Genomic DNA, 67,487 nt, shown 5'->3' on the forward strand with positions numbered 1-67,487 from the left:
TCTAACCTGGTCTGAACTTCTTGTCCAATGCATTTTCCACTGGACCAAGTTGTTTTGCCTTTTCTGTATTTGAAGACCTTGCAGAAATATTGACTAAACTGAAAATTATTTCTGACTGTTTTCTGAGAACTATGAAGAAAGTGTGATGGTGATGGTGGTTTTAGTGAGTCCATATTCTTTAGCTTCCAACTCCCATATCATTAAATTTAACCTGCCTTTAAACATTTTTTTCCAGTGGCTCTTTGTTCTTCTAAGTGAGATGACCACCATGATTCTTTTCAATAATTCTTATCTCTTCCCACATAGTTTCTTCTTGGCTGGGATTCCAGGATGGACTGCTGCCCACATTTGGATCTCACTTCCCTTTTGCTTCATGTTCTTCCTGGCAGTAACTGGGAATGGTGTTCTGCTTTTCCTTATTCGAACAGAACGCTGCCTTCATCAGCCCATGTTTTTCTTTCTTGCCATGCTCTCCTTTGTCGACCTGGTTCTCTCTCTCTCCACTCTGCCCAAGATGCTGGCCATTTTCTGGTTTGGTGCTACAGCTATTAGCTTCCAGTCCTGTCTTTCCCAGATGTTCTTCATCCATGCATTCTCTGCCATGGAGTCAGGAGTGCTGGTGGCCATGGCCCTGGACCGCTTTGTGGCCATCTGTAACCCACTGCATTACGCAACCATTCTTACCCCAATTGCTGTGGCCAAGATTGGAGGCCTGGTGGTACTGCGAGGTGTGGGGTTGACAATCACCTTTCCAAGCCTTGCCCATCGGCTGTCCTACTGTAGCTCCCACACAATTGCCTACACCTACTGTGAGCACATGGCAGTGGTGAAGCTGGCCTGTGGGGCCACCACCGTGGATAACCTCTATGCCTTTGCTGTGGCAATCTTTCTTGGTGTGGGGGATGTGGCCTTTATTTTCTATACCTATTGGCAGATTATAAACACGGTACTTCATTTTCCTTCACCTGAGGCACGTGCTAAAGCAGGGAGCACATGTACAGCTCATGTTTGCGTCATCCTCTTTTTCTATGGACCAGGCTTTCTTTCTGTGGTCATGCAGCGCTTTGGCCCACCCACAGCCTCTGCTGCCAAGGTCATCCTTGCCAATCTCTACTTGCTCTTTCCCCCTGCACTTGACCCCATTGTGTATGGGGTCAAGACCAAGCAGATCCGGGAGCGACTGTTTAAAATTCTAACCCCCAAGAGAATTGATCCCACCTGAATATACTTATCATCTGGACTCAAGAGCCAGGGTGACCACCCCCTGTGGGGTGGGAGACCCACAGCTCAGGTTATTTACCTGGTGGGGACAGTGAAGGGAAAGCAAATAAAATTTTCCTGAGCGTTTGAAAGTTGGGAAATCTCTTCTGAGGCCTATGGAGTTTAGCTATTGTGACAGAAAATTTAGAAGGAATGAGGTATCTCAACTGATCAGTCAACAACTAAGTTTTTTGATATATTTTTTTTGAAAAGCTTATGATTTACCTGTGTTGACAAGATAAATGCATCATGAAATTAAGAAACAATTAGAACTTTGATCAGCATAAACCAAATGACCTAGGAGTTCAGGGAGAGATGAACTGGATACCCATTTTAAACATATGAAAACAAGGGCCACTTCCCACCACTGTGACACTGACATGCAGCGGGTTTGTGGGAGTGGAAAGGCCCTCTCATTAAAAAAAAAAAAAAAAAATTGCATCATAGAAACAGGGTTCGAAAACTATGGAGATACTACTTTAGAGTTTTCAGCTTATAGGAGAAACTCCTTATATATTCATGTTCCAGCTCACTGCAAAATTTCAACTAAAGTTTCACTTCTTTATCCCATGTACTTTCTCAGCCTGTTTTTGAGATGGATGACCATCTGTGACTACTGTAGTGCTATGTAGTTTTATACTCTGAGGGTAATAAAAATTCTCTTTTTCTTTACTTTTAGTCTCAGGCACAGAGACTTGAGATAAAGTTTATTACACACAACAACTATTGTTTTAAATCTTGCTTTTTTTTCTTCCTATCTTCATTCCTAATGCTCTTGCCCATTTTCTCTTACCATTGACACTCACTTTAATATCTTTATTTATTTATTTTTTAAAAGTATATTTTATTGATTATGCTGTTACAGTTGTCCTAGTTTTTTTCCTCTTTGTCCCCCTCCACTTGGTAGCCCCCTTCCCTCCAGCAATCCCTCACTCCTTAGTTCATGTCCATGGGCTGTGCATGTAAGTTTTTTGGCTTCATCCTTTCCTATACTATTGTTAACATTCCCCTGTCTATTTTGTTCCTACCAATTATGTTTCTTGATCCCTGCATCATTTCCCCATTCTCCTCCTCCACCCACCCAGCTGATAATCCTCTAAATGATCTCTATTCCTAAGATTCTGTTCCTGTTCTGGTTGTTTGTGTAGCTTGTTTTAGTTTTAGTTTTTGTTTTTTAGATTCAGTTGTTGATGGTTGTGAGTTTGTTGTCATTTAATGTTCATAGTTTTGATCTTATTTTTTCCTTAAGTTAGTCTCTTTAACATTCCATATAATAATAGCTTGGTGATGATGAACCCCTTTAGCTTTGCCTTGTCTGGGAAGCACTTCATCCACCCTTCCAGTCTAAATAATGGCTTTGATGGATAAAGTAATCTAGGTTGTAGGTCCTCGTTTTTCATCACTTTGAATACTTCTTGCCAGTCCTTTCTAGCCTGTAAAGTTTCTTTTGAGAAGTCAGCTGACAGTCTTATGGGAACTCCTTTGTAGGTAATTCTCTGATTTCCTCTTGCTGCTTTTAAGATTCTCTCTTTATCTTTAAACTTTGGCATTTTAATTATGATGTGTCTTGGTGTATTCCTCTTTGGGTCCAACTTGTTTGGGACTCTTTGTGCTTCCTAGACTTGTATGTCTATTTCGTTCACCAAATTAAGGAAGTTTTCTTTCACTATTTTTTCAAATATGTTTTTGATTTCTTGCTCTTCCTCTTTTCTTTTTGACACCCCATGAATGAGATGTTGGTATATTTAAAGTTGTCCCAGAGGTTCCTAAGCCTCTCCTCATTTTTTTCAATTCTTGTTTCTTCTTTCTGTTCATGCTGTATGTTTATTTCTTCCTTTTGTTACAAATCATTGATTTGAATCCTGGCTTTCTTCCCATCACTGTTGGTTCTCTGTATATTTTTCTTTATTTCACTTTGTATAGCTTTCACTTCTTCCTTTATTTTGTGGCTGTACTCAATAATTTCTTTGAGCACCCTGATCACCAGTCTTTTGAATTCTGATTCTGGTAGGTTAGCTATCTCTATTTTGTTTAGTTCTTTTTCTAGGGTTTTGTTCTGTTCTTTCATTTGAACCATTTTTTTTTTCTTCCTCAATTTGGCAGCCTCCCTGTGTTTGTTTTTATGTATTATGTAGAGCTGCTTTGACTCCATGTCTTGGTAGTATGGACTAACATAGTAGGTGTCCTGTAGAGTCCAGAGGCACAGCCTCCCCTATCACCCAAGCTAGGTATTTGAGGTGTGCCCTTCATGTAAGCTGAGTATACCCTCCTGTTATAGTTGAGCCTTGGTTGCTGTTGGCAGATCAATGGGAGGGATTTACCCAGGCCAGTCAGCTACAAGGACTGGCTGTGACCACTGACCACCAACCTCTGCCTTATGTGGAGGATCAACTATGCAGGGCAGGGTGGTGGTGCTCTGTGTGGTCTGTAGACATACTCTGGGTGCACTGGCTTTGGGGTTTCTTGGGTGATGCAGGCTAAGGTCAGCCCCCACCTGTGTTTTGCCCAGGGCACCCTGACTGAGCTATAAAACAATCTGAGATGGCTGCTACTTGTGCTAGGCTTAGAGATTCCCAGGCCAAGCCAAGCTGTGAATCTAAGCTGTCTGCTGGTAATGCTGATCCTAGAGCTCACTGAGGGCCAGCTGTTGCTTGCTTTATAGGATTTAGGAAGTTGTGAATCATGAGCCAAGACCAGCCATTCATATGGAAAAGCAGCTTCGATGGGCTGGTAAGTTCCGTGGGGTGGAGTCTCTGGAAATCTCCAAGGTGGATCAAAGGGTTGATGGAGTCTCAGATATGGCACCAGGTTGCTGGCTCTATGGCGGCAGGGTTTTGAAAAGAGACAATGGCCTCTGCTGGCCTTGATGCCAGACACTTCAGTTTCTCCCTGTATATGAGTTATGCCTTTCAAGCTGCTACTCCATTCCTGGAGCTCAGAGGAGTGGGTCTGAGTAGGTGGATTTGTGTGTGGGATCTTTAAGAGGAACTGCTTGTGGCTCCAGTAGTTTCTTCCACCGACTCAATCCCCACTGGTTTTTGCAGCCCGAAGTTTTGGGGAGTTATCTTCCTGGTAATAGAAACTTGAGCTGGGGGTCCTGTTGTGTGGCTGGGACTCCTCGCTTATGAGATATCTCTCCTGAATTTTTATCCACCACATGTGGGTGAGACACCAGCCTGTTCCATGTCTGTGCCCCTCCTACCCATCTTGATGGATGTGGTTTCTTTAATTTTGTAGTTGTCAGACTCCCACTCAACTCAATTTCTGATGGTTCTAAGTGATGGTTGTTCTATATTTTAGTTGTGATTTTGATGTGGTTGTGTGAAGAGGTGAGCCACATCTGCTTATGCCACCATCTTGACCAGATCCAATATGTATATTTTTAAGTATTTACATGTCCTGGCAATATATGTAGTATTGGTTGACTGTTATGTGTTTCTAATATACATAAATATCCTTCTTTAGTTCCTTAAGTGTCCGTGTGTCCTCTAGCCATGGTAGTCTCTGTTCTTTCTAAAGAGAATGCATATTTCTAGCCTTATCCTCATCATGCCTACTCATTTTGAATTTCAGTTCAAATTTCACCTCCTTGAAGATTTTCGTAATTAGATCAGTCACTTGTTTTCTGCACTGAGAGCTCTGTGTACATTTATTTTATTATTTATTACAATTTATAATTATATATGTAATGATATATTGAATGATTTCTATTTTCCATTTCTACTAAATGGTGAATTGTATTGTATTCTTAGCCTGCTACCTGACAACATGATAGACACTCAGTAAATGCTTGTTCAATAAATAAATCTCATTATTTAATGGACTGTCACTCTAGCACATTTCCTCATCACTTACATTGAAATATATGTGTTTTGAATAAATGAATACCTAAATTTCCAAAGTGTAACATAGTAGGCACTCAATAAATTTTTATTGGAAAAATGAACTAATTTGTCAAAAAATTACCATTGCAATTACAATCACTATTAATACTCTTGTCTTCACTGCTGTCACCATGACTAACACCCCCTTAGCTTAGTCTTTTCAAATGGTGTAATCTCAACTGGTGGTATTTTGGACACTGTGCTCTATGTCATGGCTACTCTTATAATGCAGACTCACTGCTTTGTGTAAGCATAAAAAAAGAAAAAGAAAAGAAAACTAACATTTGTCTTCCTTTTTTCCTCAATTGATCTCCTTTCTTTATATTTTCTTCCTCATCCTGATTATTTATCAGGCTCTCAGTGTGATGATGAACTTGAAAATATAGAAATTATTTTAAAATATGATAGCGGTTTGGTAGAGATTGATTCCAAGTCCTAGAGGACTAATTCTCTATAGATGGTAATGGGCAGGAATGGACCATGAGTGGGGTCAGGGTGAAGTGATATCAGGGCTTAGAAGACAAATAGGCCTGGGTTATTGGGTGGATAGGAGGAGGGTCAGGGCTAAACTTATGGTCCCTAGGGGGAGTCTGCCTCAATCTTTCCCTAAGCAACTCCTGCTCTATGTCATACTCTACGATCCTACTTTTCATCTGTTAAGTATTAATCTTCAATGTTAGTAGTAAGAGAATAGCTCTTCAAAGAAAGGACAAAAGTGGACTGCTGCCCACACCAACTTTTGTCTATGTTTCATGGGTTGAAGTGGAAGAAAGATCTGCAGGAGAGAGGGAGCAGTGACAGGACTGCAGAGTAAGATTCCTCAGCGAGTGGAGGATGAGTGGTGGTTACCACCAATGGGCTTACAGTTGTCTGGGTGCTTTTGGCCAAACTAATTTTGAACAATCTTAGTCTGAATATGCACATTCACATAAAATCTGATAACATGAGTCATTCCTGTTGTTCAGCTCTCACTCCATGGTACCATAAGCCCTTGAACATAAAATACTGCATAAACTCATTTAATATCCACAAATGCAAATAAAACTGATGTTCTCATTATTTTCATTTTTTTTTTCTAATGAAAATGTTATACTTTCTCCTAACTGGGGACCATTTATTTTATCACACTTCTTTTACTTCTGTTTTAGTAGCAACTTAACTGTTCTTGTTCCCAAACGCAGTTTTCACTTTTCTCTTGTAAAAACAGGCCAAACAACAAACAAACATGGACTGGTGCTTTTGATGTTAATGTCATTTATATATTTCACCCGCTAGCTCTCTCAGTTGTGGATATATCTCCTGGTTGCTCTTCTTCATTAAATGATTACTTGGTCAGTATCTTGTACTATATTTTTTGGCCACCCATGATTTTGGTAGTGACTTCCATATTCATGTAAATGACCCATTTATTTTTTATATTCTTGATTTCTTTTCCCCCAAGGATCCCTACCTCATACCCATTCTCATGGCTTGCCCTTGAATCCCTTGAGATATCACTGTATTTGTTTCCAACAGGTCTCCCAGCATCTGTGCTTCACTCTTTTCTGTCCATACTGCCAGCATGAGATTCTGATTGTCTCGCTCTTCTGCTTAAAATCTTCATGACTTTCCAGTGCCCTTTAACATGACCTACAATGTGCATGCTAGGTTTTCTTCTTGTACACCAGGCTCAGTTTCTGAGTGCTATATCCCCAAATTTAATGATTACTTCAGGTCTTTGACAATACCAAGCTCCCTTCTCTGCTTTATCAGGGATTTTGTATCCTCAGCATACTCCCACGTCTCTCTTTGCTTTTAACCCACTCTTATATCACTTAAGTTGAATTAGGAAGGACTTTCCCAAACTCCTCAGACCAAAAAGGTTCTCCTTTTATGCACTTTAACACACTGTAGTTATGTATGTATGTATGTATGTATGTATTTGTTTTTCATGAGTTTAAAAGACTTGTTTGGCCAGCTGCACAAGCAGGCTGGGGCCTGGAAGGCAGGAAGGTAGGAAAGTGTCAGCAGCAAACAAAGAAAGGCAAGGGTTTTTAAAGGGGGAAAGGAGAAGGGAGTTGAAGGGACTCTCTGTTGATGGCTTTGGGGGAGTTGGCCCTGGGAACAGAGAGGCTCACTAAAATAGAAAAGTTACTGCGTTCTTGCAGGCAGGCTAAGATATCTTTGAAGGACACAAACCTTCACTGGTATCAGCAATTACTGCGGGGGAAGCAGATTTATTGGGGGTTTGGCAGTCTCTGACACCAGCAGTTACTGTGGGGACTTTGCTAAAACCAGACCTAAATTCCCAAAACTCAGGCCTTATGCCTAAGAAGTATATTTACAGAGTTTTGCAACCATTGTCACAAAAAGAAATCCATATCCATTAGCAGTCACTCCCCATTTCTTCCTCCCCACAGTCTCTGCCAATCACTTATCTACTGTCTGTCTCTATGGATTTACCTAGTCTAGATATTTTATAGAAATTGAATCATATAATATGTGGTCATTTGTGACTGTCTTCTTTGACTTAGCATAATGTTTTCAAGGTTCACGCATGTTGCAGCATGTGCCAGTACTTCATTCCTTCTTTATGGCTGTATAGTGTTCCATTGCCTGGAGAGAACTCATTGTGTTTATCCATTTCTCAGTTGAAAGACATTTGGATGGTCTTCACCTTTTGGTGAAAGCCATTTATTAAGCCTCTTTGTATTACACATGCTAACTTTTCATCGGGCAACTCAAGTCATGTGGCCAAGCCCAGCGTCAACATGGGAGGGCACTAACCACACAAGCCTTGCCCATTTTTAATTGTTATTTGTCTTCTTGTTATTGAATTGTAATGCTTTTTGTATTCTTGATATGTCCCTTACCAGATATATGATTTGTAAATTTTTCCTCAGGTTTTGGATTTTCTTTTAGTTTCTTGATGGTATCATTTGATTCACAAAGCTTTTACTTTTGATGAAATCCAATTTCTTTAAAAATTTTTTGATTTATTTATTGTTTTTTGATTACAGTTGTCCCGCTTTCCCCCCACTACTCCCCCCACCTAGCCCACCCCTTCTCCCACAGTCAGTCCTCACCTCTTTGTATATGTCCATGGATTATTTATATTAGTTCCTTTACCAAACCCTTCCACTACTTACCGCCCCCTTCTCTCCCTCCCCTTACCCCTCAGTAACTGTTACTCTGTTCATTGTTTACATGCCTCTGGTTCAATTTTTCTCATTTGTTTGTGTTGTTCATTAGTTTCCTGTATTAAGTGATATCATATGGTATTTTTCTCTCATTGCCTGGCTTATTTTACTAAACGCGATTCTCTCTAGTTCCATCCATGTTATTGCAAATGGCAGGAGTTCCTTCTTTCTTTCTGCTACATAGTACTCCATTGTGTAAATTTACCACAATTTTTTGATCCACTCATCTACAGATGGGCACTTAGGCTGTTTCCAGCACTTGGCTATTGTAAACAGCGCTGCTATGAACATATGGGTGCATAAGTTCTTTTGAATTGGTGTTTCAGGATTCTTCGCTTATAATTCTAGCAGTGGAATCACTGGTTCAAAAGGCAGTTCCATTTTTCATTTTTTGAGGAAGTTCCAAACTGTTTTCCATAGTGGCTGCACCAGTCTGCATTCCTACCAACAGCGCACTAGTGTTCTCTTTTCTCCACATCCTCACCAGCATTTGTTGCTTGTTGATCTGTTGATGGTGGCCATTCTGATAGGTGTAAAGTGGTATCTCACTGTGGTTTTTATTTTCATCTCTCTGATGGCCAGTGATGTTGAGCATTCTTTCATATGCCTATGGACCCTCTGTATATCCTCCTTGGAGAAGTGTTTGTTCAGGTCCTTTGCCCATTTTTTAATTGGGTTGTCTGTATTCTTGATGTTGAGATGTGTAAATTCTTTATATATTTTGGAGATCAATCCCTTGTCTGAGGTATCATTGGCAAATATGTTTTCCTGTATGGTTGGTTCCCTTTTCGTCTTGCTGATGTTTTCTTTCGATGAGCAGAAACTCTTTAGTTTGATTCAGCACACTGTAGTTTTAACTTATAACATTTATAATTGTACTTAGGTATCTGTGATCACATACTTAACATATATCATACCATGAGTTATGATAGCAAGGACTATTTATCATATTAATTGTTTGCTTTTTCCAACATCTAGCAGAGTACATGAAGTTGGTAGAAATTTGCTATCCATTGAATGAAAAATGAGACTTACCACAAACTGTGAATGAAGTACTTATTGAGTAGATGAATGAATAAGAGACTGTGCATTTGAAACACTACTTCAAAAGAGAAATATGGCCATGTGGGTGGACTGATAGCTGCTTTATCAGGAATGGGACCAAGGGAAGTATTTGCTTGGTTATGGGAAAATATTATAGAGGAGGTCTTAGCCCATCTCTTCAGGAACTTGCTGAGATGGATAGTCTGAGATTCTATATTCCTACTTGCCACGGTACACTGGACTTGAGATCCAGAGACATGTTGCAATCCATCAGAAGAGAAGCAGAGAGCTCAACTGACCTGAGACAACTGACATTTGTCTTAGGTTAGATTTTCCAGAAACAGACTCTTGAGGCAGAGGTTTACATGCAAGAAACTTATTGTAAAGTTGACTTGGGAATGACACTTGTCAAAAGTGAAGGAAGCAGGATGGAGCAGAGAAAGAAGTTAAACTATGATATAATTTCCCCAGATTCTTGAGCTGATTGCAGGGTAGGCTCTTGAGGGGAATGGCCCTTCACTGTTGTTTCATAGTGAAGAGAGAGGGTCAAGTCTTTGTATTCCTATATAGACCAGTCATTGATTGAGAGCTACATTCAGAAAGGAAAATTGGATGAGGCAGCTCTGTTTGTCCAAGGGAGAATGACTCAATTATGAGCTTTTAATAGCCAACATTGTCAGCAGATGGAGCAATAAACACATTTAACCACAGAGTCCACTAAAGAAATTTTTGGAAGAAGTAAAACTGTTATTGTTCGCAGGTGATATGACATTGTATATAGAGTACCCTAAAGATTCTAACAAAAAAACTACCAAAACTGATAAATGAATTCAGTAAAGTAGCAGGATATAAAATTAATATCCAAAAATCAGTGGCATTTTTATAAACCAATAATGGACTATCAGAAAGGGAAAATAAGAAAACAATCCCATTCACAATTGCTTCAAAAATACCTAGGGATAATTTAAACAAGGATGTAAAAGACCTGTACTTGGAAAATTATAAGACACTGAAGAAAAAAATTGAAGGAGATACAAAAAATTAGAAGATTGTACTATGTTCATATATAACAATAATTAATATTATTAAAATGTTTATAGTACCCAACGCAATAAATAGATTTAATACAATTCTTATCAAGATACCAATGGCATATTTCAGACCTAGAACAAATATTCAAAAATTTTATATGGAATCACAAAGTGCTCCAAATAGCTACAATAATCTTGAAAAAGAAGAACAAAGTTGGAGAAATCACTACCTGATGTCAAACTTTAATACAAGGGCAAGTAAACAAAACAGCATGGTATGGGGTTAAAAGCAAACATATATATCAATGGAACAGAATAGAGAACCCAGAAATAAATTCACATCTTTATGGTCAATTAGTATTTGACAAAGGAGGCAAGAAACATACAATGGGTAAAGATAGTTTATTCAATAAATGGTATTGGGAAAATTGTATAGATACATGCAAAAAAAACGAAGAAGAAATTAGACAACTTTATTACACCATACTCAAAAATAAAATCAAAATGGATTAAAGGCTTAAATGTAAGACTTGAAACCATGAAAATCCTGGAAGAGAACATAGGCAGTAAAATATCAAACATTTTTCATAGTGATAATTTTTCTGATATATCACCTCAGGCAAAGGAAGCAAAAATAAAAAACAAAGAAATGGGACTACATCAAACTGAAAAGTTTTTGCACAGCAAAGAAAACCATCAACAAGATTAAAAGACAACCCACTGAACAGGAGAACATATTCACCAAAGATACATTTGTTAAGGGGTTACTGTCCAAAACTTATAAAGAACTTATAAAACTCAACACACACACACGCACACACACACACACACACACACACACACACACAAATCCAATTAAAAATTGGATAGCGGACCTGAATAGAAACTTCTTCAAAGAGGACTTACAGATGGCCAACAGACATATGAAAAGATGCTGAATGTCAGTAATCATCAGAGAAATGTAAATTAAAACTACAATGAGATTCACACCTGTCAGAATGGCTTTCATCAATAAATCAACAAACAAGTGTTTGTGAGGATGTGGAGAAAAGGGAGCCCTCATACGCTGTTGGTAGGAATGCAGACTGGTGCAGGCACTGTGGAAAACAGCATGGAGTTTCCTGAAAAATTAAAAATAGAACTGCCTTTTTACCCAGTGATTCCACTTCTGGGAATATATAAAAAAAAAAATCCAAATGCTGTATGTTCATTGCAACATTATTTACAATAGGCAAGATTTAGTAGCAGCCCAAGTGTCCAATAGTAGATGAGTGGAAAAAAAAAGCTGAGGTACATTTACTAATTAAATACTACTTGGCCATAAAAAAGATGGAAACCTTACCTTTTGTGACAGCATAGATGGGCCTGGAGAGTATTATGCTAAGTGAAAGAAGCCAGTCAGAGAAAGAGAAATATCATATGATTTCACTTGTATTTGGAATCTAATGACCAAAACAAACTAACAAAGAAAATTTAAAAAATATTTGGGTCTGAGTTTGTCCTGTGAGAATGAGAAGTATGAGCTTATAGAGCAATGTATTTTCTTAGCTCACTGAGCATGACATTTCCTAACACAGCCACTAGGATGTGCCGGCTTAAAGTGATGACAAACACTGGACAGATGTGGGCCTCTTGGACAGGTGCAGGTCCCAGTCCCTGCTCTGCTGATTTGCCTGATTAGCTGTCACTGGGGCAGTATACTCAGCTCTGCATACCTCAAGCCAATCTGGAGGATATGTCCAGGTGTGTCTGTGTGTCCTCTGGGACCCACCAATGAGCAATAACATCTTGCCTCCCAGTGCCCTGTTCACAGTCACCAGCTTTGCCTTGGGGAAGTATTGCGGAAAAACTTGCCTTTCAGAGTTAAGATGACAGAACCAGCTAAAACTTCATTATGAGATATCAGGTGTGGAAAATGAGGTTGGGTTTGAGACATCGTTTTAGGGAAGACTATTGATGGCTCACTTCTTCTGCTTATCCTATATCTCTTGTGATGGGAGTTATTTCTTGGTTGGCTGTTATGGTTCCATTCTTCAGGACAACCTGCTGTTTTTTACATCCTTTTCATCTCATAAGTTCATTGTGTTCTGTCAAGTTCCCATGATTCCTGGTTGTTTTATATTCGCATCTACTTATTTAACAACTTAATCATATGGTTGTTTATTCATTCAGCAAACATTACCAAGTACCAATTAGGTTCTAGCACTTTTGGAACTTGCCCTGTGACTGCTGCCATAGGCAAGGCACAGTCCCTGTTCTTCAAGGACGGACACACTGATGGATTTTCAGTGCAATATAATCAGCACAATGACAGGCTGATTAAGTAATTTAACAGGAAAGAAAAGGACACATGCCGTACTGCATTACAGAATTTGGGGACAGCTTTACAGAAGACAGGTCAGTTGGACTGAATTTACATTAATAAGTAAGATGGCACAATATCCATTCTTAGCTAACTGTCATTTGCATTCTGGTAAGAAAGCTAAATATATCTTCACTTTTAGATTCCTGGGAATAAAGTCCCTTCTGTCTCCAAGAATCACAGAGGAACCTCTTGTTTCCTCTATTTAATGCTTAGTAAGTAGCTCTAGGCTTTTCCTCTAGACCAGTGGTTCTCAACCTTCCTAATGCCGCAACCCTTTAATATAGTTCCTCATGTTGTGGTGACCCCCAACCATAAAATTATTTTCGTTGCTACTTCATAACTGTAATTTTGCTACTGTTATGAATCATAATGTAAGTATCTGATATACAGGATGTATTTTAATTGCTACAAATTGAACATAATTAAAACATAGTTTAATCACAAAAACAATATGTAATTATATATGTGTTTTCCGATGGTCTTAAGTGACCCCTGTGAAAGGGTTGTTCGACCCCCAAAGGGGTTGCGACCTACAGGTTGAGAACCGCTGCTCTAGACTTACATATCACACAGCCCAAGTATCTCTGCTCTGTCTTTCACCCATTGTAGCTTGATTTCATTCTTCACTGCTGCACTGACAGGACCTCTGTCAAAGCAGAGTGGCCTTCCACAGATACACAGCTGTTCCATGACTTCTTTGCTGAAAAATGATAAGTGGCCTGAAACTTGCAGTAGAAGGATAGTATAAGAAAGGGAATTAACTTTCTCACTGTGTAGAATGTTAAGCACTGGAATGTGAATTTTTGTAAGATTATGAGATTCTCCGGGGGGGGGGGTGTCTCAATAAAACTATGTCACTGTTACTTGAAGTTAACAGTGGTTTTGAATCTGGAAGAAAAACAAAAACTGCAAGATATATATACCTACTAGGTATTTCAGATTTTGTTGGTGCATGTTCAGAGTTTTGGGGGCAATATTATAGTCATCACTGATTTATAAAAAGGAGAGTTGGAGTGATATATTGATGTGTATTTCACAAGAACTGAGTCATTTATGACTTTTTATATAAAGATATATACATGCATTCTTCCCTTAAGTAACAAATATAATTATTGCAGGCTCTGCTCATCTTTTAAGACAAGCATACAGGAAAAAACATACCCCATTTCAAGTTTTGTTTCAATGCTCAAAAGGTGACTCACATGGAGAAGGTTAATCAGAGCACCTATTTAATTGGTACTTTTTGTTAACATAGGTGTCAGAAACACTGAATTATCACCACATTATGATGAGAGATAAACATAGTAAAGATTTGAAACAGAGAAGCAGACTCATGGAGACCAGGAGAAAAGAAAAGAGGTCAATGATCTCATACTCAGTGATCTTTTATTATTAATGTTAATAATAATAACTGTATTGACATAGGATAATTTATACAAAATAATTCTTGAAAACCTTGTATGTCAGTCTTAAATGTATATTTTTTTTCATGGAAAAAGAACTTTAACCTTGGATGTGTCATAATGACATCTGCATTTCCCTTTAACTTCAGGGTGGAGAGTGATTGAGAAGGGTATAATAGCAAAGGCAGAGAGATCTAAGGAAACAATCCAGGTGAGAGGAGTTGGGAGTGTGAACTGGGTGGTGACTTTGGGAGTTGAGATAAAGGAGTAGATATAACAGGGGTTAAAAATAAATTCAACAGGAACTGGTGAATAGGTAAAAGGGATGAGAGATAAGAATCAGTAAGGAAAGTTTCAAGTTTCTATATTGGGTTGGATACATGGATAGTGATGTAATCCACAAAAATATAAACAAAATGAAGGTAGAGCAGATTTGGGAAGAATAGGTGAGATAATTCACTCTTGAATATATTGAATGTGTGATATAGCTATTTAGAGAGCAAATGTAAAAACGGATTTGGGTTTCAGAAAGCTATTTGACTTAGATCCACAGATATGGAAGAAATTAAAAAACCATGTAAACCACGTAAAAGGATCAACTCAATCAGACAATGTACAGAATATGGAAGAGAGAAAGATGGAACCCTGGAATCAACAACATATAATGGATAGGTAGATGGAGAAGGTGCTGGGATACAGGAGAAACAACTGTAAAGTGCTATGTTATGAAAACTGAGGGAGACAGTTGGAGAATAACAGATGGATTTGTAATGTTCAGTAGTGCTAAGAGGTAATACAGAGAATCCTTTCAAGTAGGCAGTTCCAAATTAGAAGTAATTGAATGGTGGACTTTAAACATGTCTCTAAAAGCAATGTATGCTTACCCATATCTCTAGATAAAACGAGACCTATCCTAATTTAGACATATAGATGTCTCATCTCTAAAAATATTATCTCAAGAAAAGGATATTTTTCTCCTTGTATCTTTATTCCCCTTTTCCCCTTGTGTTGCAGTTTAAGCTTCTTTCTTCTTTTCATGAAGATGGCAGCCAGGTCTGGACAATGTAATAACCCATCAGGAATGGAGAAATGATCTTGGTTTCTTTTCTTTCTTTCTCTTAGCCATTCATGATGGCCCTTAGTAATTCCAATTGGAGTCTCTCCCATCCTTCTTTTTTCCTAATTGGCATCCCTGGTTTAGAGGAAAGTCAGCACTGGATAGCATTGCCGATGTGTGCCCTTTACCTCTTTGCTCTGGTAGGCAATGTCACCATCCTCTTCATCATCTGGAATGACCCATCCTTGCACCAGCCTATGTACCTCTTTCTGGCTATGCTATCTGGCATTGACCTGGTCCTGGCCTCCTTCACTGCACCCAAAACACTTGCAGTGCTCCTGCTTGATGCCCATGAGATTGGATATACTCTCTGCCTGATCCAGATGTTCTTCATCCATGCGTTCTCTTCCATGGAGTCAGGTGTACTTGTGGCCATGGCTCTGGATCGCTATGTAGCCATATGTCACCCTCTGCACCATTCCACCATCCTGCATCCAGGGATCATAGGACGCATTGGAATGGCAGTGCTGCTGCGGGGACTAGTCCTCCTGCTCCCCTTCCCTATACTGTTGGGGAGACTTACTTTCTGTCAGGCCACCATCATAGGCCATGCCTATTGTGAACATATGGCTGTGGTAAAACTTGCTTGCTCTGAAACCACAGTGAACCGAACCTATGGGTTGGCAGTGGCACTGCTTGTGGTTGGACTAGATGTCTTGGCCATTGGTATTTCCTATGCCCTCATCCTCCAGGCTGTGCTGAAGGTACCAGGGCGTGAGGCCCGATTAAAGGCCTTTAGCACATGTGGGTCTCACATTTGTGTTATCCTGGTCTTCTATGTTCCTGGAATGTTTTCCTTCCTCACTCACCGTTTTGGCCACCGTGTACCCCATCACATCCATGTTCTTCTGGCCACACTCTACCTCCTTGTGCCCCCTGCACTCAATCCAATTGTCTATGGTGTGAGAACTGGAAAGATCCGCCAGCAAGTACTCAGGGTGTTCTACATAAAAGGGTAGATATTAATACATCTCAGGTATTTTTTCAGAAGCTCCCAACAAAGACACTGTCCATGGCTTTCTAGGCTATATAGCTAGAGGCCATCCAACATTGAGAAGTCCTTCTAGTCCTAATAGTCTCATGGTAAAGTGTTCATAGGCACTTCATTCCATAGCCAATTGGGATGTACCCGGATAGTTGAATTTGTGAATACTTTCCACACTCATTTTTTTGCTCTGATCCCCACATTTCCCTTCTCCTTGTGTTGGATAAATTTGGGTATAGGATAAATTGACTCTGGATAATGCCATTTTTCTGCCTTTATTTAATGACAGTGCAACATCATCCAGAATGAGAACAGGGATTTTCCAACCTTTGTGTGGTTTTAGTTTTAGAGTGTCCTCAAATCCTTGAATTGTTATGAGTTCTAGGTCACTGGACCGCTGTGTAGCAAATGTCTCTCTCAAAGCATTTGAGATGTCCACAATGTGAGAAAACACATTTCATTGAAATATGGCTATTACTCATTTACTTAAAAGAAACTTCAGCAGGACGGATACTATAATAGGTTCTAGGAATAATATGTTATAATCCTTAGTTTCAAAAAAGTAAAATGTCTGTATTTTCAATTCATTGTATTTTAATTTGTTTATATTTTTGCTTAGAAAAAAGAGAGAATAAGACCAAGTGTTGAGTATATGTATGCTTTATAAGTATTAATTTAACAAAGTAAAAGTAACTATGTAATAATGATTATCCATTAACTATAAAATATATTAGAGTCTGGTGTTGGTAAACATAGCTTTACTAATAAATGTGGAAGTAGTTATGCCACTTAACAAATGAATTTCTCTTTCTGAAATGTGGATATGGAGTGAGGTCAATTAGACTTCCCATTTCTGCTAACAAGAACTGGGTTAAAACTTACAAGAGGATTGACATAGTTGGTGTATTGCTTCCTGCTTGTTGAATATTTCCCTAAGATTTGGTTTAACTGTTTTGTGTGCATTAAAAAGAACACATTTGTTCAGTCCTAGAAAAACTCAAGTCACTGTTACCTTTAGGTAGGATGGTCAAATGCAGAGAGGATCTCATTTTGGGATTCAATAGTGGTAGGATGATTGGAATGGATGGCTAGTGTTTTCAATTTCTCTTTTCTTTGTAAATTGTACTCCTAATAAAGAGTTTTCTGTTACAGAGACTGAGTATTAAGTCTTTAATTTGTTTGGCACATGTGGATGAATTAGGAAGGTGTGGTGTGCATTGTTCTTATTGCAGGAGAAATTACACATTATCACCACCTTGGTTCTAGGTCTAGGACTTAAACTCTGATAAGCTGTCCCGGGGAAGCCCAGGCTATGGTGTGTCACATCCATTGGAAAAAAAAACTTACTTGACTCTAAAGGTACTTAGTTTAGGTAGGTTATAGAAAGAAGCAGTTTGTTCTCTCCTTCCATTTGTCCTGCTTGCTGAAGTTTGAAACATGGGTGGAAAGGTGGGATCTGAAGCAGTCTCTTGATCATGAGATGGAATCATGAGCTGCAGATGGTAGAGCAACACTACAGAAGAACCTGAGTTCCTGAGGCTGTCTGGATCCCAACCCTAACTTAAACCTGAGACAGAAGTAAACTTGTATCTGGTTTAAGACACTATACAGGAGTGGGCAAAATTAGGTTTGCAGTTGTGAGTACACAAAACAGAGTTTGTTCTTGTAATATTTTTATAATAATAACCTATGTGTCTTTTCCCATACAATTCTAAACCTACTTTTGCCCATCCCTGTATTTTTGGAAATCTTTGTTGCAGGTGAGTAACCTTATAGCCTAAGTATGTTTATCATCTTAGATCTTCCCTGTGGGATGTGTATTCTTCCTGAAGTACGTTTAAAATTTTTTTTTTATTGTGAAAAGGTTGTAGTTTTTGTCTAAAGATCTCTTTATTTTACTCTCATTCAAATTTACTATTTGACAGCATAAATGGAACTGGAGAGTATAATGCTAAGTGAAATAAGCCAGGCAGCAAAAGACAAATACCATATGATCTCACCTAATACAGGAACCTAATGAACAAAACAAACAAATGAGCAAAACAGAACCAGAGGCATGTAAACAAGGAACAGACTGACAGTGACTAGAGGTGAGTGGGGAAGGAGAGAAGTGGGGAAAGAAGGGGAAGGGTCTAGTCAAGAAACTAGTATAAATGACGCATGGACATGGACAACAGGGTGGGAACTGACTGTGGGAGTGGAGATGGGTGAGGCAGGGGAGAGCAACAGGAGAAAAATTGGGACAACTGTAGAAGAACAACAATAAAAAATAAATTAAAAATGAAAAGTATTTTTGCATTATTTTCTTATTGTTTTATTTTCTACTGTGCCTGCCATGTATCTCATATTTCATTATTTGTATTTATTTGTGCCTTTTCTGTTTTCTTTGCTCACACATGCTTAAACATTTATCAATATTATGAAAGCATTTAAATATTTAAACTGTATAGTAATTCAACTAAATGTTAGCACTCACTCTTTGGATTAATCTTTTCTTGTCTTCTCTGCTGACTGAGATTTCTTTATGTTTCTATCTTCTCAAAGACTTGTTAAAGAGGCCATTTAAAAATATTATTACACATTTTACAAATGTCCCTTTTTCTTTCATGCACTTTTCTTTCTAAGAGATTAGCTTTTCTGTTTGTTTAGTGAGGTCTTTCCTTTTTATTGTAGTTTTCCTCAGGTATCTATAGATTCTGACTCATCTATTTGCTCATGTATGAGAATTAATTAGTTTGGGTACTTGAGGTAAATTTTCTCTGAGGCTGTGAAGGTCACAGCTTTTGTGCCCAGATTGCAGGACTCTGTAGGTCATTGTGCAGGAATTTGCTGAGTGGCAGAATTCCATGTAGGCTGTGGAGGAAAATGAAGAGGTGAGCTGGGTTTCCTTTATTTTGCTAAAACAGAGAGAAGCTTTTATGCTTGAAACAAAAGATGCTACAGTATGTTTTATGGGTCTGTGGAGCTGGATTTCCATGCTTTCTCTCTATTTCTAACCTGGAAGACAAACCCCAGCTTGGAATTAATCCCAATCCTCTCTGTTTGGTCTAACTGCAATGACATGGTTTGGAGGTACAGAAGCATCTTGTTCATTTTCTTTAACTTTATTTTTTTTAAGTATATTTTATAGATTATGTTGTTACAGTAGTTCCAAATTTTTCCCCTTTGCTCCCCTCCACCCAGTACCCCCCTTCTCTACAGCAATCCCACCCCCCTTACGTCATGTCCATGGGTCATGCATTTAAGCTCTTTGGCTTCACCCTTTCCTATATTGTTCTTAACTCCCCCACGTCTATTTTGTACCAATTGATTATGCTTCTTAATCCCTGCACCATTTCCCCATTTCTTCCCCTCCCGCCTCCCATCTAATAAACCTCTAAATGATCCCTATACCCATGATTCTGTTCCTATTCTGGTTAACTTTGTTGGATTTTGTTTTTATTTTTTAGGTTCAGTTATTGATAGTTGCGAGTTTGTTGTTATTTTAGTGTTCATAGTTTTGAACTTCTTTTTCTTAAGTCCCTTTGACATTTCATATAATAATGGCTTGGTGATAATAAACTCCTTTAGCTTTACCTTGTCTGGGAAGCACTTTATCTGCCCTTCCGTCCTAAATGATAACTTTGCTGGATAGAGTAATCTTGGTCGTAGGTCCTTGCTTTTCATCACATTGAATACTGCTTGCCAGTCCCTTCCTGCCTGCAAAGTGTCCTCTGAAAAATCAGCTGATAGTCCTATAGGCACTCCCCTGTAGGCAGCTCTCTGCCTCTCTCTTGCTGCTCTCGGGACTCTCTCTTAATCTTTCACCTTTGGCATCTCAATCATGATGCATCCTGGTGTGGTCCCCTCTGGGTCCAGCTCACCCAGGACCCTCCGTGCTTCCCGGACCTGTATGTCCATCTTCTTTGCAAAATTTGGGAAGTTTTCCTCTGTTATTTCTTCACACAAGATTTCAATTTCTTGCTCTTTCTCTTTTCCTCTGGCACCCCCATGATTCGGATGTTGGCACGTTTAAAGTTGTCCCAGAGGTTCCCAAGCCCCTCCTCATTTCTTTTCAATTCTTGCTTCTTCATTCTACAGTGCTTGACTGTTTTTTTCTTCCTTATGTTCCAAATCATTGATTTGAACCCCAGTTTCCTTCCCATCACCATTGGTTTTGTATGGATTTTCCTTCGTTTCACTTAGCATAACCTTCACTTCTTCTCTTATGCATTTGCCATACTCAAGCATATCTGTCAAGTCTGTGAGCATCTTTATCACCAGTGTTTTGAATTCTTCATCTGTTAGGTTATCTATCTCCTCATCTGTTAGGTTGGCTATCTCCGTGTCCCTTAGTTCTCCCACTGGAACCTTGATTTGTTACCCCCTTTGGGCCATACTTCTCTGTCTCCTCATCCTGACAGGCTCCTGTGTTTGTTTGCCTCTGTGTCCCAGGTAGAGTTGTCATTCCTGTTACGTTGTAAGGGGCAGAGCCTTAGGGATTTGTCAGTACAGAGCGACTGGTTTCACCATGTTGTGGCACTGTATGTGAGGGAGGGGTCTGAGAGGGAACAATGCCGCCTGCCCAGCACTTGCCCCTTTTCTTGGCACTTCTCCCACTTCCGCACAGGATGTGTGTCTCTCTAGCTGTTGTCCTGGACATTGTTCCCAGAGTGGATAGGTCTGTGGATGTTCTATGGGGACCCTTAGAACAAGTGGACTCGGCTGAGAGACTGGCAGTTTCTTCCTCCATCCCAACCCCCACTGGTTTGCACAGTCAGAAGCAATGAGGCTTGATTTTCCCTGGTGCTGGAACTGTGAGGTCCAGTGAGGAGCTGGGAACACTTCCCAGGCATCCCTCCTGACATTTTAAAACGTGTGACTGCACTTTCTGCCCACCTGCTGCTGCCACTGCTGCTGCCACCACCACACCACATCCTCTCCAACCCAGCCCTGCCCCTCCTGTCTGGATGAGTATTTCTTCTTTATATCTTTGTTTGTTGGACTTCCATGCAGTTTGATTTTCTGGAACTTCTGGTCGTTTCTAGTTTTGAGGTAGTTGTATTCCTTCTTAATTGTGGAGGGAGATGCAGTGTCTGTCTATGCCTCCATCTTGGCCAGAAGTCTCTAACTTTATTTTTATTGTTTACACTACTACAGGGGTCCCCACTTCCTCCCCTTTTCTCACTTCCACCCCTGCCATTGCTTCCCCCTTTCATCTTGCCATGGAAATATGCTCAGAATCACCAGTTATCAGGGAAATGCAACTCAAAACCACAATGAGATGTCATCTTACACCTGTTAGAATGGCTGTCTTCAAGAAGAGAAAAGTTAAATATTGGTTGGTAAGAATGTACAGAGAACAAAACATTTTTGCATTCTTAGTGGGAATGTAAATTGGTGCAGTAATTATGGAAAACAGAATGAAGGTTCCTTAAAACATTAAAAATAGAACTATCGTATAATCTAGCAATCCTACTTCTAGGCATACATAAAAGAAAACAAAATCACTATCCAGAAGAGAGATCTGCTCCCCCATATTCATTGCAGCATGATTTACAGTAGGCATGGCATGGAAATAACCTAAGTGTTTACCAACAAATGACTGAATAAAGAAAATATTATATATATAAAATATTATTCAGCAATAAAAAAGAAGAAAATCCTGTCATTTATGACAACATGATGGGACTTAAGAGTATTTTGCTAAGTGAAATAAGTCAGAGAGAGAAAGACAAATACTTCATGCTATCACTTATATGTGGAATTAAGTAAAAACAAACCTGAACTCATAGAAATGAAGAACAAATTGTTGGTTGCCAGAGGTGAGGTGAGGGGGAAATGTGTGAAGATGGTCAAAAGGTACAATTTTTCAATTATTAGATAATTAAGTTCTGAAGTGTTTAAAAAATGTTAACTTTTAGAGAAATGGGGGTGGGTGGGAGGAGAGAGAGACAGAGAGAGAGAGAGAGAGAGAGAGAGAGAGAGAGAATAATTTTGTCAGCCCAACATCTTGAATCAAAATTATTACAATTTTTACTTTTGTGATATTACTTACATTACATATATCTTCCATGCTAGACTATAGGCTCCAGGAAGACAAGACTCTTATACATTTCATTTACTTCTCAATATTACATGTCTGAGTTACTCTCCAGGGTAACAAACATCCGCGATAATTATTTATGATACTGAATTCAATTATTGCACAAACTTGATACCTCTGCAAGTGAGTGCTCCCTTTTTAATTTTATTAATTTTTAGTGTGATTTTATCTTTTGGAGAGGAGGACAGATCTTCAATCTTAGAATTAGATGCTCCTCACTTGACAAAGACAGGGTGTTTCTTTGAGCAAATGCTCAGTAGTGCTGTGGAGATTAAAAAGTGCAGATTTCTCACTCTTTATCCCTTCTGTGTTCCTGGAAGTAGAAAATACCCACAAGGAACTAAAGAGGGATTAAAGTAATAATGGTTAAAATATAGTAAATTTCATGATTGGAAAATACAGTTAGGACCGGAGGACAAAGAGGAGGCCCTCAATTTCATACCCTAAATTTTAGGTTTTATGATACAGTCCTACCCCCAACCCATCTAGATATGGGGAGATTTGATTAGAAAAGTTGGCTCCAAATACAAATACAAATACCTCATCATATATAGGGAGGACTGCAGGAAGCTCAAAAGTGATGCCCTAGCAGAATGTAAAATGCAAAAGAAAAAATTGTGGCCTCCGGGTTCCTCTCTAGGAAAGAGAAATATGGGCAGATGAGTTTATGATATTTGCAAACAAAACATAAGAAACTCCACTGGTGTTCTTACAGATCCTCTGGGCAAGAAGTGCAACAGACAGGTTGGAACATTTTTCCTACTTTAAAAAAAAATACTTTATTGATTATGCTGTTACAGTTGTCTCAATTTGTTTTCCCTTTGTTCCCCTCCACACAGTGACATCCCTCCCTCCAGCTGTTCCCCACCTTAGTCCATGCCCATTGGTTGTGCATATAGTTCTTCTCAACATCTTCCTATCTACTCCACTCCCTCCTACTATGCTTCTTAATTCCTGTACCATCTCCCTCCCTTTCCCCACTTCCTCCTCCCTGATGACCCCCCCTTAAATTTTCCCATATCTATAATTCTTTTCACACTCTTGTTGCCTACTTAGTTTGTCTTTGTTTCAGTTCTTAGCTTCTGTTGTTGGTTGTTGTTTTCATTTTAATGTTTATAGTTTTGATCCTCTTTCTCCTAAACAAGTCCCTTTAACATTCATATAACAGTGGTTTGGATCTGATGAACTCCTTCAGTTTACTTTGTCCTGGAAGCACTTTCTCTGTCCTTCTATTCTGGATGACAGTTTCGCTGGATAGAGTAATTGTGGTTGTAGTTTTTGATTTTCATTCCTTTGAATATTTCTTGCCAGTCCCTTCTTGCCTGCAGAGTTTCTTTTGAGAAATCAGCTGATAGTCTTATTGGGACCCCTTTGTACATGATTCTTTTCTTCTCTCTTGCTGCTTTTAAGATTCTCTCTTTATCCTTATTTTTTGACATTTTGATTATAATGTGTCTTGGTGTGTTCTCCCTGGGTCCAGTTGTTTTGGAACTCTCTGTGCTTCCTGGACCTGTAAGTCTATTTCCTTCTCCAAGTTAGGAAGGTTCTGCTTCATTCTTTCTTCACATAATTTTTCCATTTCTAGTTGTTCTTCACCTTCTGGCAGCCCTATGATTCAGATGTTGGCCCACTTATAACTGTCCGATAAGTTTCTAAGCCTCTCCTCATTTTCCTCACTTCTCATTTCCTCTTTCTGTACTGGTTGACTGTTCCTTCCCTATGTTCCGATTTGTTGATTTGATCCCTGGTTTTCTTTCCCTCACCACTAGTTTCATATGTGTTTTTGCTCATTTCAGCAGGACTAGCCTTCATTCCTTCCCTGTCTTAAGATCTTCTGTTAGGTCTGTAAGCAGTTTTATAACCAAAGCTCTGAACTGTGCCTCAGAAAGATTTCCTATGTGCTGCTTCATTGGATTAGAAATTTGCTGTCTGGTCAGCTGCATCACCGGGATCTCTATCATGATTTGTGCCATCTTGAACAGTTTTGTGTTTACCTTTTCTTCCTGAGTAGGGCTGACACACCTCCTACGCTATAGGGGCAAAGCCTCGTGCACTCATCACAACCGTGTGACCCGTCTCACCATGCTGTGGCATTTTCGCTGTCCTGCTTCCATCGCTGCTGCTGCCATGGACAGCACAGCTTGACCTCTCCTCCCAGGCTTCACCCCTCCTACCTGTCTGGATGAGCACCACTTCTTTATAACTTCATATGTTGGACTTCCATTTAGTTTCTAGAACTGATTATTGCTGGTTTTGTGGTAGTTGTATTCCTTCTTAGTTGTGGAGGGAGATGGAGTGTGTCAGTCTAGGCCTCCATCTTGGCCAGAAGTCTCCTGTGTCTGTTTGCTTCTGTGTCCCAGGGAGAGCTGTTGCTCCTACTATGTTGTAAGGGGCAGAGCCTTGGGGATTTATCAGTAATGGGTGACCTGTTTCACTACATTGTGGCGCTGTATGTGGGGGAGGAGTCTGAGAAGGAAGAATGCCTCTTGCCCAGCACTCGCCCCTTTTCCAGGCACTTCTCCCACTTCCGCACTGGACTGGCGCCTCTCTAGCTGCTGCCCTGGCCATCATGCCCTGGCCATCTGTGGACATCCTAAGACCATTTGGGCCCTTTAAACAAGCAGACTCTGTTGAGAGACTGGCAGTATCTGCCTCCATCTTAACTCCCACTGGTTTGCACAGTCCAAAGCAATGAGGCTTGATGTTCCCGGGAGCTTGGACAGTGAGCTTCTCTGGTGAGGAGCTGGGAACGCTCCCCAGGTGTTCTTCCTGACTTTTAAAAATGTGTGACTGCACTTTTCACTGGCCTTCTGCTGCCGCCGCTGCTGCCACCACCACACCACCTCCTCTCCACCCGGGCTCCATCCCTCCTACCTGTCTGGATGAGTATTTCTTCTTTATATCTTTGTTTGCTGGACTTCCATGTACTTTGATTTTCTAGAACATCTGGTTGTTTCTAGTTTTGAGGTAGTTGTATTCCTTCTTAGTTGTGGAGGGAGACACAGTATGTTTGTTTAGGCCTCCATCTTGGCCAGAAATCCTCCCTATTCTTGATATACAACAACCCTACCCACTGCTCCCAACAACCTCTGACCAATTGAATTAGTGGTCCTTCTTGCCATATGAAAAAGCAAGCATGGGCGAAAGAGCAGGAGCTTCACTCCTATTACTTTGCCCCTGCGGTGAGAGGAAGGAAAGCCATCCTCCGTGGAAGTGGAAGTGAAAGTGAAAAAAATCAGATTCTTTTTTAACAGGCAGCATGCAGGCTCCATTCACAGACTTTGAATGAGTTTGATAATGTTACCTGGGGGTTAGAAAATGTGTGTGTGGGGGGGCAGGTAACTTCTTTTTGTGCTAGGTCTTGAGTAGTTCGTATTGAGAAAGCTAGTTTTATTTTATGAATAAAGGGAAGCTACTGATACCACAATGTAATGTAAGTATGATAATGGAATCTTGATAAGGACAGAGACATTACTACTTTACCCACATTTTTATTCCCGTGACTATTCTGGTGCTGGAAATATGGTTGATTATAAATACTTATTGGAAAGCTGGGGTTTACATAGGGTTAACTAGCTGCCCAAATTCAGCTATCAAATAGCTGAATTTAATTCAGGCCTTGTTAAGAAATTCTTCAAAGGTTCAATAATGTATACCATGTTAGGATGTTGAAAGTGTTTTAAAGCAATGTTTAAGAGGATGGCCTATGGAGTTGAGCAGATAAAGTCAGTTTCAAATTCTGTTCCCCACATCTCAGCTACTAGCGCCTGTAACACCATAACATAAGATGAAGGTTCCTGTGAGATTCAGCAGCCAGGTCCCAGTATCCTAAACTGCTACTGTTCCCAGCTGCTTGAAGAAGAAGGTGGAGCAATATGAGGAACTGACTATGGAGTATAAAATCCTCTATTTTTTCATCAGAGCCAAGGAAACAATTCAAATTCTTGTTTCTGGATGTAGGCTGCTGACTCCTTGGGCAGAGTCCTGATCCGCTGCATCCTCAGTGAGTTCCAGGGAAGACAGTGGGAAGTGCTGGGTCACCAGGACACTCATTCTTATATTGGCTCCCATGATATAAGAAGTATAAGGCCATGAGTGGTGGCACTGGATGCATGAACATTCAGAAATCCTAGGTTCTTCCTTGAAGAAAGTGTTCTATAATCTCAGAAACTGCATATATTTGAATACCAGGTATCACATAATTTTTATGGTTGGGAACATCATGCAAGTACATGATTGAAATCCATCTGGCCTTCCCAGAAAAGCTGTTTAGGGAGTCCAGAGGGAGAAAGAATAGTTTTGGGACAAGGACAATGTTTGGAGTTTAATATGACACTTGGCATGCAGTGCCATGAGGCTCAGGGAGAGAGCTGGTGAGAAAATTTGGCTATTGCCTTCCTCCAACATGTTCCAGCAGAGTAGTGTCAACAAGAGAAAAAGTCTCTTCTGATTATAATACAGGTCTCATATTCAACAGAAACAGATTTTTTAAAATCTGTGATTTTCTCTTAATGGTCCTAGTTTTTATCTCTTTCTTTTGAAAATAGAGTCATACATGTGGAAAGAATCACATGTGATGTAAAATATTTTTACTTTCCAAAATTGTTTCTCATTATGTGTTTTAAGGCCCTCTTTATCCCGGCCACCTTCTTCTATGCCATACAGTTTCTGACATGTTCTTTAAATTAAGGTGCACTGAACTGAACAAAATATTCTAAGCATGGTTGAATCTGAAAAAAGGCAGAATAGAAGAGTCACCACTTACTAATCATTGTTACATCTTTTAGTAGAGAGTAATTTTATTAGTTCTTATTAATCAAATATCTAAAAATTTGATTCACATTCATGTCTGTACTACCACCTGACATTACATCCAGGCATCTGACACTTTTTTCTCTGTACCTACCTTTTTATACTCTTTTTTCTTATCCTGTATTACATACACTCTCCTTAGTGAAATCCAGGTAGCAGACTGATGAGCTTAATTAGAATAATTCTCTGCAATGCAAGGAAGTAATGAGGACAGGGAGTTGGGTGGATCAGAGACTGGGATTTGTGAAGAGTAATCATGGATAGGCATTACTTAAGGGGAAGGAAAAATAAAAAAGGCTAAGAAACTGATTTTTCAGGGATGGCAGAATAAGACAAAGAGAATGAATAAAGGGAAAGAAATAAAGATAGTTATGGTTTTAAGTATACCCTATGTGTAGATAGTTTCCAGTTCTCTACCTTTAAGTCCAAGCTTTCATATGAATTCCAACTCCTTCCTCCAATAGTTCTAAGTCGTGTTTAGCTTACCAACACTATACACTCAATATATCAAAATTGGATCCATCATCTCTGCCTTTACAACATATATCATGCTTTTTCAAAGCTGCTAGTCTGTCTTATAATTTAGTCACTTAATCCAGAAAAGACAATACAATTAAAATTTTTCTATCCTCTCTTTCTCTATCAACTACTCAGTCTAATCTCTGCTTTTGCCAGTATATGAGGGGAGACTCCCCCCAAAACAGAATTATCTTCTGGAGCATGGGCTCCTTGTAGTATAGCCTTCTCTTGCTAGGCAAGTTTTCTAGGAACCCATCGGTATCAGTGTTCCAGATGGTGTTGTGAGAGGCTGCGTTTGGCTTCAGTGAATTTTTTTTTGAAGACTCTTTCAATGCATTTGCCCATTTCACTATAGATAATTTACAACTGGTAAATTACAACTGCCCACACACTATGCTCATTGTTCACCAGTTTTTGACCAAAAATGGCACGACCTCCATGCCCTGCCCTACCTATTTACCCAGTCTCACCCTGTGACTTTTGTTTGCTTGTTTCCTGGGATGAAAAAAGTCCTCAAAGGGACTTTTTGTCAATGTGGAAGAGGTAAAATAAAAATGACAGAAGCACTGAAAGGCATCAAAATTGAGTTCAAAAACTCTTTTGAGCAGTGGAAAAAAGTCTCAATAGGTGTATTGCATCAAATGGAGAGTACTTTGAAGGTGACTGAAGTTTAAACATGTAAGAATAAATACACAATTTTAAATAAATAAATTCTGTTTTTTGGGGTCCCTTTTCATGTTTATGTCTCTAAAAGATGTCCTTTTTTTACACCCTCAGATACATTTCAGAGCCATGTATTTACACTGATTACTTCTCAACTAAAGTATTAAATCTGTTTGTATCCTTTTAGATATCCTTTGTCTGATTTTGTTCCTTACATTTTAATGTAAAAAGAGGAGGAAGAAGAGATAGAGATTTGGCATCTTTGTTCAAAACTGAAATCAGGATCTTTACATTGAACAGAGATGTAGGATAGATATTAAAATTTATTGATATTTGAGAGACTTGAGCATTTTGGATATCCACAGGAAGGACCTAGGAAAGAATAGTTTGAATACATATAAAATTAACTGGATAATTGCTAAGTCAAAGTTTCTGAAAAAAGGAATCTTTCAGGGTAGATAGATTCCAAAGCAGAGGTGGAGGGACTGGAATTAGGAGGAGGGTAGATCTTAAAGTCAACAAGATACAAAGAAGAGACTAAAAGAAAAGCAGGTAGTTAACTACAAAGGAGTTCCCATAGGACTCCTTTCAGCTGATATCTCAAAAGAAACTTTGCAGACTAGAGAGGACTGGCAAGAAGTATTCAAAGTGATGAAAAGCAAGGACCTATGGCCTGGATTACTCTATCCAGCAAAGCTATCAATTAGAATGGAAGGGCAGATAAAGTGCTTCCCAGACAAGGTAAAGCTAAAGGGGTTCATCATCACCAAATCATTATTATATGAAATTTAAAGGGACTTATTTAAGAAAAAGAAGATCAAAATTATGAACATTAAAATGGCAATAAATTCACAAGTATCAACAACTGAATCTAAAAAACAAACTAAGCAAACAAGCAGAACAGAAACAGAATCTCAGATACGGTGAACATTCAGAGGGTTATCAGCTGGGATGGGAAAGGGGGAGAATGGGAGGGGAAGTGTAGGGATTAAGAAGTACAAATTGGTAGATACAAAATAGACAGGGGGATGTTAAAAACAGTATAGGAAAGGGAGAAGCCAGAGAAGTTATATGCATTACCCACGGACATGAACTAAGGAGGAGATTGCCAGAGAGATTGGGGATGCTGTGTGAAGGAGAGCATAGGGGAAAATTAGGACAACTGTAATAGCATAATTAATAAAATATATTTTAAAAAAGAAAAGAGAGTAAGAGTAGATGGATTTATGAGTGAATTATGGAAAACTGAGGAACTTGGATCTGTAGTCTGCTGTTTTTGCAGAGCAGCTCAAGAAGTCATCTGCTTAGAGAGGAGAGGATTTAGGATTTGAAAAGAATTTAAAAATTTAGAGAAATTGATTATAATAGGTGAATTAACTAGAGATTGTTAAACTGAACATGCCTATCAAGTGCTTGTTTAAGGTTGGTGGTCATAAATGTTAAAGAAAACAGTCTACTTTTGGGCATAACTTTCTATAGGACCATTGAACTACAACTTGTGCAGGAGGGTATTAAGTATGTCCAGGATGGTTTGTATTAGAATACAATAAGTCAGAATGATAGGGTAGCTTGGGGTACCCTCTTTATATTTAATCAATGTTTACTTCTATTTTTAAAGTTTTATCGTAAGACTAAAAATATCATTTATATGATAAATTTCCCATCTCAGATTTACTTTGATGTATAATAAAAAGTGAGGAAAAACTAATTTTTCCTACTATCTCACAAATTATGTCAGCAAAACTTACTGAAAATACAATTTTATGACATCTTTATTAATCCTGGATTACTCTTTAAATTAGTAAGCATTTTTGGCCTATTGGATCTATACAATTAGTCAATTTTCCTTGTAACTATCACATGTCAGTATTCTTTAGAAAAAGTTTCATAGCTTTACAGTATGATTTAATGAGGTAATTCCTCTCATTATTTTTTCTAAACCTTGTGCTAGTGTCTTTTTTATTTTTCAGAATTAAATTTAGAAATAATTATCCAAGCCCTCTCTGATCATATTTGTCTTCACTGAGCTGGGCCTTCATTTGGGATTTTTTAAAATATCTCATCAGTTTTCTGGATGAGTAAGTGTTAGCAATATTTTCATAAAGCTATTTTCTACTGACTTAATTCATGTATCTCATCATACATAAATCCAGAAAAAAGCCTCATCTTAGAATTTATCTCATGACACCACCTAGCAACTACTCCACTGCTCCAATCTCTGAATTCCTCCTCATGTGCTTCCCTAACTACCAGAGTTGGCAGCATTGGCTGTCTGTGCCCCTCAACCTCTTCTTCCTTCTGGCCATAGGGGCTAATGGTATTCTCCTGATCACCATCTGGCTGGAGTACTCTCTGCATGAGCCTCTGTACTACCTGCTCAGCATCCTCTCTCTTCTTGACATCATGCTCTGCCTCACCATCATCCCCAAGGTCCTGGCCATCTTCTGGTTTGACCTCAGGTCCATCAGCTTCTCTGCCTGCTTCCTCCAGATGTTCATCATGAACAGTTTTCTCCTCATGGAGTCCTGCACATTCATGGTCATGGCCTATGACCTCTATGTGGCCATCTGCCACCCACTACGATACCTGTCCGTTATCACTGACCAATCTGTGGCCAAGGCTAGTGTTCTCATCATGGCTCAGAATGCTTTGCTGCTCTCACCAGTCCCCATTGTTTTTGCCCGGCTCTGTTACTGTGGAAAATATGTCACTGAAAACTGCATTTATGCCAACATGTTTGTATCTAGGCTCTCCTGCGAAAATATCACCCTGAACTGAACCTACCAATATGTGGCTGGTTGAACTTTACTGGGCTCAGATTTCATCCTTATCTTTCTCTCCTACACCCTCATTCTAAGAGCCATGCTTAGATTCAAGGCCAAGGGGGCTGCAGTCAAAGCCCCGAGCATGTGTAACTCCCACATTGTCCTCATCCTCTTCTTCAGCACCATCCTGCAGGTTGTGGTATTGACAAATATGGCTAGGAAGAGGGTCCCCATGGACATCCTGAACCTGCTCAATGTCCTTCATCACCTTATACCTTCCACCTTGAACCCTATTTATATGGGTTTTGGAGAAAAGAGTTAAAGCAAGGGTTTCAGATTGCTTCAGAGGAGGCTTTAAATACACAGAAGGGTTTTTCTATAGAAACACCTATTACGATTCCCCCTGTTTTTATTTCAGAATTTATAATTTAAGACAGTAAAATAATGATTGGATAGTGAATATTTCCTACCTACTTTTTGTTCCTCCTGTATCAGGAATTACTATAGATTTCTTAGTACCCAACTAGTTTAAATTCCTCATTCAGGTGACTAACATTCTTAGGTACCTAACTTTGTGTCTAGATATTTAGAAATTTAAGTCATCTTAACATTATAACAATTATGCATGGTAGGGATTAGTATTCTACTTTATATAGTGGGAAACAGAAATTTATAGAGAAATATTAACAAAGATCTATTGGTGAGTGCTGGGCAATCAATTCAAATGCAGATCTATCTGACTGTGAGCCTTTCCATGACACAGTGCTCTTTTCTTAGGTACAGTTGAAGCTCTAACTCTGCTCTTCAGGCCATGATCTGGGTTGTTTTTGTAAACCTGTTGCTGTCATTAGGCATCTTCTCTCTAGACCATCCCTCTTCAGAGTCAGGAAGAACTAAGCAAAGGCCCAGAACTCAGAGAGATCTCCACCTTTTTCCAATTATGACTGTTCAAGCTTCTCTTTATAAATAGTAATACTCATACTAGTACTAGCCTATACCAAGAAGAAACTACACACACCTTCAAACTCTTTATAGTAAGTAAGACTAGGACACTGAAGACCCAAGAGGAGGTAGAGTTGCAAAATGAGAAGACCAGTAATGTGGAAATCAGTAAAACTGACTGTGGTGGTAATAGGGGCCATTCTGTTTCCTCAAAACCATGCCCTGTATGGTCTGGAGCTGCACTGAAGAGCCTCAGATGAAGATATGACATATGGTTAAACTTCTGAATGTCACAGTCAGTAAACATGGGTCAGGAAACATAATATATTATTATAGTTGGTAGGCAGTGATGTCATTATTTATATTGGGATATCAATGAAAGAATATCCAAACCTATAGAAAAAATTTATAAGAGTTTGAGCCAAAAATTTGAGGACATGCCCAGAAACAAGATCTCAAGGGATTGAGAAAAATGTTCCAGAGAATGGCAGTTTTGCAGTTTATTTTTTATACATTTAGAATCAAAGGAGAGGGTGTAAGGAAGGCACATGAAATCTATTAGTGGTAGATTAAGGTGGTGGGAGAAAGGAAGCCAGAAAATTCCTAGGATTAAATAGAAAGTAAAACAGATTCTTTACATTGGTGGGTACAGAATAGTTAACATTTAACATTTACATTAAATAGAGATAGTATGTGGGCAACAAGAAAATGAAAAACTTCAGGGCTGTAGTGTTCCACCAGGTACCTTACCAGGTGGTTATGCCTACCAGGGAATTGGAAAAGATAACACTGACATTTCAAAAGCATGTTATCCTAGATGCATAAGAGCAATGGACAGGGTTTGCTTAAGGTGAAGACTGACCTTTACTAAGGAAGTGATGGGCCTGGGATATAACTCCCTGCTATGATGTGCCCAATTAGGTCATCCTGTGTGGTCTCTTCTGGTGACAGCACTCATCAGGCCTGCCATGTAGCCCACTGATCTTGTCAGGCTTATCATATAGACCCCCTTTTTTGTTCATATGCAATAGGAAATTTAGGGTGCGGGTGCATCCATTAAGCTAACCCAAAAGTTAGATATAATTTTTATTTGCAAGATTCCATAGGGTGAAATGAAAGATCACTCTATTAAGAGGTCCTTAAACATTGGTTTTGGTGAGTAGATAGCACAATTACTAAAGGCATTTGAAATGTAAGAGTACTAATCTCTTGATTTCAACAAATATGATCTTTTTTGTTTTTGAAATGTCTCTTGACTGGTATATTGCAAGTATTGGATGGAAAGGTATATATTACATAGCATTAGTATATAACAAAAACTTAGGAAAAGATGGAAAGCTGGGTGGCTGCTTAATTTTTTTTCCAAAGGGCACAAAAGAGTGATTAGAAAGTATTTTCAAGGAATTTCTTTGAAGAATGAGCAGAACCTGATTATCATTTGGATGTACAAGAGGGAGAGATAGATGTCTGTATTTTCATGATGACACTTTTGTGGGTTTTGCCATCTCCAGTCTTTGATAATTTAAGGCATTTTGGCATAAGATTCCCTTCTTATGGATGAAGACAGAGATTGGATTTCCCAGAGCTAAACCTAATTAACCTGCAGGCCTGGTCATGAATGTTTCTTTGGATATATTCCCAGAAGTTGGATTGCTGGGTCAAAAGTTTGTTCCATTTTTAATTTTTTGAAGAAACCTCATAGACATTTTTTTCCACAGTGGCTGCACCAGTCTTCATTCCCACAAATAGTGCACGAGGTTTCCTTTTCTCCACATCCTCCTCAGCACTGCTGTTTATTGAATCTAATGAACAAAACAAACTGATGAACAAAATACAATAGAAGCAGAGGCATGGATACGTGAAACAGACTGACAGCTGTCAAGAGGGGAGGGGTGTTGGGGGCCTGGGTGAAAGAAGGTGAAGGGATTAAGCAAAAAAACTTCATTTATATATACATAACACATAGACACAGACAACAGTGTGGTGATAGCCGGAGGAAAAGGGGGGTGGTGGTAGATGAAGGTGGGCAAAGTGGGGGATGAATGGGGACAAAAAGAGACTTTGCTTTGGATGATGGACCCATGATGCAGTGTGCAGATGATGTTTTTGTTGTGTTGTACAATTGAAACCTGATGGTTTTGTGAGTCAATGTCACCCCAATAAATTTAATAAAAAAGAAACAAATGAAGTGATTTCTCTTTACTGGGAAAAGAGTGTTGCTTTTATTGGAGAGATTCCAGGCCATGAAAAAGGGAGGGCAAACCCAGCTGTAGCCTGACAGTCTTTCTGTATTGAGGAGAGGGACATGGGAGTCAGGGGAGGTCAAGGCAGTCAGAGTTCAAAGGGTTGAGTATTGAAGAAGAGAGAACTGCATAAAAAGAGATTTCCAAAGATCTGCAGAGGGGTGTCCTTCGGTATTCAGCATAGTACCGACTGGTGTGTGTATGCACAAAACTACTCAAAAATATTTGAGGGAACAAAAACAATAATTCATAATCACATACAGAACTCTGGGATGAATTTTTCAGAGTTGTCTAAATTGAAGCATGTGGGCTAGGCTTTATTTCCTGTCTTATAAGCTAGTCTTTGGATGGGGGTGGCTGCAGGGAGGAAGCATAACTTTGGAGGAGGCAGGTCCCTTATGTGGAGGGGAATGCACCAAAAGAAATGCAGTTGAATTCCTTTATCAGTGTAAAATAGAAAGTCTTGACCAACACAATAAGTCAAAAAAGAAAGGAGAGTTTTAATGATCAGAATGAAAATGATTAAATTGTTATTTTCATATGATATAATCATTAAAAATAAACAGATTTTTAGAATAACTTATATGTTCAGATATAAGATGAACTTAAAAGATCAATCATTTTCTTTACACCAGCAATAATTATCTAAAGTATTAGAAATTAACATATCATTTACAGTAGAAAAAGCTTCTTAATATGTAGAGATTGGCATCATAACAAACACACAAGGCCTTTACGGATGCTATTTTAAAATTATGCTTAAAGTATTTAAGTGAAGATCTACTTAAATGTAGATATAAACTCTGCACATGAAAATGACACATGAACATTTTAAAGATGTGTTCTTCCTAAATTAATTGACAAAGTCAATGCATTTTCAAGAACTGTTCCAGCAAGATTTTCAGAGGAGTGTTTGTCACAATTATCCTAAAATGTGTATAGAAGATGAAAGTTTCACCAAATGGAAGAGAATTTTAAAAAAGATTCAAGTCACATCTTACCAAATAATAAAACATATTAGTACAAACTCATAGTTTATAAATTGGTGGTGCCTAACATAAGGGCCTGGGATATAATAAAGAGTTTGTAACAGACAAATGCATTGGATTGGCCAAAAAGTTCATATGGTTTTATCTGTAAAATGACAGACACATTTTTCATGTTCACCAATAATTTGGATATTTTGAGTATGTCAGCTATCTCGATTTGATCACTGTCAACTTCAGTTGGTCTACTTGACTGTGGAGCGTCATCATCCAGTGAGAAATCTCCAGGATGAAACTTTGCAAACCACTTTTGACACATTCAATCAGTCACGGCACCTTCTCCTACACTGCACAAATCCTTTTTTTTGCATTTCAGTTGCATTTTTACCTTTCTTGAAATAATAAAGTATAATATGCCAAAAATGTTTCTTATTATCTTCCATCTTCACTATTAAAGTGGCTACACAGAAATTCACCAATTTTGATTTTTTTAAAAAATGTGCACTGATATGACAGCTGTCACAATACAATCTAACAAAGTTGTTTCAAAAGAAGTTAAAGACAACTAAGTGTAGGGAACTGCTCCTTGTGGTTTGGGGAATTGTAGCCCCGGCCTGAGCATGACTGCCGCCGGCACTCCAGCTGTGCTTGTATTTAAGTCTCAACATAATGCTGTGTGTGAAACAACCGAAAGCCACTCAGAGGGTTGCCAGGGGAATTAGATTTAAAGAATGCTTATTATGCTTTAGAACTTGCTCTGCTTTCTTTATCTATAATATAACATAAATAATCTCTAGCAGGGAATATATGAAACCTTGCACCTAATGCCAGTGTGTCATCAAGATGTTTGATAGACCCTGACACAGACTGGTCACTGTACCCTCTGTACTAGTACATGTAATCTGTTACTGTCAACTGTAATCCTAACACCTCCAAGCTATTGATGATTCATGAATCTTGACCTTGTATCTCTCATGTGTATCCTCCTCAATAAAAGGCATGAGGGTGTTGCTGGTAAGTTGCTTAAAAATAGTTATTATTTTTAATAAAATGAGACACTATTCTATTGTTTTAAAAACCTACTTGTGTTGGTGGTTTACTTAGTGAAACTGATCCAAATGTTTGGCTGCCATTGCACTGCCATTTACTAATTCGAGGCATGGCACTTGGAGGACATTTAAGAGATGTTTATTGTTGGGTGAGTATACCCAAGCAGGGTATTGGTAGTATCTGCTTAGAAGGTTACACTGCCAGTTTTCTATTTTAGCCTGTAAATGCTGCCCTCAAGACTGTAAAGGAGGAAAGAGGAAGGACATCTCTAAAATTAGAGAAGGAAAACTCTGACTCCAAAAAACCTCCGCTGCCTTGCGGCATACCTCTTCAGGGGAAAGGCTAAGGGAGTAAACCCCGACAGAAAATCCGGAGCCGGAGTCCCTAAGGCGGTTTGACATTGTAGTCAACACCGGCAACTCCTGCGGCGCACCTGAAGCCAAGCTGTATTGACTTTGTCTTTCCCTTGGACCCTTCAGCTGCGAAGAGAGGGGGGGTCTGCTGCATGGGCAACAGCAGACCCTCCATATCACCCTGCCCAGGCTCTGTAGCTTCAGTTTCACTTGAGAGGACACTCCAGTGTCATCGCAAGATGTCGACTCAACACGGGAGGAGACAGATACCGGTTATAAGCTCATCCGATTGGCGAAGGAAACGAGCGCCAGGGGTCTCCTCTGACGGTGGGAGAGGTCATCGCGCCTCACTGGACAGCTACCGTCTCGCCATGGCTCGCCTGCCCCACTGGGTGCGTGGGGATCAGAGAGGCGCCTCTCGAAAAGTGGGCCACAAAACACCCGCACCAGTTAATTCCAAGCAAACAGCAAGAAAGAAGCCTCCGGCTCTTCGCCTCGCTAGCTGGAACATCAGGACCATGTGCCCCGGACTTACTGCAGACCTTCCGTGGATCAAGGGTGCCAGGAAAACCGCTGTCATCGATAGGGAACTGGCACGACTAAACATCGACATTGCGGCTCTACAGGAGACCCGGTTGGCCGACAACGGAACTATCAGAGAAACCAACTACACCTTCTACTGGCAAGGGAAGTCTCCGGACCAACCAAGACAGCACGGTGTTGGGTTCGCTGTGAAGAACACGCTTGTTAACTCCATAGAGCCACCCACAGGAGGCACAGAGAGATTACTTACCCTCCGATTGTCAACAACTTTCGGCCCAGTCAGCATTCTTAGCGCGTATGCCCCAACCCTCTGCGCCACCACCGAAGAGAAAGAACAGTTCTACCATGCACTGGATGAAGCGTTATCCAAGATTCCCAGAAGTAACGCTCTCTATCTCCTTGGAGACTTCAACGCAAGAGTAGGAGCCGACCACATGGCCTGGCCCACCTGCCTTGGAAACTTTGGGAGAGGAAAGATCAATGAGAATGGTCAGCGACTGCTTGAGCTTTCGTGTCACCACGGCCTGTGCGTGACAAACACATTCTTCAAGTGCAAAGAGATCCACCAGGTGTCATGGAGGCACCCCCGCTCCCGTCATTGGCACCAGCTTGACCTCGTCATCACCAGAAGAACGGATATTGGCAGCACACTCCTCACCCGCAGCTACCACAGTGCAGACTGCGACACGGACCATGCCCTCGTGGTAAGCAAGGTGCGCATAATGCCGAAGAGGTTGCACCACTCCAAGATGAAGGGTCGCCCACGCATCAACACCAGTTGTGCCAGCAACCCAGTTAAGACCCAGCAATTCATCAACAAGATGGAAGATGCACTCGGCGAGGGAGTGGCGGCAGATGACATTATCGAATCCAATTGGCCACGTCTCCGCGACGCCATATACAACTCCGCCATTATTGCTTACGGGAAGAAAGAGCGGAAGAACGCTGACTGGTACGAGGCTCACTGGGAAGAAATGGAACCCGTGATCGAGGCTAAGAGGAAGGCCCTACTGGCTTACAAGGTCACGCCCACTCCCAGTACACTTCAAGCTCTACGGGCTGCCAGGAACAAAGTCCAGAAGACCGCCCGCCACTGTGCCAACACCTATTGGCTAAACCTGTGCAGAAGCATTCAGGAAGCCGCCGATATAGGCAACGCACGAGGAATGTATGAGGGTATCAAGACGGCAACAGGCCCAATCCCCTCCAAGATCGCCCCCCTTAAGTCCAAGACAGGTGAGGTCATCACTGACCAGGAACAGCAAATGCGGCGGTGGACCGAGCACTACCTCGAGCTGTACGCAATGAAGAACACCGTAACAGACACTGCTCTTAAAGCCATCCCAGACCTACCAGTCATGGAGGAGCTAGACACCCCACCTACTGCGGCAGAGCTCGGCAAAGCCATCGACCGCCTCGCTTGCGGGAAAGCACCAGGAAGCGACGGAATCCCTCCAGAAATCCTAAAGAGCGGGAAACCAGTCCTGCTACAGCCGCTCCACCATCTACTCTGTCTCTGCTGGAAGGAGGGTTACATCCCCCAGGATATGAGAGACGCCAACATTATCACCATGTACAAGAACAAAGGAGACCGCAGCGACTGCAACAACTACCGGGGCATCTCTCTCCTCAGCGTCGTCGGCAAAGTATTCGCCCGGGTCGCTCTTGCCCGCCTGCAGACCCTTGCTTCCCGCGTCTACCCAGAGTCCCAGTGTGGCTTCAGAGCTGGCCGATCAACAGTGGACATGATCTTCTCCCTACGCCAGCTGCAGGAGAAGTGTCACGAGCAGCATAAACCACTCTACCTCGCCTTTATTGACCTCACAAAGGCGTTTGATCTGGTCAGTCGAAGCGGACTCTTCAGCTTGCTACGGAAGATTGGCTGTCCACCACATCTGCTTGCTGTGGTCATGTCCTTTCACGACAACATGCACAGCACGGTGTCCTACAACGGCGCAACTTCTGAGGCCTTCCCAGTCAGCAGCGGAGTAAAGCAGGGCTGCGTCCTCGCGCCTACGCTGTTCGGAATCTTCTTCTCCATGCTCCTCCAATACGCCTTTAAGGACTGCAGCGAGGGTGTCTTCATTCACACCAGATCCGATGGCAAGCTCTACAACCTGGCCCGTCTACGAGCCAAGACCAAAGTCAAAGAGGTGCTCATCCGTGAGATGCTCTTCGTCGACGACGCAGCTTTGACATCACACTCCGAAGAGGGACTCCAGCAGCTAGTCACTTGCCTTTCCCACGCATGCAAGGAGTTCGGACTAGCCATCAGCCTGACGAAGACGAATGTTATGGCTCAAGGCACGGGGACTCCCCCATGCATCACCATCGACGGATACACCCTGGAGGTTGTCAACAACTTCACTTACCTCGGGTCCACCATCTCGAGCTCTCTGTCAGTCGACTTGGAGGTCAACCGGAGAATCGCCAGGGCAGCCACAGTTATGGCCAGACTGAACCGGCGAGCGTGGAACAATTCCAGCCTCACTGAGAAAACCAGACTGCGCATCTACCAAGCCTGCGTACTCAGCACTCTCCTCTATGGCAGCGAGACGTGGACCACCTACGCAAGGCACGAAAGGAAACTCAACAGCTTCCACATGAGGTGCCTGCGACGCGTCCTGCATGTCGCCTGGCAGGATAAGGTTCCCAACACCGAGGTGCTGAAGCGAGCCAATATGAGCAGTTTGCATGCAGTTCTTAGCGAGAGACGCCTCAGGTGGCTCGGCCATGTCAAAAGAATGGATGCAGGCCGTATCCCCAAAGACCTCCTCTACGGCGAGCTAGCAGAAGGCAAGAGGATGACAGGGCGCCCAAAACTGCGGTTCAAAGACATCTGCAAAAAGGACATGACACAATGCTCCATCAATCTCAACACATGGGAAGTTCAAGCAGACGACCGCCTAGCCTGGAGGCTCGCGGTCAGGCAAGGTACGTCACGCGGAGGCTGCGCGCAACGAGGAGGCGGTCCAGAAAAGATCGAGGCGGAAGCAGCGTCAGCAGCAGCAACAACAGCCATCTGCCTTCACCTGTACCAAGTGCGGCAGGGATTGTCACTCCTGAATCGGACTGCACAGCCATTCTCGGCGGTGCAGATAGACTCTCAAGAAGCTACGCCATCGTCTCTCGAGACGGACGGCTGCCGACGACGACGACTAGAGAGGCAGCCACCTTTCTTCCCCCAGACATAATGAAATGTCCTGGGTAAAAGTTTGTTCATTGGACATAATAAAGTGTCCTGGGTAAAAGTTTATTCTGCCGTGGTCATGAAGACTCTGCTGGACAAAGCAGCTTCCAACCAAGCCTAGGGTGTGTGAGGCACATCCACCTCAACTAAGCACTATTAGAGCCATCTTATGGAAAAAATAAAAAAGAAACAATATGGAACAATATCTTTACATACATATACATATATATATATAATCTTGATTTATATGTAGAAAAACAAAGATGAAAAGTGCACAACAGATTGTTTATACCAGTTATTTCTGATGGGTGAGATTTTGCTGAACTTTAAATGATATCATATAATTTAAATGTTGACATGCTGATGTATTATTTTATAATCAGAGGAAAAATAAAAAAACTTCCATTGGATTAGTCTGTATTGTTCAGAGTGAGAATTCAAAGAAAGAGTATTAAAATGGTGAGAGGAACGTATCAGTGTTTATGAGTAGAAAACTAATTTAAGAAGCCAATAAATTCAGGTACACATTTAAAGGTCACCAGTTAGGAACTCACAAAAAAACAAAAAATAAAGATGGAAGGAGTAGCAACTACAAAGCAGTCCTTTCACTCTTTATTGGCTTGATTGTAGCATCCTTTTTGAAATTTCAGTTTTGGCCATCAGTCTATTCCGGGGCTATCTCCACACAGCTCTATTGATTTCCAAGTGCATTACTACCTGTACCAATGAATAGAGCTGTGTTATGAAGATCCCAGCAGAAAAGACTCCTGTCCAGCTTGCCCACTGAGTTGCTATCTCTTCGTTTTCCTCATAGTATCTATTACAGATGCCCCCCCCCCGCCACGAGCGATATAAAGGTACAGGAAGCTTCATCAAGGAAGCAGACTGCTACAATTACACCAATCCCAAACACATTTATAAAATGCACCAGGAGAATAAGTTTCTGTTCATTTTCTAATGTAACATAGCCTTCAGGCAGTGATGTCTGCAGGTGGATTGGATGAGACAAAGAAATGATTACTTAACTAGGAAAAAATTCATATCTCAAGTTATTTCTGTTGAATGTATTCTCCCTGAACCTCTTTCAGTCTCTTCTCAGATTTATTCTTGATATAAGTAACTACACTATATGTAACTCTTCCCATAATTATTATTTCATTTATAAGAATTTATTTTTCATTAGAATGTCATTTGCATGTACTGGGAGTCTCATTGCTGGGAAAATGGGAAATGGTTTAACACTTAGTTCAACCCATTCTCAAGATTTAATTTGTTTTGTTTAAATTTCCATTTTTTTGTCTTATCTAATTTCTGTGGTTGATCTACTTCTAAAATTTAGGTTTGAAACATCCTATTTTCTAACTTCAGACTCAAATTTTCAACTATCTTTAGTACAGTCACAATTGTTGGACAGCAAGACTATAAAGCCATTGACAGAATTCACTCTACACTATTATTCATCTCTTTCATCCTGATTTTATTCCTTGTCTAGCTTAGATTCTATAGCACATCTAACCTCCTTTGTTCTCTCCCTCCACTGTAGTTGCTTGGAAAAAAATAAACCAAAAAATCTCTGTTCAAATTTAAATGTCTGTCTTCTCTGTGAAAGATTGAAAGTTGCTAAAAAATTCCCTGCATATATTTATTGATTTCACATTAAATGTATTATTACATACCTCAAATGTAAACTCATAAATACCCAGAAATCTTACTGTGTGAGTAAATAGGCTCTTATTCACCAAGTTGTCCAAGGTAGAATCCTAAGAATTATATTTGATTTCTACATTAATGCCTCATTTCAAATTTATCAGTATTATCTACTTGATTATTCTTCCAAAATTTGTTCACTCCAGTTCATTTTCTCTGCCACCAGTCTGGTTCAGGCTACCACTATCTCTTTCCTGGACCATTTAATGGTCTGACTGGCTTCGTTGTTTCTACTCTTGTTTTCCCTTCTATTCATTCCTCTCTTCATTAAAGCCTTTTCTGGCCCACATGGTAGTGCCCTGTGATGGCATATGACAGGATTTTGTATATTTGCTTTCAAAGCTGCATTTATTTGTTTTATGTTTTATCTCCATGTTCAAAAAAATAAAATAAAATATATGTAAAATTAGACAATATATGCACATGGTTCAGTTAGTATTACTTCTGACTGCATATAATAGAAAATCCAACTAATGATAGCTTAAACAAATTAAACTTCTTTTCCTTTCATGTAAGGGTTTCAGAGGTGCACATCCAGGGCTAAAACTGAAGCTTCACCAGTGTCTCTTTTTCTGCTTTATTATGTTAAGAATCTGACTTTCATCCTCAAAGTTGCTGATAGTTTAAAGTGATTGTTAGAAATTTGGGCATCAATCCTGTGCCTGTTCCAGGAGGAAGGAATGAGGGCAAATGACCTACATTTCTCAGTTGAGTTAGCCCATATTAAAGGGTCTTCTTGGGAACATCACCAAATGACATCTATTAACATTTGGAATCTGTATTTTGGCAGTATAGACGGGTACTCAAATAAAATCATGGTGTTTCTTACTAAGGAAGAATGGAGGGTGTAGGGTAAACAACTAGCAATCTCTAACATACCATCTTATTCCTGTCTCCCATGCATGCATTTGTCTTATTATTATAGGTTTCTTATGCATCCTTTCAGAGATAATCTGACCATATACAAGATATATATAATAAAGATATATTTATTTATATGCATTTATTGTATATTATTACAGAATTATTTTGTGAAGCATTCTATGTACTGTTTTGCCTCTTGTTTCTTTGCTAACCAATATATCTTAGAAATTATTCTAATAAGTACATTTAGAAATGTCCATTTTCTTTGACAAGAACATACCTAGAAAGAAGTCTTGGTGAAGGCAAGGACCATGTTGGTCTCATTCATTAGTGTGTATGGTGTCTAAGAGTTTGTGGAACAGTAAGTAGTTAGCAAGTATTTGTTTAATGGATTGGACACATAGGTAGCAAATACCAGAGCTAGGGTTCAAATTTGCTTGTGACTTGAATGATTTTATTCCTATGATCTTAGCCACAACACTGATGTGTTAAATTGGGTTGACAGATTTTCTTATATTGAACTCTCTTTACATTCTTTAGGAGATAAATATACTTACCAGTTAAAAAATGTTAGCAGTTTGCTGGATTTGATTTGCTAGCATTTCTTTCAGATAAAAATACCTACTGTCATATTCATCAGTCTAGTAGTTATTTAGAACATGGATATTGGAATCAGACATGTGGCTACTACAGTGGGTAACTGTGTGACTTTGGCCATCACCTGTCTGTGTCCCCTGCACAGTGGAAATAATAGTTTCTACTCTAAAGAGTTGCTCATTCATATCTAAGGGAGGTTATTACTTTAGGTCACTCAGAAAGTACTCAGTACATGGGAGTCATTATCATAAAAAAGAATCCCGATTTTTAGTCTTTTTTCTTCCATTTTAATCCATGTTTGTGTTTCAGGCTCGTGCACCAGATCCCCTGACTTCTGGATTCAAGGAAAGTTCTTACCTCAGCTTCAAACCACTCCATCCTTTATCTCTCAGCTCCCTACCTGCTGGAGCACCATAAGTCAGAGTTCCCAAAGGACTCAGCTCCTCTTTCCCCAAGTCTCTGTTTCCCAAGCCAATTTTCCCCATCTGGGTCTAAGGGGTGGGTAGGAGAGGAATAAGGGCCTCATAAAACTCTCAAGATTTATTCACCAAAGTCCCAGCATGGTTACCACTATGGCTGATATATCATTAAGGACTCATCCTTTTACTTCTTCTGTAAGTTCTAGGGTCATGGGAGGGTAGTACAGGCTGCATTAGATCTGTACAGGAAGAGTAACAAAGCAGGCAGGGGTCCTTTTCTAATAGGCAAGCTCCAATAAATAGGGAGAAAAAGGCAATGAGGAGGTGGGAGGAAAGGTGACTCTGGATGTATTAGTAACCAGAAATTCTGTTAAGAAACCTCCTACTTTCTCTTTCTTTCTCCTGCCTTCCTAAAAGAGGGTTCCATTTCCTTGCTTAGCTAGGAGACTTAGCACAACTAGATAATTTGGCTTCATCTTCCCTGACCAGGAAAGAATGGAGATCTGTAAATTCTACAGTGGGATAAAGTGTATAGGATGCTAAATTTAGTATGTTACTGGGCACCTGGCACACAAATTCAGAAAAAATATTGATCAAGAAGCTTCTCCGCAACCCTGTCCCAGTAGACCAGTTTAAACTGGAGAGAGAAAACTTTCTTCAAGATTGATAGAAAGTTCTCTTTATATTTCACCAAACTCAGTTTCTCTGTGCTCTCTCTCCAGTGTTCCTACTTTCGCTTTTTTTCCCCAGGCTGGCCATTCATATATTTTGAATTTCTCACCAATGTTCTTTGTTTCATGCAGGCCACACATCTATAATTTGTAACAATGACCTCCCCAAAAGGAATCAATGCCTTTTATCATCCTGTAACATGATTATGTCTCAGTTGACAAAGAACTTCTTAATATATATTGTCCTGAATTGGATAGAATACTCCAAGTGGACCAACCAGAACAGAGTTGAGAAAGATTCTCAACTGCTTTGCTCTTGATAGTGTACTTCTATTAAATAAATTAATACTTATTGTATACTTAAAAGAATGCCCGATGCATCCTTGACACTTGGTATATATCAACTAATATTGTCAATTCAGTTTTAGGGTCCCTGTGTGAACTTTTACTCTATGTTATGTATCACATTATTCATCTGTGTTCATGTATGCATTTACACCTGTCAGAACATCTAGAAATCTGTTCCCTTTTCCTTCTCTCCTATTTAAAATTTTCTCATTCCCTGCCTCCCCACCCTCCATTTTCCAGTGCTAAATGGTGAAGAAGTGGACTTTAATAGACTTGGTTGGCCGAAGGCAAGTGTCCTGGGCTAATGAGTTTCAGGCTATAGAGGTTTGACCTTTGCACAAGTAAATGGCCAACATGTGGTGAATGGAAGTGGATACATGAGAGAACTGATCATCAAGTGGCCTTTGAGGAGGAGCATAAACAGGTATGGATATTATGTCAGACAACACTAGAAAAGGACAAAGTGCTAAGATTCATCGGTGATGAAGAAATAGGATATGTAGAGGATAAGGGTCAAGGAGGAGAGGAAAGCCTGACGCAGGGAGAGGAGATTTTGTATGGAGAAGTTGATAATGATTTGGACTGAGAGAAATTCAAGAAAATTCTTACCAACATAAGTAGGAATAGTAGAGTTGTTCTGTGTTTGTATTAGGGCAAGAGCAAAAGACATAAGTCAGAGCCCTAACCCACAGTTTTACCATTAACCAAGGGCAAGCTCTTGAGGAGCACCTGCACACAGTCACATGAGTAAGCCCCCCAAGTGCCAATACGCATTTTGTGCCATTCCCTGGCCCTTGCAGTCTGCTGCACAAACCTTCAGGGACCATCATTTGTAGCATTGGTTAGAACTTCTCTCTTCCTTGCTTTAATGTTCTCTTCAGCATACTGGAATTCTGATTAATTCTCTCCTCTCACATTCTCTTCTTACAATATTCCACCAATATCAAACACCAAGGTGCAGTAATTCAGAAGTCTTTTTCAATGGACTTTTATTAAGAATTTATGTGGTGTTAGAGAATATTGGGGTGTATAAGTGGAAAAGTGTGCTTTATCTGTCCTCACAGTATAGGGTAGGGTAGAGGGGGACAGAGAGGTACAAAAGCTGTGTGGTAAGGGTACAAAGAAAATTATGATAATTGAAATTGCTTACTCAATGGACTAACTACTCCAATTATTTTACTTTTCTTCTGATTTTTTAACTTTCCTTAAACAAATACGCATGCTTCAGCATGTTTCTTTTTTGTCTTGCTTTTTACTTCACTTGAGATGAGGCTCTTTAACTATGTAGTCAACCCTCCCTATTAACACTTCTTCAACTCCCTTCATTCTGGTTTCTATTGTCATTGGTCCAATGAAGTACTGTTGTCCAGGTTACTAATGGCACCCTTTTAATAAAATTTAATAGCTATTAATGTTCTCATGTTATTGAACTTCTGCTTAACTGAAAAATTTGTTATTCACTCCTTGAAATTTTCCCCTCAATTTTTCTAGGTAACCATATTCTCCTAATTTTCTTCATGCCTTTCTAGACCCTCCATTTAGTCTCTCCCTCTCTTTTTAACCCTTTTAGAGTTGATTTCACAGGGTTTTAACCTCATCCTTATAATTTTCTGACTACATCAGCTATGTACTGATTCTCTGAATTTTTTAAATCTTAAACCAGGATCCTCCTAATATGTTCAGACTCATTTCCAACAGCCTAAGATGAATCTCTATATGCAAATTATAAACATCTCAGCGTTGACATATGTCTGCACACTAAACATACCTATTTGCTTGTGTTTCATCTTAGTGATTCTGTTTATTTACTCAAGTCAGAAAACAGGGTGCCACTCTGCGCCTCTCACCTACTGTCTCTTTCATGACTAATTTTTCACTAAATTCTATCTACCTAACAACTGAAATATGCCCCTTTTTCTCATTCTCAGTGCTTCAGTCTTTGTTTAGATGCTTACTACTTCCCATCTGGCCTATTGTATCATCCTTTCATTCTGCTTCTGCTCTCTTTTTACCCAAATCCATCAATAACATTGCATCTAGCATGATCTTCCTATAGCCTGTATCTAGTAATGTCCCTCTCCTAATAGGAATACTTTTTTTGGTCTTCTCTTTGTCTATAAAATTAATTAGAAAATCCTTAGCATAGAAAAGGTCCTTCATGAGATGACTTCCTCTTTTTTTTAAACTCCACTTTCTTTCAACTCCTCCATCCTCTTGGCTCCAGCCAGATTAAATAATATTACATAGAATTTCCCTCCAAAGTTTTTCTCCAACTCATTGCCATGCCTTTTTTTTATGTAACCAATTTCATATACCTGAAACTACAAGTTGTCCACATTCAGTTATAAGTTGTCCACATTCACCAAAACTCACCTGAGGTATTAGCAACTTTAGGAAGACTTTGCTTTTCTTCTTATGTTGATTTAGGAAATTTTATTTTTTATCCCTTTGTAATTCTCATAAATAGCAATTAATTTATCCTGCAAATATTGTTGGGCACCACTTAATGTCAAGCACTGAGCCAATGTTCTACTTTCATAGCATGAAATGTCTAAATACACTTGGGTGAAAAAGTGTTTGAGCAAATTATCATACAAATGTACAACCACACTGTGAGGGTGAAACAAAATACTATAAAAACATAAAATAGGAGACCTTGTTGTCTAAAAAGGGTTAGAGAAAACCCCTCAGAGATGGAATATTTGAATTGAGATGTAAAGGATGGGTAGAAAGTGGATGCATGTGTGGAAGCATAAGATGTACAGTTTTTCAGGAGAAGTGAAAACAGTGCATGTTATATTTGAAGTGCTAAGAGGACAATGTGACTGGAGCATGCACGAGAGAGAGAGAGAGAGAGAGAGAGAGAGAGAGAGAAAGGTGTCAGATGAGACTGGAAAATGAGGAAGGAGGCAAATGATATATGACCTTGTGCTCATTCATTCACTCATTTACTTATTCATTAAGTAATTTTTTTTTCAGTGAACCAGGAGCACCTATGAAGGAATCTACTTATACACTATACCTATAGTAATCTACAGAGATGAAAAAACCAACAGGCATGGTTTCATCTCTTATGAACTTGTGATCTAATATAGTTCAAGTTAAGGATTTTATTTTATTCTATTAACAATGAACTTCTATTTTATTCTATTAACAATGAAAAACAAATGACATTTCAAGCAGATGAGTGGCAAGATCAGATTTATATTTTTAAATATTTCTCTAATTTAAATGTAGGAAATGGTTTTATAATGAAACCTAGACTACATTAGGAGGCAATTTCATGATTTCATTCAAGAGATAAAGGTACTTTAGTCTCAGATGGTGACCGTGGAGATAAAGAAGTAAGTGGACTCAGGAGCTAATTCAGAGGGAAATTTGACAGGTCTTGATCTTGGGTTTGCAATGGGTGATATAGGTGAAGAATATGTTCAAAATTGTAGTATTTAGCTTGTGGAGTAGTACAGATCTATATGCCATTCACTGAGGTGGAAGATGCTAGAAAAAGATCAGGTTTGGAAGAAAAATCTTAAGTTAATTTTGGACTTGTGAATTTTGGATATCTTTGGGATACTCAAGTTTATATGTAAAATAGGCTTTAAAAAATTCTGGGTTAGAGGTATAATTTAGTAATCATCAACATATTTGAAGATATAGAGAAAAAAATTGGAAGAAGGAGCAAAACAGACTAGCACATATGAGGAAAGAAAATCAAAAGGAATACATGCTTGAATCTTGAAAGTGATGTTAAGGTAGTGGATGAAAAACAAGTCAGAGAAAAACTGAAGGAGATCAGGAGGTATGAGATAGACCAGGAGGTTTGGGTACAAATTAAACCAAAGAGAATGTTTCAGGGAAGAGGAGTTGATCAATTGTTTTAGCAAGATTCAACAATCTACATGTAACTTTTTTGAGAGCAGGTTTGTGGAAACTAATGGAGAAGAAAGCCACACTGAAGTGACTTGTGAAATGACTATGCAGTGAGGAAAAGGAGACTGTAAGTATAATAATGTTTGTGAGAAGTTTGGGTGTGAAGGAAAGGAAAAAAAGAAATAGCTGAAAGGCAAAAAAAAGCACTTTTTAATTTTTATTTTCAAAGATGAAAGATAGTGCAGAATATTAGAAAGGCAGGGCAAGTCCAGTAAAGAAGGAATTATTACTCAAAAATTGGGGAACTACAATGCAAAATCGATAGCACAAATACAGACAAGGAGGGTTAAGATTCAACATAGAGATAGAAGATTTTGCTGCCAGTGGAAGTGGGGTCCTTTCATGGAGTTGCAAGAAAAGCACTTCCAGGGATCCATGCAAGGGAGGGTGAAGTGTAGTGTGTAGTGGTAAGATTTACTGGGACTGAAATAAGCGGCTGCCCCCAGGTTCCAGACATTTCATCTCCATTTGACTCATTGTGGAAAAAGTCCAGCCTTGTCTTCATCAGGCCCCAAAATAGGGCCAGTGTCCAGAAATTCTGTGCCATCAGTTCAATCCATGTTAAAGCTTAGTCCAGTTTAGCCTCTGTCCCCATTTGGCTAGCTAAGTCCCTTTTTCAGGCTGCACTTTGGCCGGTGCTGCATTGCTGTAGGGAGGCTCACTCTTGGAGCCTGTACTTGGACACTGTACAGCTGCTAGGCTAGCATGGCTGCTATAGAGAGAGCACACGAGAATGAAAGGGGTAAGTGTGTGTGTGTGTGTGTGTGTGTGTGTGAGAGAGAGAGAGAGAGAGAGAGAGAGAGAGAGAGAGAGAGAGACAGAGAGAGACAGAGAGAGACAGAGAGAGAGAGAGAGAGAAAGCAAACTTACTTTTGTTAGGCTTGATTATATTATCTTGGGCTTGGGAAGGACCAGGCACTCTTTCAAACTAATCAATTTACTTCCCAGTCCTTCTTGGGCTAGTGTTGGGCCCTTACCCTAACCAAACCACTTCCTAGATTTTTCTGAGGATCTATGTCCCTTATCCAATCCAATCCTTTTCCCAGGCTAGGCTCTGCCCCTTACAGTCACCATCTTAGTTCCTACTACCCATGCACTTATTTCTCTGCACTATTTTGACTTCTAATGGCCATGTGCCCAGTAGAGGAATTTCTCCTTTAGTGGTTTATCTTTCCCTTGACAACCCTGGCTAATGACTGGTAATGACCCTTCCCGCCCACTTTGGGGATCAGGTCTTGAAGGCAGAGGATGCAGCAGTCACCTGGGGAGCCTTGAATGCTGCAAATTCCTAGTGAAGCAGCTTATTGTCCCATTCATCTCCCTAGTTTATTAGGTTTAATAATGTCTGATTCCTTTTGCTCCCTTTATTTATTAATAACTAGTTACCTATGCTAACAGTTTGACATTTTGAGGGTGGACGGATTCTATTTTAATGGGAGTAAACGAGGAAAGGATGGGAGAATGTTTAAGTGGATTTGAAGTTTTATCTTGGGAAGTTGAAGAAAATCTCACTGGCACATTCTCTTTTCTCTGTGAGGTAATAGTTGATGTCACCTTCAAGGAGAAGAAGAGTTCAAGGATGGAAAAGAATGAAGAAGTTTTAAAAAGGTCTTGGCAGGAGGGGAGGGTTGATCAGGAAAGCTTTTTAGGTTTGACAGGAAATACTGAGAGCCCATTTAAAGTTGGTAACTATATATTTATAGTAAAATCAACCTTTCCTGTTTGTTGTTTTAGGTTTATTTCAAGAGCACTGGAATAGTCAGGTTCAGGTCTTAGGAAGTAAATGGTTATATTCAAATAGAATTTGGATTTTAGCAAAGAATGGATTTAGTCAACTTTATAGTCTATTCTATTCTAGAATACCATGAGTTTGGGGAAGGGATAAAACAAAATTACCCATTTTGACTCATATTGGTGTATGGTAGTAGGTAAGGACCTAAATAGAGGTCCTTCCCCTGAAATGTCAATAGTTATCTCAAAACACCTTTTAAAAAATTTAAAACAACATCCATGAAAGAAACTTCTTATTCACCTTAGGTTAGATGCCCCCTTTATCATATATGAGATTATTATAAAAAGTAGGTGTGTTTTTATCCTATCTCCTTTATACTATTAACTGCTTTTTACACTGGTACCATACTGACCTAACTTGTTGAACATTTTTAATGTTGTGAGGTTATTCCACATAATCTTCTTATTAATCTAGTTTTTTCACTGATTCATTTTTCTTCATAGACCATAGTATTATTTCTCAAGACTCATCACTGTACCAAAAGGAAAAAGAAAAAAAAATTTTTTTTTGAAGGAAGAGACATACCTTGTTTTCTATATTCAGGTATCTCAAAAGGGTACGTGGTCTTCACCCTCCTTTTAAGCTACTCACTCTTTGTCTAAGGTATGTGGCATATTTCCAACACAATATGTTTGTGGATATGCAGATAACATTTTGAATATTAAACATTCCTTCCTGCTTATTGCACTAAAAATAAAATATTGACTGGAATTTGTCTTTTTTGGAAAGTCTCCTCTATATAATTAGTTTACTAAGCAGTATTGAAAGGGAGACTTTTGAAGTCAATTTAAAAAATCACCTCTTTTATCTGCCCATACATATAGTTAAGAGAAGCCTTCTCAGTTCAAGTCATTCAATGGCTTCACCCAGCAACTACTCTACTGCTTCAGTCTCTGAATTCCTCCTCATCTGCTTCCCTAACTACCAGAGTTGGCAGCACTGGCTGTCCCTGCCCTTCAGCCTCCTCTTCCTCCTGGCCATGGGGGCAAACGCCACCCTACTGATCACCATCTGGCTGGAGGCCTCTCTGCACGAGCCCCTGTACTACCTGCTCAGCCTCCTCTTTCTGCTGGACATTGTGCTCTGCCTCACCGTCATCCCCAAGGTCCTGGCCATCTTCCGGTTTGACCTCAGGTCCATCAGCTTCTCTTCCTGCTTCCTCCAGATGTTCATCATGAACAGTTTTCTCCCCATGGAGTCCTGCACATTCATGGTCATGGCCTATGACCGCTATGTGGCCATCTGCCACCCACTACGATACTCTTCCATCATCACTAACCAATTTGTGGCCAAAGTTAGTGTCTTCATTGTCACACGAAATGCCCTTCTCACTGCACCCATTCCTATTCTCACTGCCCAGCTCAATTATTGTGGAAAAAATGTCATTGAGAACTGCATCTGTGCCAACCTGTCTGTGTCTAGGCTCTCCTGCGACAATTTCACCCTGAACAGAATCTACCAATTTGTGGCTGGTTGGACCTTACTGGGCTCAGATTTCATTCTTATCTTTCTATCCTACACCTTCATTCTAAGAGCTGTACTTAGATTCAAGGCCGAGGGGGCTGCAATCAAAGCCCTGAGCACATGTGGCTCCCACTTCATTCTCATCCTCTTCTTCAGCACCATCTTGCTGGTTGTGGTGTTGACAAATGTGGCCAGGAAGAAGGTCCCCATGGACATCCTGATCCTGCTCAATGTCCTTCATCATCTCATACCCCCTGCCTTGAACCCTATTGTATATGGAGTTCGGACCAAAGAGATAAAACAAGGAATTCAGAAATTGCTGTATAGAGGGAAGTGAGTATATAGAAAAGGCTGCTAATTCCTTTCCTCCTTCCTTCTCAGTGATCTTGCCTAGACAGCAAGGTAGAGAATTTCCTGTGAGTACTTTTTACACACATGGAGGTTCACTTCATCACTGACCCAGATATCTTCCTTTATTCTCTTCACTTGGTTCAAATGAAGGTAGGCAAGAGGGAGAAACTCATTTTCTTGAGTAACTGACTTGAGCCTAGACAATTTTATTTAAGTAATTTAATCTTCACAACATCTCTGCAGGTATCATTACTTACATTTAACATAGTTAAAAAATTCTTTTGAGAGAGGTAACCAACAAAGACCACACATCTGGAAAGCAATGAGATCACAATCCAGGCTATAGAGTCTAAGCTCTTTCTACATAAATGCTCATTCAAGTACAGTTGAAGCTAGAGACCCTACTCTTCTTTGGCCAGTGATTATCCTTCTGGCTGTCCATATGTACTTCTTGCTTGTACCTACCTCTTTAAAAGCAAGGGTGTTTCCAGAGAAGACAGAGTTCTGCCCAGCAAAACATCTGCAGGACTGCATGAAAAGTGTTTATAATAATTTAAAGCAATGCCAGCTTTTTGTTCTATCCTGCAGAACCTTATCACCTTCAGGGAGTCTTAAAAATGAGGATGCAGGTAGAGAGAGAAGATAGCAGTGGAGTGGAAAATGGAGAAACTGACCAGAAGAGTGGGTTGGTCACCTCCCCTTTATACTTGAGCTATGCATGTAGTGAACTGAAAATCAAGCCTCATTTGATCTGTTGACTCTGTCTCAGAGCTCTAGCTGAAGGTGGAAAGACATGGCACAGGGTCAGGTTTCGTGATAACAGTGGTAAAGTCAGGAGAAAAGATATTGCACCATTATTTTTAGAAAATTTAATGTAAGCAATTGGTTAAAAGGGTATTGGAGGCTTGAAAAAAGGGGATGAGGTAAAACAGAGACAGTACCTGCAGGAAGAACCTTACACTTGGGAAGAGGTTGAGTCATTAGAACATAGAACCTATTGAACTAATTGAGTTGCACTACTCTGAGGGTGAAATCTGACTCTAACTGGTACTAATATCACAGGAACTCATAGGAGGTACCCTTAGAATTAAGAACTCTGAGGCGAGAACTCTGTCCTGCTGCTGTTGGTACCTCGCAGGGGGCGGGGGGGTGTTCAGTGAGGCTAATTTGATCCTGGGACTTTTCAAACTCAAACCCAAACCCAAACCCATTCAACTAACCATGCAACCAACAAACCAACAAACCATCCAAGCAACAAATCCCAGAGACCAGAATCTACCCCACTGTCAGTGTGATGTGTCATTGTTAAGGGGTACTGACAAGACAGGGACAGACAAGAAAGAACAAGTATCCCCTCCCTTGCTTCAACCTGCCAACCTTTTTCTGCTTCTCTCTGTGGGTGCAAACTAAGAGGGAGTCAGCTGACAAAGAGCCCCAGAGTTGAGCCTCAGTATCATGAAGCAGAATTTGAATGGGAGGATTTAGGGCTGAGAGACAGGAGTTAATGACTGCACAGCTCCTCTTGGCTGAGCATGAGAGCCTGTGATGACAGGAGGAACAGCTGTTTCAGCACCTTGCAGAACACAATGCCTCCCAGGGAACTGGAGATGGAGTCCAGTCCTACAGTGCAGGTAGGTGAAGAGACATGATATAATACACAGGGGCAGCTTTCAGAACTACAAAAGACTTTAGCATTAAGTTGGCAGCATGAATAAAGATTGACTGCCCCACACTAGCAGTTAGATAGAGGAACGGCAGCTCACTGTGGGTGTGAGCTCTAGGTTCTCCAAGCCACAGTCAATAGCAGCAGGAAAGAAAATGACACCCATTTCCCTACAAGAAGGGACTCTTAATACTCTTACGGTCTTGGGCTTGACTCTCATGTTTTTAAGTCAGAGCCACAGGTGTGTCTTGTTATTTGTCCTTTTTTTTATTTTTTTTATATTTTTTTATTTTTTTTATTTTATTTATTTATTTATTTTTTAAATATATTTTATTGATTATGCTGTTACAGTAGTTCCAATTTTTTCCCCTTTACTCCCCTCCACCCAGTATCTCCCTCCCCCAGCATCCCCCCCCAAGTCCATACCCATGGTTCGTAAAAAATAACTATCCCTCCCTCTCAGATATTAAGACCCTTTGTAATCTTGTAAAGGACAATGGGCGAAGGTCTCAAGCTCCTCTAGCTGCTTCAAGCTGGACATGGTCGTCGTCCTACCTACCCTTGGGTCCAGAAATCCCTAATAAGAGTGGGGGTGTGGAGGGGAGGGTGGCCTTCCCACATGGGGAAGGATCATGCAGACTCCAGGTCAGTTGGCTGTCTCCGGACAACGGCGTGCTTGGTTTAGCAGGCTGGCATTCTTGTTGTGTTCTGGGGGCAACAGATTTGGCAAAAAGGGTTAAAAAGCATCATTCAATCCATAACTACTAGGTGGCAAAAGGCAGGGATTAATTTTTCAATGTTCCACATTAGGAGAAAAAAAAAAAAAAAAAAGGGCTTCTTTGGAGGAAGGTGTGCTAGGCACATCTCTCCTGTCCAAAACCCTTTTGCCCATTTTATTTAGTTTGGGCTGAGGGAAATAGTTTATGTTTCCCCCCTCTCAGACCTCTGGGCCCTTTCTGTCCAAGCCATTAGGATAGAAAAGAGAATTCAGTTTTTTTTTTTGTTTTTTTTTTTTTATTTATTTATTTTTTTTTATTTTGGTTTTTCAATTACAGTTGTCCCCTTTTCCCCCAATTTCTCTCCCCCACCCAGCCCACCCCCTCTCCCGCAATCATATCCCTCCCCGCTGTCCATGTCCATGAGTCCTTCATACAGGCTCTTTAATTAAACCCTTCCCTTACTTATCCCCCTTCTCTCCCTCTCCCCTCCCCCCTATTGACTGCTACTCTGCTTTTTGTTCTATTTAGTTCCTTTGTCTGTGTTGTTCTTTAGTTTCCTGTATTAGGTGATATCATATGGTATTTTTCTTTCTTTGCCTGGCTTATTTCACTAAGGAGAATTCAGTTTTAAAGTGTAGCCCACAGACCACCCCATTCTTCACCAACTCAGCCATTTAGTTCAGCCAAACTGTTGAGTCTCCGGAGGCAGCGCTGCAGAGAGGATTAAGTGAGGCTTATGCGTACAGACAATCACTCAGGTAATGCGGTCATAGGCTTATGCCCTTTGAAAACAGAAAACACATGTTAATTTATGTAACATAACCAACAAAAAAGTCTCTAAATCTGTAAGACTGTCTTATTGGGAAGACATACAGTTGCAAGGCACTTGACATTCTACTTGCCTGCAACTTGAATCTCTTTGGTGATATCACAGATATGGTTTAATTTTCAAGTGAAACCATTTTTTAAATGAGAAGAAACTTTTAAGACGGTTAGCTGCCCTACTTTACAGTCTGCCACTGATCATTGTGATTTTCCTTGAATACTGATTTTTCTCCCTAAGATTACTCTCCTTGTCTTTAAAGGAACTACATTAAGTCCATTTTTAATTTATCCTGTTCATTTGCATAAGCATAACAAGAGCAGCAAATGATCACTTATGATCTTTAGTTCTGTTTTGCTGGAACATACCCAAGGAACATTTAGGGTGGCCCTCAGTCTGCTCTTCAGTGCACAGAAGCTGGGCCACATACCTGGCATTCATCCTTGCCTGTACACACCTGTCTTTTCCAAGTCTTTCTGGTTTTCCATTGTGCCTTAAGGTCCCTTCTAGCCATCTTTCAGGAAAACAACCTTCGTTCCTTCCCTGGAGAGATTGCTGTGGACCGCACAACCAACCATGGCAGCAGGCCTTTTATTTCGCGGGCTTTTATTACCTTTGAAAGTCATTCCCAGTTCCTTAGGGCTTTTTGGTAACAACATGAGCCCAAGCATGTCTCCTTTAGGCTTGACATTCCAGTCAAAGGCTTGTTCAGAAAAAGGAACCTCTATTAACAACTGGTCTTATTAGGTCTATGCAAAGAAACTTAAGTCATTACTTACTTGTTTAGAATGCCAAACTGGAGAGATCAAATAGGGAGAAAAATATACAACGTGAAGGAAAATCTTTGTCCTAATATTCACTGAACTGGCATTTCCATTCTTCATATTTTCATTTTCCCCCACTAAAAAAAATTTTTTTGTTTGTTTTTCCATTACAGTTGTCTCTCTTTTTTTTTTTTTTTTTCCCCTCTTGCTTCCCTGTATCCTGCCCCTCCCTTCCCCCACATTCAGTCCCCACTCAGTTGCCCATGTCTGTGGGTCATTTATACATGTTCTTTGATTTTACACTTCCCCTTCTTACCCCCTTTTCTCCCTCCCCCCTCCCCCCTTGTTACTGTTAGTCTACTCCTTGTTTACATACCTCTGGTTCAATTTTGCTCATTTGTTTGTGTTGTTCATTAGTTTCCTGTAATAGGTGACAGCATAACGTATTTTTCTTTCGTTGCCTGGCTTATTTCGCTAAGCATAATTCTCTCTAGTTCCATCCATGTTGTTGCAAATGGTAGAAGTTCCTTCTTTCTTTCTGCTACATAGAACTCCATTGTGTAAATGTACCACAGTTTTTTGATCCACTCATCTACAGATGGGCATTTAGGTTGTTTCCAGCACTTGGCTATTGTAAATAGTGCTGCTATGAACATTGGAGTGCATAGGTTCTTTTGAATTGGTGTTTCAGGATTTTTCGGATATAATCCCAGTAATGGAATTGCTGGTTCAAAAGGCAGTTCCATTTTTAGTTTTTTGAGGAAATTCCAAACTGTTTTCCATAGTGGCTGCACCAGTCTGCATTCCCACCAGCAATGCACCAGGGTTCCCGTTTCTCCGCATCCTCTCCAGCACAAGTTGTTTGTTGATTTGTTGATTATGGCCATTCTGACTGGTGTGAGGTGGTATCTCATTGTGGTTTTTATTTGCATCTCTCTGATGGCTAGCGATGTTGAGCATATTTTCATATGTCTATGGGCCCTCTGTATGTCTTCTTTGGAGAAGTGTTTGTTCAGGTCCTTTGCCCATTTTTTAATTGGGTTGTCTGTCTTCTTGGTGTTGAGTCGTATGAGTTCTTTATATATTTTGGAGATCAATCCCTTGTCTGAGATGTCATTGGCGAATATATTTTCCCATATGGTTGGTTTCCTTTTCATCTTGCTGATGTTTTCTTTAGCTGAGCAGAAACTTTTTAGTTTGATGTAGTCCCATTTGTTTATTCTTTCCTTTATTTCCCTTGCCTTAGGAGATATATCAGTGAAAATGTTGCTACGTGGGATATCTGAAATTTTCCTGCCTATTTTTTCCTCTAGGACTTTTATGGTATCATGGCTTACATTTAAGTCTTTGATCCATTTTGAGTTTATTCTGGTGTATGGTGTAAGTTGGTGGTCTAGTTTCATTTTTTTGCATGTCCCTGTCCAGTTCTCCCAACACCATTTGTTGAAGAGGCTCTTTTCACTCCATTTGATGTTCTTTCCCCCTTTGTCAAATATTAGTTGACCATATGAACCTGGGTTTATTTCTGGGCTCTCTATTCTGTTCCATTGATCTATATGTCTGTTTTTATGCCAGTACCAGACTGTTTTGATTACCGTGGCCTTGTAGTATAGTTTGATATCAGGTATTGTGATTCCTCCTACTGTGTTCTTCTTCCTCAAAATTGCTGTGGCTATTCGGGCTCTTTTTTGGTTCCATATAAATTTTTGAAGTATTTGTTCTAGGTCTGTGAAATATGTTGCTGGTATTTTAATAGGGATTGCATTGAATCTATAAATTGCTTTGGGTAGTATGGACATTTTAATGATGTTGATTCTTCCCATCCATGAGCATGGTATATGCTTCCATTTATTTGTATCTTCTTTAATTTCTTTCTTCAATGTTATGTAGTTTTCTGAGTACAGGTCTTTTACCTCCTTGGTTAAGTTTATTCCTAGGTATTTTATTTTTCTTGTTGCTATGGTAAATTGAATTTTTCTTTCAGTTTCTATCTCTGAGTTTTTATTGTTGGTGTATAAAAATGCCTTTGATTTCTTAATATTGACTTTGTATCCTGCTATTTTGCCGAATTCACTTATTAGGTCGAGTAATTTTTTTGTGGAGTCTATAGGGTTTTCTATGTACACTATCATGTCATCTGCAAATAATGACAGTTTTACTTCCTCTTTTCCAGTTTGGATGCCTTTTATTTCTCTTTCTTGTCTGATTGCGGTAGCTAGAACTTCCAAGACTATGTTGAATAGGAGTGGGGAGAGCGGACATCCTTGTCTTGTTCCTGATCTCAGGGGGAATGCTCTCAGTTTTTGCCCATTGAGTATGATGTTGGCTTCAGGTTTCTCATATATGGCCTTTATTATGTTGAGGTATGCTCCCTCTATTCCCATTTTGCTGAGAGTTTTTATCATAAATGGGTGTTGTACTTTATCAAATGCTTTTTCTGCATCTATTGATATTATCATGTGGTTTTTGTCTTTCATTTTGTTTATGTGGTGTATTACGTTTATTGATTTACGAATGTTAAACCATCCTTGCATCCCTGGGATGAATCCTACTTGATCGTGGTGTATGATCTTTCTAATGTGTTGCTGGATCCGGCTTGCCAGTATTTTGTTGAGGATTTTAGCATCTATGTTCATCAGCGATATTGGCCTGTAGTTTTCTTTCTTTGTTGTGTCTTGACCTGGTTTTGGAATTAGGGTTATACTGGCTTCATAGAATGAGTTTGGCAGTCTTCCCTCTTCTTGTATCTTTTGGAATAGTCTGAGAAGGATAGGAGTTAGTTCTTTCCTAAATGTTTTGTAGAATTCACTTGTGAAGCCATCCGGTCCAGGGCTTTTGTGTGCTGGGAGTTTTTTGATTACTGCTTCAATTTCACTAGCTGTTATTGGTCTATTCAGACTTTCTGCTTCTTCTTGATTCAGTTTGGGAAGACTATAGGTTTCCAGGAATCTGTCCATTTCCTCTAGGTTGTCAAATTTCTTGCCATACAGTTGTTCATAATAATTTCTTATAATCCTTTGTATTTCTGTGGTATCAGTTGTGATTTCTCCTCTTTCATTTCTGATTTTATTTATTTGGGTCCTCTCTCTTTTTTTCTTGATGAGCCTGCTTAAAGGCTTGTCAATTTTGTTTATTTTTTCAAAGAACCAGCTCCTACTTTTGTTGATCTTTTGAATTGTTAGTTTAGACTCTATGTCATTTAATTCTGCTCTGATCTTGATGATTTCCTTCCTTCTACTTGATCTGGGCTTTGCTTGTTGTTCTTCCTCTAGATCTTGTAGCTGTAGGGTTAAATTTTTTATTAGATATTCCTCTAGCTTTTTTAGGTAGGCCTGTATTGCTATGAACTTTCCTCTTAGGACTGCTTTCGCTGTATCCCATAGGTTTTGGGTTGTTGTGTGTTCATTATCATTAGTTTCCAGAAACTTTTTGATTTCTTCCTTGATGTCATTGTTAACCCATTCATTATTTAATAGCATGTTATTCATTCTCCATGAGTTTGAATGTTTTTGAGTTTTTTCCTTGAGGTTGATTTCCAATTTTAAGCCATTGTGATCTGAGAAGATGCTTGATATAATTTCAATTTTCTTGAATTTGTTAAGGCTTGTTTTGTGTCCTACCATGTGGTCTATCTTTGAAAATGTTCCATGTGCACTTGAGAAGTATGTATATTTTGCTTCTTTGGGGTGAAAACTTCTATATATATCGACTAAGTCCATTTGATCTAGAGTGTTGTTCAGTGCCTCCATATCTTTGGTGTTTCTTTGCTTCGAAGATCTGTCCATTGTTGACAATGGGGTGTTAAAGTCCCCTACTATGAGTGTGTTGTTGTCTATATCTTTCTTGGAGTCTTTCAAAATTTTCCTTACATATTTGGGTGCTCCTAAGTTTGGTGCATATATATTTATAAGGGTTATATCTTCTTGATGGATTTTTCCCTTAAGTATTATGAAATGCCCTTCTTTGTCTCTTTTTATGGACTTTGCTGTGAAATCTGTTTTGTCTGATATAAGTATTGCTACCCCGGCTTTTTTTTCATGTCCATTTGCTTGGAATACATTTTTCCATCCCTTTACTTTCAGTCTGTGTAGATCTTTTGTTCTAAGGTGGGTCTCTTGTAGACAGCATATATGTGGGTCATTCTTTCTAATCCATTCAGCTACCCTATGTCTTTTAATTGGAGCATTTAATCCATTTACATTTAAGGTTATTACCGATAAGTACTTATTCATTGTCATTTTTCCCCTTTGTACTCGTGTTCTTCTCTGTCTCTCTCTGTTTCTTTATCTTCTTAGAGCAGACCTTTTAGCATCTCTTGCATTGCTGGTTTGGTGGAGATGTATTCTTTTAGCCTTCTTTTGTCTTGGAAGCTCCTTATTTCACCCTCCATTTTGAATGAGAGCTTTGCTGGGTATAGTATTCTAGGTTGTAGGCCTTTGTTTTTCATTGCTTGGAATACTTTTTGCCATTCCCTTCTGGCTTGTAGTGTTTCTGCTGAGAAATCTGATGATAGCCTTATTGGAGTACCCTTGTATGTTATTAGTTGTTTTTCTCTTGCTGCTTTTAGGATCCTCTCTTTGTCTTTGGATGTTGCCATTTTAATTATGATGTGTTTTGAGGTGGGCCTGTTGGGGTTCATCTTCATTGGGACCCTCTGTGCTTCCTGGACTTGCGTGACTCTTTCTCTCGTCATGTTAGGAAAGTTTTCTGTCATTAGTTTTTCAAAGAGGTTTTCTATCCCTTGCTCTTCTTCTTCTCCTTCTGGAATTCCTATGATACGGATATTATTACGTTTCATGTTGTCCTGCAGCTGTCTTAGAACCTCTTCAGTCTTGTTGAGTCTTTTTTCATTTTGTTGCATTGTCTGGGAGTTTTTGTGTAGGTTGTCCTCCAGCTCGCTGATCCGATCTTCTGCTTCCTCTAGCCTGCTTTTAATTCCTTCTACTGTGTTCTTCAATTCAGAGATCGTATTTTTCATTTCCTCCTGGCTCTTATTGATAGCTTCTATGTCCTTTTTCATGCTCACGTAATTTTCTGTGAGTTCCTTGTAGTTTTTCTGGAGTTCTTTGAAGTTTCCGCTGAGCTCATTCAGCTTCTCCATAATCCATGTTTTGAATTCCATATCTGATAGTTCGCTCCCCTCTATTTCATTTAGCACTCTTTCTGGGGATTCTACCTTTCCTTTTGATGGGAGGTTGTTTCTCTGTCTCCCCATTTTTTTGACTCCTATTGTTTGTTGGTGCTTCTTGGAATGATCTGCACTTCCTGGATCTGCCTCTGGTGGCGTCAGATCATGTACCAGTCTGGCCCTAGGCAGCCTGTTGGAGACTTCCAGGGATCTATTGCTGTTGTCTGTCTTCTTTGATTGTTAATCTATTCAATCTGTGATTAGCTGTCAGGCTTAAGGACCGTGGGTGTGGCAGCTTAATTCCTGTAGGCAGGGCTTTTGCTTCCCCTCAGGCTGACGCCACTTGGAGGGGAATGGTCTACCCGCAGTACTGGGGATGAGTCAGCACTGGGACCCAGTCAGCTGCTCCTCCAGTTCTCCCCTCAAAGCCACCGTGCCAAATTCTCCCCAAGTGTCTCCAGTCCTCTCTGCCTTCCCTCTGCTTGAGCCCAGGGTAAGTGGTGGCCAAAATATTTTCGTATGTGATCCACTTAAGAGCTCTTTTTCTCCTGCTGTTTCTCTCCGGCTAGCAAGAAAGCCTGTGGCTTTTCGCTTTTCACAGCTGATACTATTTTACTTTCCACTCTGTCGCTGTGGGCTGGGAAGCCCAGCTGGGGGTTTAGACCCTGCCCTTCTCAGGGGGAATCCCCGGCTGCTGAGCTGTTTCTCAGTCCCTTCAGCTGCCACCCGTGTGAGCCCAGCCAGCCCTTCCGCGTCTCCGCACTCCCTACCGGTCACGTTGTGATGTAGCGGCCTTTTCTGTCTCTCCGTGGTTATAAGACTTCTTTCCAGCTAGTGTTCCGTTGGTTATTCCAGATGATTTCTCCAAAATTAAGTTGTAAATCCAGACTGGTCCTGGGAGGAGGTTAGTGTAGCTTCCACTTACTCCTCCGCCATCTTGGATCTCCTATTTGTCCTTTTTTTTAAAGAAGAGAATTATCACCCTGGCTGGTGTGGCTCAGTGGATTGAGCGCCTGCCTGTAAACCAAAGGGTTACAGGTTCGATTCCCAGTCAGGGCACATGCCTGAGTTGCAGGCCAGGTCCCCAGTTGGGGGTGCTCAAAAGACAAGCACACATTGATCTTTCTCTCCCTCTCTTTCTCCCTCCCTCCCCCTCTCGTAAAAGGAATAAATTAAAAAAAAAAGTATATATATATATATATATAAAGAAGAAGAGAATTATCTAGTAGGGCTTCTCTCTGTCTCCTGGATGTAGGAAGACTTTTATCCACCACTATCTTCCTATTGTCTCTCAGAGGACAGAATGGCCATCTTCAACACTGATTGCCTAAAGTGATACTAATAACCTCATTGTCCCCATGTACTGATAACCATGATAGTAATCATAATGAAATAGCAAGATCAAATTTTTTGAGCACTTGCAAACTATCAGTTTCTATCATGATAATTTTTAATTTTCATAAGAGCCTTCTGTGGATAATTATAAAAATGAATTAAAAAATCTAGCAAGAAAAATAGAATTCATAAAAATATGACACATATGGTTAGGTGATAGTTTCAAACATTTGGTCCACTCTGTTGGTCTCTCCAGGAGTGCTTTCTCTAATTCAGCTGTGCCTTCCCCCAGATGCACACCCAGAAGGGACTCAAAGAGGAGTCTGTTAGCTGGTCAAAATATAAATCGTAATTCCTGAGCCAGGCTTCTCTAGTTTAATGCAAATGGCCAATATAATTATGAGAAGTTTACTCAAACTGGGTATCCACAGGAATAGAAATTACCAACTTGTTGTAGGGATTTGTAAAGGATGTAGAGACGAACATACCAGTTGTCATTTCTCATAGTAATGAGCAAAATTGTGGCCCATTGAGGAGTTCAGTAAACACTCCCTTACTTAAGATACTGAAGTGAAGACTTGGCAAATAGTGTTTGCGATGGATCTCTAGTTCTGTACTAGTAGAGCCCTAAATATAAGGAACAGACAAGCCACATACTTAAGGCTGGCTCTCTGCTCTGGTTCTAAGGAGAGGTTAAAAGAACCACTGTTTCTCACAAAATGGTCAAGCCCAGTGTCCCAGTGCAGGTGTTTCAAGAAACTGACCACAATGGTCCTCAGACAGGTTTGGGGGGGAAAGGTGATGAAGGAACATGATCACTCAAAGAGCCAGATATTGAAGGGCATACACAGCTCTGCTGTAAACTTCCCATAGCATTAAAAATGAGTTTAGTAGAAATCTTTGAACACTGTCTTGAGTGGGTAGAAAGAATTGTCATAAACTGCAGGCATTTTAAATTGGTGGGGTATAAACACTACAAATTTTCAGCTATAAGATAAATACTATTGGGGATGTAATTCACAGCATGATGACTATAGTTAGTACTGCTATATGGTATATTTGAAAGTCGAGTAAATTCTAAACATTCTTATCAAGAGGAAAAAACCATTTTTCTTTTTTGTACCTATATGGGAGGTTGGGTAGTAACTAAACTAATGGTGGTAATCATTGAACAATAACTGTAAGTCAAGTATCATGCTATACACCTTCAACTCATACAGTGCTGTATATAAGTTACATCTCAATAAAACTGAAAGAAAAAAGTAAAGTGATGGGGCACAGATGTTTGTCAGTTTAATTAGGAAAATCTGTGAATAGTCGCTTTGCTGATATAGGCTGACTGTGGTCTAGCTGCTCTGAAAGGAGGATGTATTACGAGCATGAGGGTGGGGAGTGGCTTACCACTGCTGTTTGACAGATTAGTCACATTTGCATGAGCAATTTGCAAGGAACACAAGGCCTTTGAGAAAGAATATCTGAAACCACTGTACACGGCTATTCAGGAACAGAACAGATTTAAATCAAGACCCAGTGGCAAGAGAGAGCAACAAGTGCCCTGGAATTAAATATATGGAGGAAAAAGGGAGCCTGTCTTGTGACAATTGCTCAAAACAAAGACCAAAATATTGTTGAGTGAACAAAACTACATTTTCTACATATCATAAAATAGAATCGAGGAGCCTCAGAACGTAGCCATCCTGAAGCTCTCTTATTGTTTGGGATATATTCTAAGTATATGGGTATTAGATACTCAGTGGGGGACATCATCAGGCTGTGGAGCCATGGAACCTAAACAGTAAGGCTTTACTGCCAGGAGTAATAAAAGCCCCATTGCTGGAAAGTCAACATTGCCCTCTTGTGTCTATCAATGAAAATAGCAATACTGGGTGGATTCAGTTTTCAGACTCGCTTTGTGTTCCAAAGAGGACTGACATGAGAAAACTCTTCAGATCTCCAGACTCAGGGGCAGGGGTAGTGGGTAGCTTCAAGAAGAACATATTGTGCTTCCTGCACATGAGGCACAGGGGGACTTGACCGATTAATTTAAAAAATAAAGTGGATATAACAATTCATACTCTGATTTTTATTTCTTCAGTAACATTTAAGAGTCAACATCATCAATGATATGAATCAAGGATTAGTAAAGGTAGAATGCTTCTTGGTATTTAATAAGACGTTGCATTAACATTATTTGGCTAAAGACTATATGTAGTTATAACATTTATTTATTTATTTTTACTACTCAACCAAAAATAAGCTACTGAGTGTGTGTGTGTTTGAACACAGTAGTGATTAGCATAGATAGTTACTAAGAGTTAAACTATTTTCAGAGAGATTGGGGTCAAAATAGCCCATGAAGGGTCATTATTCCCAATTTTGCAGATTAGGCAACTCAGCAAAAAGATAAATTACTAATGGTCATTCAACTAATAGGAACTAGATTCAAGAGTGAGAAATGAGACAGGTTTGCTACCTAAATCAATTTTTATTATTAGACTGTTTAGGGATTGAGCTATATTTTTAGACTTCGACTGGATATCTCTGCAATTTCCTGAAGTTTTACATACTACAGATTATAGATATCAAAGGCAGTGCACATAAAAACCCATCATATATTGATTTATACACCAAAAATAAAGTTAGTTACTACAACAAAGATATCACAGTAAGCTAACACAATAAAAGTTACCTTCTCATCCATATCCCATTTCAATGCCTGGGCGCTTTGCTTCATGTCGGCATGTGGGGACTGATGCTTCTTCCATATGTGGATCCATGCGGAAGGATCTCCAATGGTGCTTTTGAATCTGGTTGTCATACAAGTAAAGGGAAAGTATGTGTAGAAGGTTTTAAGGGCTCAATCTGGGAGAGATTGACATCATTTTCTCTATCATTCCATTTACCAGACTCCTCACATGGATCCAACTGCCTATAGGAGAGGCTTAGTCACTGAATATTCATTTCTTAAAAAAACTTTTTTTATTTATTGATTTTAGAGAGAGAGAAAGGAAGGAAGAAGGGGGGGTGAAAGAGAGGGAGAGAGAAATATTGATTTTTGTCATCCCACTTATTTATGCATTCATTGGTTTCATTGGTTGATTCTTGTATGTGCCCTGACTGGGGATCAAACCCACAACCTTGGCATGTCAGGACAATGTTCTAACCAACTGAGCTACCAGGCCAGGGCTGCAAGTTTATTTCTTAGGAGAAATAACCTGAGAGACTCTTGCATGTAAAATATGTGTAACTGCTTCCCAAGTCAGACCATCCAAATTCTCATCTAGTCCCTGTATATAGCACAAAGTCCAAGAACTACAGGGGTGTGTGGTCTTCTCTATCAGGTCCAGATGGGATTCCTCTTGGACCAGCCCCCATATTTAATGGTGGAGCAGACACTGAGGACCAACTGTCAAGATTCACAGTTGGAAGTAAAGCATGAGATTATTCATTTAGGAATAATTTGTCAAGGGTAATACTGGAATACTTTGGGGGCAGGCATTGCAACATTTTTACCTCGTGACAGGTAAGTTCCCTGATTTCACACTGGTTATGTTCTCTGGGAGCTCTCCTAGCCATTGCTTTCCCTGTCCCCTTGTTCTACCTTTGCGCAGTTGTACCTTGTTGAGTGTCTGGAATGGTCATTTAGTGAAGCAGGCATTGGAGCACAAGACTTCATCTGCAGACGCTACATTTGGAGGCTGCTTCCAGTTGTAAAATATTAGGATTAATAATTGTTGTAAATCTTAATCAAAAACTTCCTTTAAAAGCCAAACTCATATCTTTTGGCAGTGAATACTCTCAAACAACTAACAGATTTTGATCTATTTGTGTTAGGTCAGTTCCACATGCTAGTAAACACAATGTAATGTAAGCACTTGACAATTAGATTTGTGATTGTAATGTAAATGCCTGACCACACAACTAGACAAAGAGCCACCTATTAAATCAGTCATTTTAGAAGGCTTTCATTGACCTAGCTGACTAACCTTTTGCATGATCCTACTTTTTCTTTCCTGCACTTACTTCCCAGTCCTGTGTTTTAAATTCACCAATAAAAAGTGAGCTTGTGGAACCATGGGCACCACACTCTCCATCCCAATAGAAAGCTTCCACCATCCTCAACCTTGAACTGAAATAAGTAGGTTGCAAAAGAATGATCTTATTTGTTTTTATTAATTTTTCTTAAATGTATGTATGGCTTACATTTATTTCAATGTTTAATATAAGAGGTGTTTTTGGTTTTTATTTAAAAGTTTGATAATGTTTTTGTGACCAGAAATGTGCTATAGAAATTTTCTCTTGTTTATATCAATTAGCCTCTGGTAAAATTAGTTTTATTATATGTCATTTCACTTAAAGTCAGTTTCCAAGAGCCTGTCAATGATGTTAAGTGAGGACTTACTACATATTTTAAATTATTATATTACTCAACATGCATATAAAATACTTGTCAATATTCACATTTTTACGCGGCTAAATTGTCACTAAAAAAG

At 39.8% G+C, this 67,487-nt stretch overlaps 3 protein-coding genes and 1 pseudogene across 4 annotated transcripts; all 4 read left to right on the forward strand.

Annotated features, from left to right (window-relative positions):
• Positions 1 to 259: 259 nt before the first annotated feature.
• LOC150018282 (olfactory receptor 52K1-like) lies at positions 260 to 1,222 on the forward strand. Its single transcript, XM_090267691.1, has one exon. The coding sequence runs from the start codon at positions 260 to 262 to the stop codon at positions 1,220 to 1,222; it is 963 nt and encodes a 320-aa protein (XP_090123817.1).
• A 7,108-nt stretch (positions 1,223 to 8,330) lies between these two features.
• On the forward strand, positions 8,331 to 16,242 carry LOC150018283 (olfactory receptor 52L1-like). 2 transcript variants are annotated; one of them, XM_090267692.1, is made up of 2 exons: positions 8,331 to 8,366; positions 15,289 to 16,242. In XM_090267692.1, exons 1-2 carry the CDS (start codon positions 8,331 to 8,333, stop codon positions 16,240 to 16,242), a joined length of 990 nt encoding a protein of 329 aa, XP_090123818.1. The 2 variants fall into 2 exon arrangements, with proteins under 2 accessions (XP_090123818.1, XP_090123819.1); XM_090267693.1 differs by lacking the exon at positions 8,331 to 8,366 and having other exon boundaries at positions 15,256 to 16,242.
• Positions 16,243 to 30,528: 14,286 nt separating this feature from the next.
• LOC150018284 (olfactory receptor 56A1-like) lies at positions 30,529 to 31,544 on the forward strand (annotated as a pseudogene).
• A 20,059-nt stretch (positions 31,545 to 51,603) lies between these two features.
• On the forward strand, positions 51,604 to 52,548 carry LOC150018285 (olfactory receptor 56A1). The gene has a single exon (XM_090267695.1). It carries the CDS (start codon positions 51,604 to 51,606, stop codon positions 52,546 to 52,548), a length of 945 nt encoding a protein of 314 aa, XP_090123821.1.
• The last annotated feature ends 14,939 nt before the right edge of the window (positions 52,549 to 67,487 follow it).

The sequence above is a fragment of the Furipterus horrens genome, unplaced genomic scaffold (assembly GCF_987537825.1).
Source record: "Furipterus horrens unplaced genomic scaffold, mFurHor1.1.pri manual_scaffold_2, whole genome shotgun sequence".
Lineage (NCBI taxonomy): Eukaryota > Metazoa > Chordata > Mammalia > Chiroptera > Furipteridae > Furipterus > Furipterus horrens.

Bases quoted from the DNA above. Each gene is read 5' to 3' on its own strand.
- LOC150018285 (XM_090267695.1), top strand. From the start codon at position 51,604: ATGGCTTCACCCAGCAACTACTCTACTGCTTCAGTCTCTGAATTCCTC.
- LOC150018282 (XM_090267691.1), top strand. From the start codon at position 260: ATGACCACCATGATTCTTTTCAATAATTCTTATCTCTTCCCACATAGT.
- LOC150018283 (XM_090267692.1), top strand. From the start codon at position 8,331: ATGCCTCTGGTTCAATTTTTCTCATTTGTTTGTGTT. The intron at 8,367-15,288 runs GTTCATTAGTTT...TCTTTCTCTTAG, and splicing joins TTTTCTCATTTGTTTGTGTT to CCATTCATGATGGCCCTTAG.